At 41.5% G+C, this 57,457-nt stretch overlaps 2 protein-coding genes across 2 annotated transcripts; one reads left to right on the forward strand and one right to left on the reverse strand.

Annotated features, from left to right (window-relative positions):
• Window positions 1-3,857: 3,857 nt before the first annotated feature.
• On the forward strand, window positions 3,858-5,935 carry LOC107287545 (SCAN domain-containing protein 1). Its single transcript, XM_015816068.1, has 2 exons — window positions 3,858-4,783; window positions 5,657-5,935. Exon 1 carries the CDS (start codon window positions 3,901-3,903, stop codon window positions 4,747-4,749), a length of 849 nt encoding a protein of 282 aa, XP_015671554.1. The 5' UTR covers window positions 3,858-3,900; the 3' UTR covers window positions 4,750-4,783; window positions 5,657-5,935.
• Window positions 5,936-9,536: 3,601 nt separating this feature from the next.
• On the reverse strand, window positions 9,537-48,839 carry LOC107287557 (transmembrane protease serine 9). The gene is made up of 16 exons (XM_015816078.1): window positions 48,749-48,839; window positions 48,543-48,624; window positions 47,295-47,451; window positions 46,005-46,264; window positions 44,093-44,232; window positions 43,581-43,750; window positions 35,976-36,048; window positions 35,770-35,851; window positions 34,020-34,170; window positions 32,186-32,445; window positions 29,635-29,774; window positions 29,122-29,291; window positions 14,209-14,406; window positions 12,841-13,100; window positions 10,054-10,193; window positions 9,537-9,710 (listed from the first exon to the last, which is right to left on the reverse strand). The coding sequence occupies exons 2-16, from the start codon at window positions 48,592-48,594 to the stop codon at window positions 9,537-9,539; spliced, it is 2,427 nt and encodes an 808-aa protein (XP_015671564.1). The 5' UTR covers window positions 48,595-48,624; window positions 48,749-48,839.
• Between the last annotated feature and the right edge of the window lie 8,618 nt (window positions 48,840-57,457).

Raw genomic sequence — 57,457 nt, forward strand, 5'->3', positions numbered from 1 at the left:
CCCTGCCCTGCCTCGCCTCACACTGCAGGACGAGCCTCCTGCCCACTGCCCCATTTGCCAGAGACCCCCTGGATCTCCCCCAACCCTACCCGGCCCCCACAGGCATCCCTCCCCATGAACAACATCAAGGTGACCATGCCCACCTTGGCCACACCCACCCAGTCTGCCATGACCACCACAGTCACGCCCACACAGTGGGCACGCCCACCTGGCACCCAGTGATAAATAAGTGGGTTTTGGGTTGCAGTTTGGACACTCAGTCTCTAAAACGGGTGTGAAACTGCCGGCCCATGGGCCGGTTTCATCATACTGGAGCTGCGCCCACCCCATTGCCGGCAACGGCGAAAAAGCTCCGATATGTTGCGCAATGTCACGTGACATCGTGAGTTTGACATGTCTGCTCTAAAAGGTTCGCCATCACTGCCCTAAAGGCTGCTGCACAGCTATTTATACAGTTAGCCTCTAGGTGGCAACCAATAGGTTTAAAGTACAGTTTCCCGCCCCAAACCTCATTATCAGTTTGGAGACAGCCAGTCTGGCTTTCAGTAACAGCAACAGTTAAATACTACAGCAATGTATGTCAGACATTAAGCAAGTGATGTAAACAGTTGTGGCCAATACAGTACACTTAAGTTGAGGCAGGAGGTAAGAGAAGATGCAGGCGCTGAAGTTGGAATCAATTACAGTGTCCCCTCATTCAAAACTGTCCAAAAGATAAATGAAAACGTATTAACCAGACTAGTTCTGAAGAGGTTTACCACAATTAAAGCAACACCAGTTAATCTGCTTAAAACAAATCACAATTCACACAGCTCCAGAGATCCACTTGAAACTTAAAGCAGCATAGTCAATAGAGTCTTCTCCTTACATAAAAAAGACAGTTCTACCTTAAATATTCTTATTGCAGCACAAGATTTGTAGGGCAGTGTATATTACCAAGGAACTTATTCTGTAAAATGTTTGGGCAATTGGCCTTTAAGCGAAACTAATCCTCCCTTTCGATGGTTTGACAACCAATTTAATCAATCCCCCCCCCCACAGTGACCTGGAAAGCAGCACCTTGAACAAGGCATAAAGATTAACGTTTATTCCTTCTGGAGACGGGACAGAATGCAAAATAAACAGCCCATCCCTTCTTTCTAGTGCTTTATCGTGCTTTTTTAGTGTGCAATTATCTGTGACCTTTTTTTAAGCGCCTCCCCTTCCCATTAGCCAGCGGACGTTGCAATATGGCCTAACAAACGTTTCCCTTTGGTTAGCTTGACCACGGTTTGTTCAATTCACTTAATTGTACTAAGCTCGCCAGGCACAGACCGCGAAGAAAACTTCGAAATTAATTGGCTGCTTTGAGAGGGTCAATGTGGCTCAGCTCATTCTCGGTACTGATGCCGTCATTTGAGTCCCTTGTTTACCTGCGGGGATTTATTAGTCCTAATGGGAATTATTTATCAACGTTGGAACGAGAAGGGCTTTGCCTTTGCTTTTTTTTTTAAAAGCGTTGCCTAACTAAGCGACAAGTTTAGACGCGGCCGCCTATGAAGCTACGCTGTCATTTTTGTGTACGGTTGACAATCCTCGGAAGCGGTTTCTCAACTACTCCCACGGGGGCTCTTCTCCACCCTTCTAGCTCTACCTTCTCCCGACCAAGGCCGTCAACGTCCCCTTCGCGACTGGGCCGGAAGCACTCGGGCGACTTCCGGAGGCGGGTTCAGCGGCTAGAAGCGGGGCCTGGTCTGGGCGCAGGTAGGTAGGTGGTGGCGGGTTGTGTCGCCGCAACGGCTCCGCTTCTTCCCTCGGTGGGGCGGCCGCGGGATGCCCGAGGGAGGCGGCGAACCTGAACGAAGGCGGCGCTCCCGGAAAGACGGCCATCCGCCTCAGGAGCCGGGATGCTGCAAAGCCTCCGCGGTCTCGTGGTGCTACCCGGCCGCCTCGGGAGCGAGCGGGGAATAAAGAGGCCACCACCGGCCAGTCGTTCCTGGCAGGTTCAAGGCCGAAGCGTTGCTTGCTTGCTTGCTCTTGCCGGGGTCGCTGCCTTTTTCTCTCCCCGCGCGGCCTTCCCGAGTTGGGAAAGCCGGTTTGCGCCCCATCCTGTGGCGGCAAGCGGAAAGGTTTTCCTGCCTGCTTTTGCAACGAGCTCTAACATGGCGGGGGATGGGGGGAGAGAGAGAGAGAGAGAGAGAGAGAGAAATCCTTTCGGATCTGGGCTGCGAAGTCTTTCGAAGGAAAACCTCGGTCGGGGTTGGGGTGTAACGGTTGCCCCCCCAGAATGGGTCGGCCTCGTTCTCCTTTTGCACCGGCCCTCTTTTCCCCCTCCCTCTCAAGCCTTTCTCTTATTTATTGGAGTAGTATCCCTTGGAGTCGTAAGGATGACGTTTGGGGGAGTTTCTGAATTCTTGGAGAAATTCCACAAAATGTTAAAAAAAAAATATTGCACGCAACAAAAAGGTCAGCCGTTCTGTAAAGAGGGTGTTATGCGGAGCTAAGGGTATTCCACTGTCTGATGAAAGGATTGGACCTGTTAACATAAAGGTTTTATAGGTATAATCTGTAATTCCCCCCCTTTGGGTACTTAATTGCCGCCCCCCCCCCAGAATCATTATATTCAATCTGTACTTGGAGAGTGTGTCTCCTTTTGTGAAGTAACAAGGAAGGAAGTGCCTGGGTTGGCATTTATTCCCAGGTGGGTGTTTATATATTGGTTTGCTTCTTAAAATATGGATTAAAGGGAGGTGACTATAGAGAAGCAGCGGTAAGTCCACAGCAGGGAAAAAATGTAAGTACCGGTAACTGCAAAGAAAGCAAGCCGGATTGTTCAGCACAGTTCTACAGTGTCGAGACCAGTGGTGGCGAACCTGTGGCACACGTGCCAGACGCAGCACAGAACCCTCTCTGTGGGCACACGTCCCATGCCCCAGAGATGGCAACCGTCCCGCTTCAACCAGCTGCCCGCTAACTTACCGAGGTCCCATGTGGCCGGATGCATCCCAGCATGGCTGGTTTTCCTCCCCCCCCCGTCCCATCCCTCCTGGCATCACGTGCTCTCCTTTTCCCGGGCACGACCTACTGCATCACCTCAGCTGTCTGCCGGCCGTCCAGCTCAAAGGCGGCTTCTCTGAACTGCTGGCGGCAGGCTGCAGAGCTCCAGAGTGCGCTGGTCAAGGGGCTGGCAGGCTGTGGCTACTGACGGACACTGTCGGCCCCCATGTGCTCGCTGGCCTCTGTGTGCAGGGGCCGATGGTGTCAGGCAGCAGCCGCCCTGGCCCCTGCCTTGCCTTGCCCTGTGACAATGGCACCCTCGCCTTGCCTCGCCTCACCCCACAGGATGAACCTCCTGCCTACCGCCCCACCTGCCAGAGACCCCCTGGATCTCTCCCAACCCTGCCTGGCCCCCACAGGCGTCCCTCCCCACGAGCAACATAGAGTGACTATGCCCACCTTTCCCACACCCACTCTCATGACCACCACAGCCACGCCCACCTGGCACCCAGTGATTAGTGGATTTTGGGTTGCAGTTTGGGCACTCAGTCTCTAAAAGGTTCGCCATCACTGGTCTAGATTATATTGTACACTAACATGCCTGCTTTAGAGAATATTTTTCTCCTTTAGCAACAGTTATTCAAAACTCTCTTCATTATTTCCTCTCCTTTCCCTCCTCATTAACATTCCAACTAGAAGTGCTAGGATTTGCCCAGGGTCCACTTCTTTCCTTGGGTACCTCTTCTGCATAGGCCTCACTTCTGAGCTTAGCTCAACTCATGTTTTTGTGAATATCTATACAGACATCTATAGAGTTAATCTTGATTTTTTTACCACAACCTTTCTCTTTTTGACACCTCTTGCTGTAGAACTTTCCCAGGGGGAAAAATAAAAGCTGCAACGCCTGTTGGCAGCCATTGAAGAATGGCCAGTGAGGTTCAAAAACCACTCCTGGAAAGCTCCTGCTCTGGCCCTTCGGAAGATAGGGACTCAGAAAATGACACTGTGAGTAAACATCAGGACTCAGATAATGATCAGAGTGAATATAACACAGTTGCCAAATGTTTGGGTGAGGATGCTGCACCTTTGGAAATGCCAGCACAGCCTGCTGATCCATGCCAAGCCACGAAAATGAAAGGGAAACGTGAAGAGGAGCCAACGACCGAGGCAGCCTTGGTGCCGCCTCCCGTGGAGATAGCTGTCCCTGTTCCAGTGCCACCCTTGAACGAAGGGAAGGGAGCAAAACGGATGATGGAGGATGATGCTGATGTTTTTAAAGACATGCCTGATGTATGCCAGGAAGCTAGAGAGCCAGGAAGGGCTATGCTGCTGCCTGACCTCTTTGGGGAAGCCCAGGAAGCACACAGCAGTTTGGATGTCAGCCGGGCAGGAGGCTGCACAAAGGTGGAACAGGCTATTCCTTGCTTGTCCAACACGGTCTCAGAAAATCAGCGCAAACGCTTTCGGGGTTTTGCCTATAAAGAGACTGAAGGTCCCCAAGTGGCTTATGAGCGGCTCCAGGAATTGTTGTTCCAGTGGTTGAAACCAGAGGCCCGCAGCAAAGAGGAAATCGTTGAGCAGCTAGTCCTCGAGCAGTTCCTGAACCTCCTCCCTGACGATGTCCAGAAATGGGTCCGGGAACGTCGTCCAGAAAATGGGGATGAGGCTGTTGCCCTGGCAGAAGACTACCAGTTTCTGCATCCTGAGCCTGGACGGCAGCCCTATCCAGAGAGAGCAAGGCAGCGGGCTTCAGCAAGAAGCTGGCTGCGCTGAAGCCTCGGGAGCAGACAGGCAGGAAGGGCTCTTTGTAAGTAGCAGGGAAGGGACCCTTAGGGGTAGAAAGTCTTCTTTCTGGTCGGCCGATGGGTACTCTGCTCAGAGGTTTGCTACTGCTCAAAACTAAATAGAAGTGATAATTTCGGGCAGCTGCTGCGCTCCTTGTACACCAAGTTCTGTATGATGCTTTGCATGACAATAAAAGGCTGATCTATTCCAAAATGTACTTCCTATTCAGCTTTTGCTTATAGATTGCCTTTTTTCACCATGTATTGTTGAAACATAAAGACCACCAATAATGTCACAAATCTCTCTTAATTATGGTTTTCAAAGCATTGGTAGACTTCTGTAACAGGTCCTGGACTGTGGTTTCAACCAGCATTTAGCCTACATTGCCCAAACTGAAACCCAAAACCCACTTATTCATTGTCGAGTGCCGGGTGGGTGTGGCCCATTGGGTGGACATGGCCCATTGGGTGGGCGTGGCTGCGGTGGGACTAAAAAGTTCAATCAATTCCAACTTTTCAAGATCTTTTTTTCCTGCGAGAAGTTGAAATTGACTGATTGAACCTTTTTTTTTTTTTTTGCACACGGCGGCGGAGGCCTAAAGCGAAAAGGTTTTATAAAACCCAGCTGAAGGCCTAGGACTGGGACGACGGCACACGTGCCCACAGAGAGGGCTCTGAGTGCCGCCTCTGGCACCCGTGCCATATGTTTGCCACCACTTGGATAGCTCATGGTTAACTATTGTTATTTCCTTTGCATTTACCACTCAAGTTGTTTACCTCCCTCTGCCATCCTATACCTTAGTGGGGCATTTTCTAAAAATCCCACATGAGACTAGAAATGAAAACTTTACAGGTGTGTTCAGATTTGTTTTTGTTTTTTTTATTTTTCCTTACAGCTGAGGAGACTCAAAGATCTAGTAATCTACCAAGCTGAAGAATTTTGAAGTCCCAAACCACACTTCATCTTTGCCGAGTATGAAAATGTTTTTAAACCTTTCCCTACTGTGAGTGTTTCTCCCAGGGAAAGCCTCACCTGATGTGTACCTAGGGCTTGCATCTGTGCACTCTGCAGCACAAGGATCAATTGGGGTGAGGACAGTACAGCACGTGAAAGGGAGAAGACTAATGTGTGTACTTGTGAATCCTTTGAAGCAATTCAGAAGAAAGGCCCTGCCCCCACCCCCCCAAAAATAATACCCCACTTAACTCGGATTGAATTTTGATATATCTGAGCCGGCTTTTGCATAGCCTCTTCTGTGGATAACATCTCAACTGTCCAAAATTTGCTTAGGTAAATCCACTTTTCCTTACCCATCCACTAGCAGTGAGTAGTAGAGAATTACAGCATTTTGCTTCTTTTTTTCCAGAGCACTGTCTTGTGTTTTGGAGAGGTTGATCTCCTGGGCATGCCTTTTTTTTTTTTTTTAAGGAGACTTGACTTATGTCATAGCTGAAATCTCTTGAGCATCATTTGAATGCTGTTCCAGAACCTTTCAGTTGGAGAAGCATCTCAATGTAGAGATGGTTAAGTAATGCTGGGCTCCTGCCTAATGCTTATCACTTTCCCCTTGTCAATTTGTCTGCTGTGGGTATAGAGTTGCCATTGCTAGCAAAACATCCACAATGAAACTCCACATGGCTCTGCATATTTTGCTGGGCTGTTTCAGGTGTGCTTTGGCTAGATCCTATGGGGAGTCCCCTAGGAGACTTGCCGTGAGACTGGGCAGACCCATCCAGGAAACCAGCGCTGGCATTTTTAGCAGCAGCCACACCATGAAATATCCATCTAGGAATCTCTTCTTAGAGATTCCAAAAAAGACTGATTATTTGCTAGGAAACAAGTAATGTTCTAATTGGCAGACCAACCTCTCTCTCTTGAGCTTTGTGTAATGTTATTGTCAATGGCTTAGCCTTAGAATTTAAACCAGCCATTCTGATGTACAAATCAGAACTCACCTGATGGGCCAGCTGTGCATTGCATGTCACACACCCTTTGAACACAGCAGACTGTTTTCTCTATAGCAGCAGAACTCCTGTTGGTAGAGAACTCTGTTTTTGAACCTCTTTGGAGTCCTAACACAATGTTATTCTTGCCTTGTAAAAAATGACCATATTTTTAGCCATGCTTTTCTTTGCATAATCAAATGGGGGTATTTTTAGATGGCTGCAAGGAAGAAAGAGACTTTCTTACACATTGACTGAAAATACCATCTATTCATATTCTTAAGAGTTTCTTTTCCATTTTTTTCATATCAGTCTTGGGCCATAAGCATCATTGGCTGCGTTCGCACAATGCAAAGATCCAGGAGCTTAACTTTTTTTTTCTGGCTCAACAGATTTGCTTAGTTTTTGAATGGCCTACTGGGATGCAGCTTTCCTGAAGCTGGGCCAGACACTCAGTTTGACTTAATTTTATTTACATGAAATGTTAATAAAAGTTAAACATACAGTTCTTTTCCAGTGATGTATTTGATGGCTTCTCACCCCTGCTTTAGATAACAGGGCATAAATAGCTCTGCTAGATTGACCAAAACCTATCTCGGTCCAAAATTTTGTTTCTCGCAGTGCCCACTAGATACTGCTGAGATACACACAAGCAAGAAATGAGGGCATCCCCTGCACCTGATAGTTGGACCGTACTTCCCCCAGCTTGGAAGCGTTCACGATTAATAGCCCTTACTGCGTCTGTCCTCATTGGGTCAAAAATCTATCCAAGGTGATTATCGCTACATTACATACTATTGAATTAAACAGGTTAAGAACAATGTATTTGGTCTGTAGATGAAAGGAAGGGCCAAGGTAGACTTATCTGAGAATGAGTCCTGTTAAAGGACTGCCTAGGGAGGACTACCTAAGATGGAAGCTGAGTTCTTAATAATAGCAAAATCAAACCTAGCTCAGTTTAGGTTATGTAATGATCTGAACTCTGCTAGCAATCCATAAATGGTAGGAACAAATGTAAGTTGGCTTTACACATTGCATTAGGCCACGGGTCGGCAACCCGCAACTCGAGCTGCATGCGGCTCTTTCATTCTTCTATTGTGGTTCCTAGTCCTCCACCATTTGCAGTCCCACAAAAAAAAAGTGGAACTAAAAAAGTTCAATCAATTCCAACTTTTCGCGGAAAAAAAAATCTTGCGAAGTTGGAATTGATTGATTGATTGAACTTCTTTTGTTTGTGGGACTGTAGACTTATCAGAGAATGAATCCTGTTAAAGGACTGCCAAGGGAGGACTACCTAAGATGGAAGCCGAGTTCTCAATAATAGCAAAATCAAACTAGCTCAGTTTAGGTTATGTAATGATCTGATCTCTGCTAGCAATCCATCAATGGTAGGAACGAACGTCAGTTGGCTTTACACATTGCATTAGGCGATCAAACAGGTTGGTTTGGTGATGGCTTCCTGACCTGTATGAACCTAAGCAATTGTGAGCTTCATTGCCGTCCTTCAGAATTTTTGTTTTCCAATTTCCCACTCTAGTAATATCCTTTCCACCAAGTCAGACATTTTTCTTTACTTTTTTTTTTGTAATTTATTGATTTTTTAAAACATAAATCAGTTAATAATTGGTGAACAGTGTGCTTTCTGGGTTTACATTTGTAAAACAATCACTAACAACTGATTTCTATAATCCATAATCCACTTAATAATTTTAATTGATTTCCTTTTAATTGCATTTAAAAATTTAACTCTATTTTTTCCATATGAACCATCTCACACTTTTACATTTCTTAAGGAATAGATAAAAATATAAAAAAATAGATAAAATAATAGATAAAAAGGAGAGCAAGAGTAAAAAAACCAAAAAAATAACATACTACTTAAAATATATATCCCTCCTAAGCTAATATATATTTGTTTCCAAGATTTCTTATTCTTTTTAACCATAATTAAAATATGTTTAATCTTTAAATATTCCATTTAATACATCTAGTCATTTAGTCCTTTAACTCTTATTCAAAATATTTTTATCCATTATAATTTTCTTAAATTCAATCACATTTAAATATCTAAAACATTTACTTTATCTAAGGCATTTCAACTTTTTTATATTACTCATATAAAGAAATAGAATAAAAAAGGGGGGAAAGCATACCATATTATTTAGGGGATTCATCCCTCCTAGAGTGACATATATATTCCAAATCTTTTCTATTTCTTTAACCATATTCAAACAAATGTTTCTTTTTAAAGTATTCTCTCTGGTAGGTCCCATCATTTATTTTTTTGATTTCCACTTTGGTCTTTTTCCTTTGCCCGGTATCTTTCTTAATCAATGTATTTTGCTGAGTCAAAAGGTTTTTCCATATGTTCATAAATGTTAATGTAGATATAAAAAGTAAATCAGATGAAGTGTCTTTGTACAGGGCTTCTGACTTTCCATGTTTGTTGAAAATCTTTTTCTTTCTCTCCGCTTCTCTTATCGTTTTCTTTCTCTCCGATGTTCCTGACATTTCTACAGCCCATTTTATCCAATCTGTTTTCTTGTCCTCAGATTTATTTTGCAGTCTTAAGGGATAAGTTGTTTTCCAATTCTTGTGATTTTTTCCCCCACCAGGATTAAATCATGTTTCCTTGTTTTGTTAAGTCCCATCTTTAAGTCTCTATTCTCAATTTTGTATCCATTTATCTGTTTTATCTGCTCCTTTTCTGTTGTTGTTTTCTGGGAATTATTTTTGTTGTAGAGTTAACTTGGGAATATATTCCAATGTAGTTGGATATGGTTAAGGATATAGAAGAGATGTATTTTCTCCTTTTAACTTTTTCAAAAGTTTTCACGGGGGGCAGGTCGCATCTGTATTTCCTGCAATAATGTTCTGGATCCAGTCAGTATAATCGAAGACATTGGTGTAGAGGCCAGGCTCACGCGGTTGGGCACAAGTATCGGCCCCCCAAGATACAATGCCCTGGATTTCTCCATTACAGATGAGGGGTCCCCCAGAGTCACCCTGTTGAGAAAAATCAAGCATGAAACATTACTACCATATCTATGAATGGGAAGTAGAGCAAACAATTTCCTCCCATCGTCCATTCACATATAGCCCCCAAATGTTTCACTGCGATGTTCCCCAATCCAGGATCCTTGTAGAAGAATTTAACTCATTGAGTTTCCCCCACCAGAATCACCAATATTGGGATGTCTGGAAATCTAGACACCTAGAAGGCACTTGAGTCAGCAAAAGCCATAACTTTGTATGTTTCTACAAGATGCCTTCAAGGCTAGATCTCTATCATAGCTTTGAAAACTGGCATCATTTCCTTAGGAGTCTGTCTTAAAACGGATCATCTTACCACACATGAATCTTTGCCTCCTTCCAGGATACCTGCGCACAATGTTCTGCTTGTCGCTGGCAACCCTGCGTAAGCTGCTCGACATACCTCATAATCGAGTATGTTAATGTTAGCACAATGAGGGACATCGGGATAAGTCTCTGAAAAAAATAAAAAATAGGCAAAATTCTGCCTTTCACAATTTACCACCTAGATGCATAGAGCTACAATTTCCATTGTCTCCAACCAGTGGAGCTGATCTCATTGCCTGGAATAGGAAGTGTTGTCTTTCAAAGCTGTTCAAAGGGACTCCTGGGAAAAACAGATTTACTTAAATGTTTTTTGTCAAGATATTAATAGGTCTTAAATCAACTGATGGACATTTGAAGGGTTCTCAAATTTCTCCAGCACTCTACGCAAAAATTGCCTTGTTGGAAAAGCGGGGCTTTTGCTAGTTCAAAAGTCACAGAACTGATCTCGCATCCCCTGGAGATGACCTAGAACGGGGGTCTCCAAACTTGGCAACTTTAAGACTTGTGAACTTCCACTCCCAAAATTCCTCAGCCAGCATACTGAAACTTCCATATCTGAAGATGAAGCAGACCCGTAAGTTTGTATTGTGTACAACAGTGGTTCTCAACCTTCCTAATGCCACGACCCTTTAATAAAGTTCCTCATGTTGTGGTGACCCCCAACCATAAAATTATTTCCGTTGCTACTTCATAACTGTAATTTTGCTACTGTTATGAATCGTAATGTAAATATCTGATATGCAGGATGTATCTTCATTGTTACAAATTGAACATAATTAAAGCATAGTGATTAATCACAAAAACAATATGTAATTACATATTGTGAAATATTTATTTCTAATTACAAATAAATGAAATTTTGTCTTGAAGCATGGGTGCCGAATCGCACCTTCAGCTGCTCCACCTATGGCTCTGAAGGGAGACCTGGCCTTTTCTCTTCTTTAAATGAGCCCTTGAAGTTGCCTGATTAGGTTAAGCATGACCTGTGAAAAATTAATATGATTGTGTATGGGGGGGAGTGCTTATGGGGTGGGAGAAAATAAGGATTAGTTGAGGTGATACTCAAGGGGAGCTATACTTGTAGACATTTGTTGTCCATGTGTGTGATGTGGCCCACACAATTTGACTCTTCAGCCTGAGCCACTGCCCGTTTTTCTACCTCCAGCTGAAATTCACTGAGGGTGTGGAAGAGGACCCCTGTCCTTCCAGGACAATTGATCCTAATGACCCCTCAGAGCTTCTCTCTCTGAAGAAGGCAGAAGGGAAACCTTGGCTCTTTTATGACTCGTCGACTTGAACTCCCAGAATTCCTGAGCCAGCATAGCTCAGTTCTGGAGCTGTGCCTGCCAGAATCTTAGGAAAGATTTTTGGAAGGAGGTCTTGTCCACTGAGGCAGAGGCAGCAGAAGGGAAATCCATTCCTTCCTCCCACCCCACTGCTGGTTCCACTGAGCAATAATCAACTGCTTTTGNGAAACAGAGAAAAGGCAGGCAGGAGGGGAAAGGGAAACACATGCTGCAGACCAAAACATCCACCCAAAGCAGCTTTCATCTCCAAAGCCCCCCCACTTGATCTCTTCCCTTTTCACTGCCTGGACCAGTTTTCCTTCTCCCACCTGTAATGAAATGGATCTCAGAGGAGGAGAGGACAAGGCGGGGGGGCGGGGGAATCAGCTGCCGTGGGAAGAGAGGAAAAAGCTACTATACTTTTATGCCCGCCACATAAGTAGGAACAAAGCTCCCACATTTATCATTAGTGTGATCTATCACTGGGTGCATATGTGCGTATGAGAAAGAGAAAATTTACATTGCAAGCAGTAAAGTTTTGCTGTTACTTTAAATTCACTGGGTCTCCATGTATTCCAAAAAACCTGTGGTGCCTCAGTGGTTAGTTGAAAATTATTTGTGTGAGTCCTTAATTATTTCCCAGCTCTTGACCAAGGCTGTGTGACTTGTCTGCTCTAGCTACACCTATTTGGTAGAAACCTAGGTAGAAAACAAGGTGGGCTTACAAGATCTACCTACCTTGGCAGGCTTGAATGTGTGGATGACCATAAGCAAAAGCTGAGAGTGCATGTAACACTTCCATGGCCTTACTAGCAATAGCAATAGCATTTAGACCTATATACTGCACTCTCTGGGTGATTTACAATATCTGCATATTGCCCCCAACAATCTGAGTCCTCCTTTTATCAACCTCAAAAGGATGGAAGGCTGAGTCAACCTTGACCCCGTCAGGATCGAATTCCAGGCTGGGAGCAGAGATAGCCAGCAATACGGCATTCTAACCACTGCACCAGCAGGACTTAAAAGGAAGAAGTCCTCTGGAACCATCCACAGAGATTTTATATCCATTGAAGGATAGACCATGTTTTTGAGTTCATATTTGGTATTTTGAGAGCAAGTGGTAAATATACTCTGAAAACATCCTCCGTGGGAGACTTCTCCATTTCCAAAACGGCCATGGCCATTCACAAAACACCCCATTATTAAAGGTAATGAAGCCACACAAGACTAATGGGACTTTTCTGATTCCCAACAGCACTGCTATAAATAAACCTAATCCTATAGGTTTTTTTTTTAGCTATACAGCATGCCAGTTCCTTATTTCTTTTATTCCAAGGACCTTGTGGGTGTGGAACTGATAAAGAAATGAAATCTTAGGGAATTCCATTGTCCATCCACATTCCAATATTCATGGGTGACATAGTGGGACCCTAGACCCAGTTGATGTTACATCAAACGCTGATTCTGAGAGTATAGACAGAGATCCCTACCATTAGGAGATGTGATTGCGCCCCATCCCATAATACTGCAAACTGAGCCCACACTGGGAGGGTTGGAAGGCAAGCTGAGAGGCGCAATGTGTGCACTGTTCCTAACAGGTCTGTTCAGCCTGATCAACATGATGTCCTTGTCCCATTTGGTATAGTTTTTGCTACTGAGGCAAAAGTACTTCTTCTTTGGGAATCTTCCCTGCTTATCCTCATATTGTACACTTTCGTTATGCACACCAAGGTATATGTGCATATATCTCCTGCAAAACAAACAACAAGTTAAAAACAACAACTTAAAATAAACTCTATATTACTTGGAATGGTCCTTGACCTCATTTTGGCCCTCAAGCAGGATTGTTAGGACCTGAAACCTGGAAGAGTTACAGTCAATGTCCTAGAGATCTGGGTTTCCTCAAGAAATTTATTCAAGGTGATTGAATAAGCTATTTCCATTGTTTATGCAAAATCATGAAGCGTGATTTCACCTGTGTGCTGTTTAGCACTCAAAAAGCTCAGCATATAGTATGAATCCATCTCTTTATTGACATGGAGGTGTATTGTGTGAATGTTGCATTTATTAATTGTAGATGGCTGTGTTAAAGATAGAACCCATGTGGTTACAGTACTAATGTTATGACTTTGTATTGCACACATCTTCTCTCAACCCGGCCTATCTCAAAGGATGGTGGGATAGATAAAAATGAACACAAAATCTGGATATTGCCCAGTCTGCTCTTGTTTAGAAGAGGTATTAAGATGTAGTTCCTCACCCAGGCCTTTGATAAGAGAGAGAGAAGCCTCTCACTTCATCATCTTTTTATCTTTTATGTTTTACTGATTTTTTTTAAAAAAAACATTTTTTTATGGCAAACCCCCAGAGTGAGGCAGCATATGGTTAATATTTTCTGGTTAGTTGTGCAGTTAGTCAGATATTTAGACTGGATTTGGCATTTTTATACACCTATCAAGTCCTTCCCAAGGACCTGTGGTAGGTAAATTTTGTGGTTCCATGGTATTACGGGGATTGTCACAGGATGTTCCAAGTAAGGCTGCCTTTTGCAATTGACTGTGGTGATTTTGTCAATGCTGATGGTATTCAGGTAATGTTCCAGATTTTGTTATTCTTGTTATTATTATATCCCAGAAAAAAGGAAAGATATGAATACTGTTGTTAAGAAGATGAAAATTCGACCATAAATATAAACAGCATTGCTCAAGATATGATTGTGAGGAGCAATAGCAGTAAAAGCAGAACATTCATTCAAAATGCACAGAGAAGTCACTAAAAACTAGCAGAAACATTATAAAAAAATCTGGATATCTAAACAAGATCTCCCTCAACCCTTCCACATTCTGTAATGCCCTCACCCATCACAGTGTGCAGCAGTAAGCACCCATTCCTGGTTGATCAAAGTCCCACCGCATTGCAACTTGTCAGTGTACACGAGTACAAGGAAACGATGTTCATTTATGTTACATTCATCACCTCCAATGACCAGTTCAGAAGACCTTTGTGCTGCAAAGAAACGAAAAACATTCAGTGTTTGGCTGTGGAGTAGAACATAATTGCAATAATAATAATAATAATAATAATAATAATAATAATAATAATAATAATAATAGTAGTAGTAATAATAATAGTAATAATAATAGTAATAGTAATAATAATAATAATAATAATAATAATAATAATAATAATAATAATAATAATAATAATAATAATAAAGTTGGAAGGGACCTTGGAGGTCATCTGGTCCAATCCCCTGCTCAGGCAGGAAACCCTATACCATTTCAGACAGATGGCCATCCAGTCTCTTCTTAAAAACTTCCAGTGTTGGAGCATTCACTGCTTCTGGAGGCAGGTTGTTCCACTGGTTAATTGTTCTAACTGTCAGGAAGTTTCTCCTTAGTTCTAGGTTGCTTCTCTCCTTGATTAGTTTCCATCCATTGCTTCTTGTCCTGCCTTCAGGCACTTTGGAAAATAGCTTGACTCCCTCTTCTTTGTGGCAGCCCCTGAGGTACTGGAACACTGCTATCATGTTCCCCCTCGTCCTTCTCTTCATTAAACTCGACATACCCAATTCCAGCAGCCGTTCCTTATATGCTTTAGCCTCCAGTCCCGTAATCATCTTTGTTGCTCTTCTCTGTACTCTTTCTAGAGTCTCAGCATCTTTTTTACATCGTGGTGACCAAAACTGGATGCAGTATTCCAAGTGTGGCCTTACCAAGGCATTGTAAAGTGGTATTAATACTTCATTGATCTTGATTCTATCCCTCTGTTAATGCAGCCTAGCACTGTGTTGGCCTTTTTGGCAGTGCAGCACACTGCTGGCTCATATTTAAGTGATTGTCCACTAGGACTCCGAGGTCCCTCTCACAGTTACTACTATTGAGCAAGGTACCCCCTATACTATACCTGTGCATTTGGTTTTTCTTGCCTAAATGTAGAACCTTACTTTTTTCACCATTGAATTTCATTTTGTTAGATAGCGCCCAGTGTTCAAGTCTGTCCAGATCCTCCTGTATCTTAAGCCTGTCTTCTGGAGTATTGGCTATTCCTGCCAGCTTGGTGTCATCTAGCAAATTTGATGATTTCAGCATCTATCCCCGTGTCCAAATCGTTGATGAAGATGTTGAAGAGCACTGGGCCCAGAACAGAGCCCTGGAGCATCCCACTACACACTTCCCTCCATGTAGATGCAGTTCTATTGAGGACCACACGCTGAGTACGGCCGGTCAGCCAGCTACGGATCCATCTGGTGGTGATGCTGTCTAACCCACATTTTTCTATCTTATCAAGTAGTAGGTTGTGATCTACTTTATCAAATGCCTTACTGAAGTCCAAGTAAATTATATCCACAGCATTCCTCTGATCCACTAATTTTGTCACTTGGTCAAAGAATGCAATAAGATTTGTCTGGGATGATCTGTTTTTGACAAACCCATGTTGGCTTTTAGTAATGACTTTGTTTGCCTCTAGGTGTTCGCTGATTCGTTGTTTGATTATCTTTTCCAAATTCTTCCCAGGTATTGAGGTCAGGCTGATAGGTCTGTAATTTCCTGGGTCCATTTTTTCCCCTTTTTTGAAGATGGAAACCACATCAGCTCTTTTCCAGTCCTCCGGTAGTTCCCCAGTGCTCCAGGATCTTTGAAAAATATAGTTAAATAGTTTTGAGATCACATCTGCAAGTTCCCTGAGAACCCTGGGGTGTAATCCATCTGGTCCTGGTGATTTGAACTCATTTAGGCTGGACAGGTGCTCACTTACCATTTTCTTGCCTATCTTAACTTGCGTTTCTATTCTGTTTTTTTATGGCACTATTTTTGGTAGGTTGGTCTGTTTTTTCCCTTTGTGTAAAGTCAGATGCAAAAAACGAGTTAAATAATTTTGCTTTCTCCCTGTTCCTTGTCACCTTCTTGCCACTTATCCCCACTAATGGACCAATTATTCCCTTCACTTTTTTCTTGTTTTTTACATGTTGAAAGAAGCTTTTTTTGTTATTTTTTACTTTGGTCACAAGCGTTAGTTCATTTTGAGCTTGGCTTTCCTCACTTCATCTTTGCAGGCTCGGGCTATTTGCTGATATTCTGACTTAGTTATGTGCCCCTCTTTCCACTTTCTATACTTGTCCTTTTTATCTTTCAATTTATCAGTACACTAATTTTGGAGGGTAAGAGATGACTGTGGGACACCAGCATCAAACCAGTAGAATCAAATGGATTATTTGCAAATCATATATATGTCTATGCCCATGTAGGTAAATTACCTTAACTGCTTGTACAAGCAAAGCTGGAGACCAATGTTTAATACTTTCCAATCAGTTATTAATACAGGTAATTCTGGACTTACAACAATTCTTTTAGTGACCATTCAAATTTACAATGGCACTGAAGAAAGTTACTGAGCAGTGGAGAAGTGAAGCAACATATGCCATAGCTTCTCATAAGACCAGATATATTTAAGTGGAAAATTTGGATATTTAGATGTTAATTATTGTGAAAATTGTGATTGATAAGATTGTTTGAATATTATGGAGAAATTGAGGTCAGTAACTTAATGGTATCACTGCCAGTCAGATTACGCTAATTAGTTGAAGTAAGAAGAATAGTTCAGATGAGCTTCTAAAAAGGATGGACATTTAGAAGCATTTGGTCCAGAGTCTGATCTTGCTGTACTGCATTGCTAAGCAAAATACATGGCCTCATGATGGGGAGAATAGGGAACAGAAGGAGTGAAAGTGGGGAAGTGATTGATGAAAATGGAATTCAATCTATGGGAAGTTGATAACATATTAGTATTTAGTTCACTAAAAACAGTTTGAGCCAACATTGATGGCAATAAAATCCCTACATACCGGTTTTGATATTTGTTTCAGAAGCAATGACCCAGATATTGCACACTGTATAATGCAGCAAATCTAACAGAATGGGAGCTAGGTTAAATCCAACAGATTTATTTTACCAGTTTGGACAAAAATCAATGGCCATCTCATACAACATTTTTTAAAGACCACCTTAACACTGAAAACCCCTCCCAACTTTTTTCTCAATGCATCTTATATTAATTAATAAGTTATCTTCCTCTATTGAAGTCAGTTGCCAAATAAATAGAAACATGAAAGGAAGCTGACCATATTTGGGATTATATATTTTTAACTGGCTAGTTTTGCTGATATGAATAAATGTATCAATTCATACTATCATTACAAATACAGCAATGGTCTTCAGCATTTGCATCAACCGGGCCTTCTTCACCCACTCTCTACTTGTGACCTGCTTGTATATCTACAATTAATAATTACATGCAAGTTTACTCCTGTAACTGGAGGTTTAAACCGAAAAAGATACCTAAAGCTCCGTCTACCCTTTGCTCCATTGTCCAGGCTCTTACCGTAAGAAAGCTGTAGTATCAGTAGGTTTGCTAGCACTCTGATCAGAACCATAGCTTCAACTCTGCGTGGCAAGCTGTTTGCCTGGAATTTAGAAATGGGGAACAATTTTGGCAAGAATGCACAGTTTGCATTTTGTTGTCTTCCATTCCGAGGTAGAACAACAGATGTGGAAAAAACACCAATTTCTCACCTGTAAGATTCCAATCCCTTACTTAAACTTGATATACGTATCAATCTAATCAGATAACCCAAGTGGAGACTTCTTGATCAAGCAGCACTTTATTTGATCAAATTAAGCAGCTGGGTGGCCAACAATCTGGAACGCTGACAGAGTTACGCCCAGAAGTGTCCTGTCTTAGAAAGTTGGTAGCATTGCTTTATACACTTTGTTAGCCAATGGAAATCAGACAACAGAGCCATTACATCATAAGAAAGACATCATAAGAAAGCCACTCCCTTATTCCCTCCATCCATGTACACGTTTCCTAAGTTTGCATGAAATTTCTCTGGTACAAAAGCTGATTACAAAAAGCAAGAAACCAACAGACTAAACAATTTCCCTTTGTTCCAGAACCCTTCACATCCTTATGTAACTTGGCTCTATATCATGCAGCCTGAACAGTGGTGGGATTCAAATAGGTGAACAACCGGTTCTCTGTATGGATGCCGCTTCTGGAAGTCCATTCTGGGCCTGGGCAACAAAAAATTAGCTACCGGTTCTGCCGAAGTGGTGCGAACCAGCTGAAGCCCACCCTTGAGCCTGAAGCACGAAAGAACACTGATAACAAGACTGGATATGTATCTCAATAAAAAAAGACCCTTCCAGAAAGCAAAAAACCTAATATGTGATTAATGCAGTCTATGTGAGATGTTGGTGCAGAATTCACTTGAACTTTAGGATTGAAGGAAAACAGATTTTTTTTTCTTTTAACTGGAAATATTTTTAAACCTAAAAAAGCCAGGACAGTTAGACCATATAAAGGGAACCATACACTCAGTTGACCCATTTGTTTGGGTGGTGTGTTTCTGTATTATGAATAGTGGGGGCAACTGAATTTGACTTGTTTAAAATTAGCCTTAACCTTTCAATATCATCCTCTCCAGACACCTGGACTTCAACTCCTAGAATTTCCCAGTCAGGATGGTAATTGTGGAGAATTAGGGAAGCTGAAGTCTGTACAACTGGGGAAAGGGTATCCAGTTATGGTACCAAAATGGCTCAGGAATTCTGGGACTTGAAGTCCACAAGTCATAAGGGGAGCCATAGTTCCCCACCTCCGCTCTAGAAGCAGCTGCGCTTTTGGGGTTGGGACCCAACAGGAAAACGAGGGGCAGAGCTACAGCGTCCTTGCGCCCGTTCTTCCAATGCTGCTGTAGCCTCCCTGTCACTGATTCCAGCGTCTTGGTGGCCTGTTCTACAGGTGAAAGTCACTTTGAGGAAGCCACTGCTTCGTCGGCCTCGTTGCGATAAGAAGCCAGGAGCTCGCTTGCAGCCGGCCGGGGAGAGGTGTCTGGCTGCTCCGGGCCTTGCTTCCATCCTCAGAGGGGGTTTCCTGGCTGTGCTGACCCTTGGGAAGAGTGCAGGAAGCCCCAGTGCTCATGGTGCCTCCACTCTGACGTGGAGACGCACCAGTACGGGTCTTTGGGTTGCAGGCTGCATCTTCCAGGCCATTGGCACATCGGTTTTGGGGATTGGTAGAGATGGGAAAGCCTGGGGAAAAAAACCCCACTGTGTTTGGCACCATACAAATGAAATACATGCATTCTGCTGTAAGGTCCCAGTCCCTTACTTAAACTTGACATACCATATTAATCTAATTAGATAACCCAAGCAGAGACTTCTTGATTAAGCAGCATGTTATTTGATCAAATTAAGCAGCTGGGTGGCCAACAATCTGGAACGCTGGCAGAGTTACGTCCAGAAGTGTCACGTCTTAGAAAGTTGATAGCATTGCTTTATACACTTTGTTAATCAATGAAAATCAGACAACAGAGCCATTACATCATAAGAAAGCCATCAATCATTCCTGTACACTCCCTTATTCCCTCCTTCAGTATATCCCATCCCACGTTTCCCAAACTTGCATGAAATTTCTCTGGTGCAATAGCTGATTATAAAAAGCAAAAAGCAACAGTTAGAATAAACAATTTCCCTTTGTTCCAGAACCCTTCACCTCCTTATGTAACTTGGCTCTATATCATGCAGCCTGAACAGTGGTGGGATTCAAATAGGTGAACAGCCGGTTATCTTTGTGGATGCCGCTTCCGGATGTCCATTCTGGGCCTGGGCAACAAAAAATTAGCTACCTGTTCTGCCGAAGTTGTGCGAACCAGCTGAATCCCACCACTAAGCATGAATCACAAAAGAACACTGATAACAAGACTGGATATGTATCTCAATAAAAACAGACCCTTCTGTAAAGCAAAAAACCCTAATAGGGGAGACGCGCCCATCCGGGTCTTTGGGTCGAAGTCTGCATCCTCATGGCCATTGGCATATCAGTTTTGGGGATGGGTAGAGATGGGAAAGCCTGGGGGGAAAAACCGCTGGAAAAATGAGGAAAAAACAGTTCTCCTCCCCTCTTTTTCCCCCAAAACCATTTGGAAAAATATGGAGAAAAAAACCTCTCTCCCCCCTCAATTTTTCCAGTTTTTTCCCAGGCCTTCCCATCTCTAAGGGTGAGGAAGGTTGGAGTCCAGGGGATGCGGTGGCAGCAAGAGGAGGAGGCCGGGGTCCTTCGGGAGGTTTGGACCCCAAACAGCCACAGTTCTGGTTCTGTTGATGGGGAACCTGCCTTGCCTTCCTCGGGCATCTGTCAAGGAAGGAGCTCATGCAGACAGTCCTATTTTCCTTGATCGCCTCCCCTTTTTATTCTTGGAACTTGTTAAGTTTGGTGCTCAGTGAGGCATCGATGAAGTAGCAGGTGAACAAACAACACTTTATTAAAGGTTTAAACAGAAGCCTGGATAACTGCAGCTCCACCCCTATTTATACACTCAACAACTAGGTGGCAGCCAATAGGATTCAAGCATTAGTTCCCGCTTTAACACAAGATAATTAGCATGTAGATAGCAAGTCTGGCTCTTAACTGACAGAGTCCTATCACCATTTTTTCAACAATTCCATGTACTTCACCTCAATACATTACAGCACCCCCCCCCAATTACTACATAAAAGGGGGCTCAGGGAGGGAGGGAGGGAGGGGGTGGAGGAGGTCGGTTTGGGTGAAATCTGCCCTCTCAATTTGCTTTAATCTTAATAATAATAATAATAATAAAGTTGGAAGGGACCTTGGAGGTCATCGAGTCCAACCCCCTGCCCAGGCAGGAACCCTACACCATTTCAGACAAACGGCTGTCTTGTTCTTCTCAATCAGATAAATGCCAATTCAGACCAAGCCCTTTGTGGCCTCACCCAAAGACAGTCTTCTCTGTAATACAGGTAGTCCTCGACTTAATGACCACAGTTGAGCCCAAAATTTATGTTGCACAAGTGAGAAATTTGTTAAGTGAATTTTGGCCCATGTTATGACTTTTCTTGCGACATTTTTTAGCAGATCACTGCAGTTATTAAATTAGTAAAATCAGTTAAGTTGGTAACACCGTTGTTAAGCGAATCTGGCTTCCCCCATTGACTTGGCTTATCAGAAGGTCACGAAAGATGATCATGTGATCCCGGGACACTGCAGCCAGCATAAATACGAACCAGTTGTCAAGCATTGGCATGTAAATTGCATGACTGTGGAGAAGCTGCAACGGTCATAAGTGTGAAAAATGCTGTTGTAATTTTGAACAATCACTAAATGAACTGTTGTAAGTCGAGGGCTTCCAGTAGCAAAAGAAAACTGTTTGAAAAGAATGTGCACCCAAGCAGACTTAATACAAAAGTTAACCTTGCAACCAAATGACACTATTGCACAAGTTTAATAAACCATCATCATCATTAGTTGGGGGATTGGGTGACAGTATTGGCCCAGATAGCTTGTCTTGTCTTTTCATCATAGATTAGCACTTACATGAAGATGAGGAACATTGGCAAGAAGGTTGGGGTACATCAGATTTGGGCATCAAGGTCCTTCCCCACCCCTTGCTTTTGCCTTGATTTTGCTAAAATAGCTTGAATTTCTAATAGCAGAATTCACACCAAAGCTGGGTTAGTCTTGAAATGGAATGGGGCAGTAACTATGGTTTAGTGAATGGTGGGAAGCCACTGTCAGTCACAAGTGAAGCCCTGTCAGTCCTGTCAGTCACAAGTGAAGCCCTCATACAATTATTTTCTTTGTGAGAACACAACAACTGTTTTGTATCTGAGCATAGACTGCTGTTGAACCCAGTTAATGTGTATAAATCTTCAGCACTTAATACTACAGTAAGGGGCACACTGTATCACATGTGGCATGTCATTTTTGTTATTGTTTTCCTTTCTGCAGGCAAGATACCTTTGTACCTTTCATTCCCCCCCCAGGTAATCATTTTAGGAAAGGTGCTCTTCTCTTATGTAAAGTATCATGAAGTCTCAATTAAAGGGACACAACTAGCAATTTAATGAAAACTTATGCTTTCTTCCCTTTATTCAATTGAAATATTTTAGGAGCTTTTTAGAAACTATCACTTGGGTAGATGCAAGTTTCTTTCAAACTGCATCTAGACTGAACCCACAAAATCAAGATGTTTATTTAGTCATCTGTTCAAGGTTCAGATGTTTAATTGTTTATTAATCTAATTATCCTACCAACCACACCCATTTCTATTATTTTGGGCCAAAGCCAGCAAACAGAACTGCAGAATAAAGTATCTGCTTCCAATTTCTTGACATGTGATCATTCTGAGGCCTTATGTTCATATATATCATTTCTGTTCAGTAGGCTAGAATATATATCTAGAACTGATTTGCTAAAATCTAGCTTGTCTGCTGTAAAATTTAAGGATGAAACCATATCTCCAGTCTGTTATCAGAAAGTTTTTTAAAACAGAGAGGCATGTTAATGTATTAGATTAAAACAGCTGTTGGTCACTGGTAAGGATAACAAGGTTTTTTTCTATGTAGCAGAAAGGAGTTCCAGACATATTTCTATAACTGATGTGAGCAGAAGATTTAATTTGTTTCACTGATAGCAGCTAGGAGAATCAGACTGTACCAGGAGTCCTTGACAGGGAACTCAGTTGTTAAACAAAACTGTTACTAGGTCCAATCACATGACCACAAATGTGCCTGGCTGAGGAATTCTGGGATTTTAAGTCCACAAGTCATAAAAGGGCCAACTTTGAAGATCCCTGCTTTGTAGTGTCCAAAGAATACTATCCCAAACATCTGGGTGAGGACAAAGAGTGGGAAACCCTTTCCAAAACCTGACTCACAAGGAAGCCAAGTAAAAGGGTAGCTCTTGCAGCCCCTTCCCCCATTCCTCTGTCCTTTGGAATGCTCACTCCAGCACTGAGATAATTAGAAAATAATTCATGTTGGTTTTTACATTCATTATAGAGGAAGGGATTACAAGAGAGTAAGAAGGCATATGATAGGGAGTAGACAATGATTTGTGAGCAGGGTTCTACTTAGAATAAAATATCTAGGGCAATCCTGTATTAAATTATTTGGGGAATAAAATTGCCATGGGGAAACCTGATCTTTTTCCTAAGGAAATGTCTTCTAATAGTTGACATTTTGAAGCACCAGGATATATCATTTTCCTGATTTCATATCTATTTTCAGAAAATGTCTGAATCCATAAGAAGCAAGATAGAGAACTACAAAACAGCTCCATGTGACAGTAGGTTCCCCAATCAATATCAAAGTTGGGGCTGCTGGCAGAACTACCTTGTTGGTATAATTGATGCATGTGAATGCGTCTCTGCATTATGGATAAGAAAGATTGTGTTCAAAATATTTCTTGTCCCTCTCTTTCAGGACATAATTGAGAAGCATCATTGTATGGAAGAGTTACAGTTCTAACGGCATCACTCTTATTGAGAAACAGTGATCAAAGGAATGTATGTACCTACTTGTGAGTCCTTCAGAAGAAACGCCTTGCCCCCACCCCCCAAAAATATAATAACACACCACTTAACTCGGATTGAACTGATGTATCTGAGCCGGTTTTTGCATAGCCTCTTCTGCGGATAACATCTCTCCTCAACTCTCCAAAATTTGCTTAGGTGAATCCACTTTTATTTACCCATCCACTAGCAGTCAGTAGTAGAGAATTTTGCTTTTTTTTTTTTCTTCCAGAGCACTGTCTTGTGTTTTGGAGAGGTTGATCTCCTGGGCATGCCTTTTTTTTTTTTTTTAGGAGACTTGGCTTAGGTCATAGCTGAAATCTCTTGAGCATCATTTGAATGCTGTTCCAGAACCTTTCAGTTGGAGAAGCATCTCAATGTAGAGATGGTTAAGTAATGCTGGGCTCCTGCCTAATGCTTATCACTTTCCCCTTGTCAATTTGTGTGCTGTGGGTATAGAGTTGTCATTGCTAGCAAAATTTCCACATTACAAACTCCACATGGCTGTGCATATTTTGCTGGATTGTTTCAGGTCTGCTTTGGCTAGATCCTATGGGGAGTCCCCTGGAGACTTGCCGTGAGACTGGGCAGACCCATCCAGGAAACCAGCGCTGCCATTTTTAGCACCAGCCACACCATGAAATATCCATCTAGGAATCTCTTCCTAGAGATTCCAAAAAGGACTGATTATTTGCTAGAAAACAAGTAATGTTCTAATTGGCAGACCAACCTCTCTCTCTTGAGCTTTGTGTAATGTTATTGTCAATGGCTTAGCCCAGTGATGGCGAACCTTTTAGAGACCGAGTGCCCAAACTGCAACCTAAAACCCACTTATGTATTGTTGAGTGCCAGGTGGTGTGGCCCATTGGCTGGGTGTGGCCAATTGGGTGGGCATGGCTGCAGTGGTAACGGCAGAAGTGGGTGGGACTAAAAAGTTCAATCAATCAATTCCAACTTTGCGAGTTCTTTTTTTCCCCGCGAGAAACTGAAATTGATTGATTGAACCTCTTTTTTTTTTTTGCACATGGCGGTGGAGGCCTAAAGCAAAAAGGTTTTATAAAACCCAGCTGAAGGCCTAGGACTGGGGCGACAGCGCGCATGCCCACAGAGAGGGCTCCGAGTGCCGCCTCTGGCACCTGTGCCATAGCTTCACTACCACTGGCTTAGCCTTAGATTTTAAAGCAGCCATTCTGATGTACAAATCAGAACTCACCTGATGGGCCAGCTGTAGATTGCATATCACACACCCTTTGAACACAGCAGACTCTTTTCTCTTTAGCAGCAGATTGGAGGATATTGGTAGAAAACAAATTTGTAGCTGGCTTTTCTCCCCCTTTTCTTCTGATCTCATAAATATTGCACCAGAACTCCTGTTGGTAGAGAACTCTGTTTTTGAACCTCTTTGGAGTCCTAACACAGTGTTATTCTTGCCTTGTAAAAAATGACCATGTTTTTAGCCATGCTTTCATTTGCATAAACAAATGGTGGTATTTTTGGATGGGTGCAAGGAAGAAATTGACTTTCTTACACATTGACTGAAAATATCATCTATTCATATTCTTAAGAGTTTCTTTTCCATTTTTTTCATATCAGTCTTACTACATTCAAAGAAACTGCAAGGCTACTGGTTGCTTGGCCTGTCCATGTTTGATTTCCTTTAGCCATTCCTAAAAATACAACTTATGCTTGTAGTCTTGGGCCATAAGCATCATTGGCTGGGTTCACACAACGCAAAGATCCAGGAGCTTAACTTTTTTTTTTCTGGCTCAACAGATTTGCTTAGTTTTTGAATGGTCCACTGGGATGCAGCTTTCCTGGAGCTGGGCCAGACACTCAGTTTGACTTAATTTTATTTACATGAAATATTAATAAAAGTTAAACATACAGTTCTTCCAGTGATGTATTTGATGGCTTCTCACCCCTGCTTTAGATAACAGGGCATAAATAGCTCTGCTAGATTGACCAAAGCCTATCTCGGTCCAAGATTTTGTTTCTCGCAGTGCCCACTAGATACTGCTGGGGTACTCACAAGCAAGAAATGAGGGCATCCCCTGCACCTGATAGTTGGACCGTATTTCTCCCAGCTTGGAAGCATTCACGATTAATAGCCTTTAATGTGCCTGTCCTGATTGGGTCAAAAATCTATCCAAGATGATTATCGCTACGTTACATACTATTGAATTAAACAGGTTAAGAACAATGTATTTGGTTTGTAGAAGAAAGGAAGGGTCAAGGTAGATTTATCCGAGAATGAGTCCTGTTAAAGGACTGCCAAGGGAGGACTAACTAAGATGGACGCCGAGTTCTCAATAATAGCAAAATCAAACCTAGCTCAGTTTAGGTTATTTAATGATCTGATCTCTGCTAGCAGTCCATCAATGGTAGGAACAAACGTCAGTTGGCTTTACACATTGCATTAGGCGATCGAACAGGTTGGTTTGGTGATGGCTTCCTGACCTATATGAACCTAAACAATTGTGAGCTTCATTGCCATCCTTCAGAATTTTTTCCCCCCAATTTCCCACTCTAGTAGTATCCTTTCCACCAAGTCAGACCTTTTTCTTTTTTTTTGTAATTTATTGATTTTTTTAAACATAAATCATTAAATAATTAGTGAACAGTGTGTTTTCTGGGTTTACATTTGTAAAACAATCACTAACAATTTATTTCTATAATCCATAATCCACTTAATAGTTTTAACTGATTTCCTCTTTTCCCCAAAATATCCTCTTTTGCAAACATTGAGTTAATACAATTCTTATTGTTTTGATAGATAACAATTAAATATATAATTTCCCCCAATATTCCTAAAAATAATAATCACTTCAATATAATATTTCTTTTCTATCCAATCATTCTGGTTGCCTTATCATAGATCCTGTTATAGTTCTTATTTAAATTTGTTTCTCCCACAAGATTCTAAGTATTCTTACTGGTTAAGATTTTCTCAAAAATTAATTACATTTAAAAATTTAACTCTATTTTTTCTATCATTTCACACTTTTACGTTTCTTATGGAATAGAGAAAACAGTGAAAAGAAAGAAAAAAAGGAGAGCAAGAGTAAAGAAACATAAAAAAACAACATACTACTTAAAATATATATCCCTCCTAAGCTAATATATATTTGTTTCCAAGATTTCTTATGCTTTTTAACCATAATTAAAAATATGTTTAATCTTTAAATATTCCATTTTACATCTAGTCATTTAGTCCTTTAATTCTTATTCAAAACATTTTTATCCATTATAATTTTCTGAAATTCAATCAGATTTAAATATCTAAAACATTTCCTTTATCTAAGCCATTTCAACTTTTTTATATTACTCATATAAAGAAATAGAATAAAAAAGGGGGGAAAGCATACCATATTATTTAGGGGATTCATCCCTCTTAGAGTGACATATATATTCCAAATCTTTTCTATTTCTTTAACCATATTCAAACAAATGTTTCTTTTTAAAGTATTCTCTCTGGTAGATCCCATCATCTATTTTTTTGATTTCCACATTGGTCTGTTTCCTTTGCCCGGTATCTTTCTTAATCAATGTATTTTGCTGAGTCAGAAGGTTTTTCCATATGTTCATAAATGTTAATGTAGATATAAAAAGTAAATCAGATGAAGTGTCTTTGTACGGGGCTTCTGCCTTTCCATGTTTGTTGAAAATCTTTTTCTTTTTCTTTCTCTCTGCTTCTCTTATCACTTCCTTTCTCTCCGATGTTCCTGACATTTCTACAGCCCATTTTATCCAATCTGTTTTCTTGTCCTCAGATTTATTTTGCAGTCTTAAGGGATAAGTTGTTTTCCATTTCTTGTGATTTTTTCCCCCACCAGGATTAAATCATGTTTCCTTGTTTTGTTAAGTACCATCTTTAAATCTCTATTCTCAATTTTGTATCCATTTATCTGTTTTATCTGCTCCTTCTCTGTTGTTGTTTCTGGGAATTATTTTTGTTGTAGAGTTAACTTGGAAATAGATTGATTTATATTTTCAAAGTTATTTTGGATTTCTTTGTGGTTTAAAATCATTGTTGTTTGAATTATTTGCAGTATAATATATATCTCCTCCTGTGGAGTATTTATGTTTTCTTGATATATTCTTTCTACATGTCTCTGATCCATGATGGCCAAGAATTTGAGTTTTTCTCTTCTTTTCTTTTTTCTGCAAATAGCTTTAGAGTCCCGATTAAATAGATATTTGTAATTCAAATAATTCAAAAAAGATTTTTTTCCTGAAATTTATAATTCTCTTTCTCTACAGCCCAGATTATTGTCTCTTTTTTTGTCACAGCTTTGAAGGTCACAAACATAGATTAGCTTTTCCCAGGCTTTGCCAAGTCTTATATTAAAGTCATAGCTGCCATAGTCTTCATCCACCACTAGGTGTCAGCATCTATTTGTTTTTCAATTTTCAAATTGAACAATAATCTACAGAATGAGTCTTAAACATTCAACAATTTTAGATTTATTCAGATTTTAGTTTTAAATTCAGGTTTTATATTTGTTTCACTTCCATATATTTTGATCCTCCATAAAAAGATTAATTTGCCACTTCCGTTAGTATAAGGGTGGGGCGGAAGTCCCCCCTCCTTCCCTTTTGGAGGTATTTTGCTTCTTGGGGATCTTTTCCAGGAAATTAAATATAGAATAGAAAAGAAAAGATCAAATTCCTCATTCAGTTTCAAGCACGCAAAACCGGAAGTCCAGGTCAGACCTTCTTCAGCTTTTAAGCCCAGTTGGTCAAATGCTGCCATTTAACAGGCCATTCCTTTGCAAAACCAAAGGATCAGAAAACAAGTGACGATTTATACGATTTTATTGCTGTGGATACTTGAGAATTTACATGAAAACATGATTCTCAAAAGACTCTATTTGGTGATTGGGAAGTGGAGGTTAATCTGGGATCCTTTTTAGGCAACAGTGGGACCTGAGTATATGGATATGTTTGTGGGGTGACTGCATGACTCCATATGAGCGTATTGTAAATGCCACAGAAGTACCAATAGAAGAGAATATTCTAGCACTGATGATGTTACCTAGCTGGGTAATGAAACGTCTGCAAGAAGACAAGCTCAGAGAGCATCAAGGACCCCACTGTCCCAGAAGTGGTCAGAAATGGAAAGATATTCAGAGCTTAAAATATTTGGAATGGTCCATTTTAGAGTCAGAAAAATTTGCACTGACCCTAAAACAGGACTCCATTTTACTGAGATTGTTTTATACTGAAATTAAATGGGACATGATCCCTGCAGCACTATTTTGAGCATTTCTTACTCCAAAGGCAGTCCTATTTGAGTCTAAAAAAAGCTTACTGCCTGGGAATATATTCCAATGCAGTCGGATATGGTTAGGGATATAGAAGAGATGTACTAATATGTTACATTTACAGTTTTCACGGGAGGCAAGTTGCAGCTGTATTTCCTGCAATAATGCTCTTCATCCAGGCATTATAATGAAAGACCTTGGTGTAGATACCAGGCTTACCACTTTGGCCACAAGGATGCCCCCCATAAGATACAATACCCTGGAATTGTCCATTAGAGATGAGGGGTGCCCCAGAGTCAAACTGTTGAGAAAAATCAAACATGAAACATTACTACCGTATCTATGAATGGGAAGTGGAGCAAACAATTCCCTCCCTTCATCCATTAAACATATAGCCCCCAATGTTTCACTTCCATGTTCCCCAATCCAGGATCCTTATAGAAGAATTTAACTCCTTGAGTTTTCCCCACCAGAATCACCAGTATTGGGAAGTCTGGAAATCTAGACACCTAGAAGGCACTTCAGTTAGAAAAAGCCGTAACTTTGTATGATTCTACAAGATGCCTTCAAGGCTCGATCTCTGTCATAGCTTCTAAAATTGGCATCATTTCTTTAGGAGTCTGTCTTAAAACGGATCATCTTACCCCACATGTATCTATGCCTCCTTCCAGGATACCTGCACACAATGTTTTGTATTCTGGCAGCAACTCTGGATAACCTGGTTTACACTCCACATCATCGAGTAGGTTAATGTTAGCACAATAAGGGACATCGGGAAAAGTCACTGAAAAAATAAAATAAAAAATAGCCAAAATTCTACCTTTCACAATTTACCACCTAGATGCATAGAACTATAATTTCCATTGTCTCCAACCAGTGGAGCTGATCTCATTGCCTGGAATAGGAAGTATTGTCTTTCAAAGCCGTTCAAAGGGACTTCTTGGAAAAACAGATTTAGTTAAAAAAAATTTCTCAAGATATCAATAGGTCTTAAATCAGCTGATGGGCATTTGAAGGCTTCTCAAATTTCTCCAGCACTCTATGCAAAGATTCCCTTGTTGGAAAAGTGGGGCTTTTGCTAGTTCAAAAGTCACAGAACTGATCTCGCATCCCCTGGAGATGACCTAGAACGGGGGTCTCCAAACTTGGCAACTTTAAGACTTGTGAACTTCCACTCCCAAAATTCCTCAGCCAGCATACTGAAACTTCCATATCTGAAGATGAAGCAGACCTGTAAGTTTGTATTGTGTACAAGAACAAAAAATCAGGAATCTTGTCCAAAAGATCCCTTGGGGAGGACAGATGAGGTGGAAATAAGTCTAAGGAAACAAAGGAAAAATGTCATCTGAATCAGACAAAGTTGACCCTGAGAATATGAAATAAACCCCAATCCCAGCTAATCAACAAATCAAGAACTTTTGAGGATACAAAGGGGTCACCCACTCCTTGAGTCATCTTTGGATCCACAACTTAGGAATTTCTGTCCCTCTTGCTGGTGCCTGGCAGCCTAATTGAGAAGGATGTGCTAAACATGGATGGGTGCATGTGTGCATATGAGAAAGAGAAAATTTACATTACAAGCAATAAAGTTTTGCTGTTACTTTAAATTCACTGGGTCTCCATGTATTCCAAAAAACCTGTGGTGCCTCAGTGATTAATTGAAAACTATTTGTGTGAGTCCTTAATTATTTCCCAGCTCTTGACCAAGGCTGTGTGACTTGTATGCTCTAGCTACACCTATTTGGTAGAAACCTAGGTAGAAAACAAGGTGGGCTTACAAGATCTACCTATCTTGGCAGGCTTGAATGTGTGGATGACCATAAGCTAAAGCTGAGAGTGCACGTAACACTTCCATGGCCTTACTAGCAATAGCACTTAGACCTATATACTGCACTCTCTGGGTGATTTACAATATCAGCATATTGCCCTCAATAATCTGCGTCTTCCTTTTATCAACCTCAAAAGGATGGAAGGCTGAGTCAACCTTGAGCCCCGCCAGGATTGAATTCCAGGCTGGGAGCAGAGATCGCCCTCTTGGAGACCTAGTGGACAATCACTTAAATATGAGTCATCAGTGTGCTGCAGCTGCCAAAAAAGCCAACACAGTGCTGGGCTGCATTAACAGAGGGATAGAATCAAGATCACGTGAAGTGTTAATACAACTTTACAATGCCTTAGTAAGGCCACACTTGGAATACTGCATCCAGTTTTGGTCACTATGATGTAAAAAAGATGTTGAGACTCTAGAAAGAGTACAGAGAAGAGCAACAAAGATGATTAGGGGACTGGAGGCTAAAACATATAAGGAATGGTTGCTGGAATTGGGTATGTCTAGTTTAACGAAGAGAAGGACGTGGAGGGACATGATAGCAGTGTTCCAATATCTCAGGGGCTGCCCCAAAGAAGAGGGAGTCAAGCTATTCTCCAAAGCGCCTGAAGGCAGGACGAGAAGCAACGGATGGAAACTAATCTAGGAGAGAAGCAACCTAGAACTAAGGAGAAACTTCCTGACAGTTAGAACAATTAACCAGTGGAACAACCTGCCTCCAGAAGTGCTCCAACACTGGAAGTTTTTAAGAAGAAGCTTAAAACAGCCGTTTCTCCGAAATGGTATAGGGTTTCCTGCCTGAGCAGGGGGTTGGACTAGATGATGATGATGATGATGATTTCTATTATTATTATATTGCATTCTAACTACTGCACCACCAGGACCTAAAAGGAAGAAGTCCTCTGCAACCATCCAAAGAGATTTTATATCCATCCAAGGATAGACCATGTTTTTGAATTCATAGTTGGCATTTTGAGAGCAAGTGGTAAATATACTCTGAAAACATCCACCGCGGGAGACTTCTCCATTTCCAAAACGGCCATGGCCATTCACAAAACACCCCATTATTAAAGGTAATGAAGCCACACAAGACTGCCATGCTAATGGGACTTTTCTGATTCCCAACAGCACTGCTATAAATAAACCTGATCCTATAGGTTTTTTTTTAGCTATACAGCATGCCAGTTCCTTACTTATTTCTTTTATTCCAAGGACCTTGTGGGTGTGGAACTGATGAAGAAATGGAATCTTAGGGAATCCCATTGTCCGTACACATTCCAATATTCATGGGTGACATAGTGGGACCCTAAAACCTAGTTGATGTTACATCAGAAGCTGCGTCTGAGATTATAGACCGAGATCCCTACCTTCAACAGGTGTGATTGATCCCCATCCCATAATACGGCAAACTGAGCCCACACTGGGAGGGCTGGAAGGCAAGCTGAGAGGCGCGATGTGTTCACTGTTGCTAACAGGACTGTCCAGCTTGATCAACATGATATCTTTGTCCACTACTTCATTGTATTTCTTATTGGGACAAATGAACTTCTCCTTTGGGCTTCTTATCTGTTCATCCTCATTTTGTATATTTTTGTTATGCACACCAAACTTCATCTTGAAATTTTTACTGCAAGAAAAGCAACAAGTTAACAACAACAACTTAAAGTAAATTCTATATTACTTGGGATGGTCCTTGACCTCATTTTGGCCCTCAAGCAGGATCGTTAGCGCCAAACAAGAAAGGGCCATAACCTACCTTCTCCAATTGTGTTTGGGGGAAAAACCTGTCAGAAACCTGGAAGAATTACAGTCAATGTCCTAGAGCAGTGGTGGCGAACCTATGGCACGGGTGCCAGAGGTGGCACTCAGAGCCCTCTCTGTGGGCACGCATGCCATCGCCCCAGTCCTAGGCCTTCAGCTGGGTTTTATAAAACCTTTTCGCTTTAGGCCTCTGCCATCATGTGCAAAAAAAAAAATGGTTCAATCAATCAGTCAATTTCAACTTCTCACGGGAAAAAAAAGATCTTGCAAAGTTGGAATTGATTGATTGAACTTTTTAGTCCCACCCAGCCTGCCGTTACCACTGCAGCCACGCCCACCCAATGGGCCACACCCAGCCAATGGGCCACACCCAGCCAATGGGCCACACCCACCCGGCATTCGAGGATGCATAAGTGGGTTTTGGGTTGCAGTTTGGGCACTTGGTCTCTAAAAGGTTCGCCATCACTGTCCTAGAGATCTGGGTTCACTCAAGAAATTTATTCAAAGTGATTGAATAAGCTATTTCCATTGTTTATGTAAAATCTTGAAGCGTGAATTCACCTGTGTTGTTTTTAGCACTCAGAAAGCTCAGCATGTAGTATGAATCCATCTCTTTCTTGACTTGGATGTGTATTGTGTGAATGTTGCACTTATAAATTATAGATGAGTGTGTTAAAGATAGAACCCATGTGGTTACAACACTAATGTTATGACTTTCAATTGTGCACATCCTCTCTCAACCCAGCCTATCTCAAAGGATGGTGGGATAGATAAAGAAGAACACAAAATCTGGATGGGGCCCACTCTGCTCTTGTTTAGAAGAGGTATTAAGATGTAGTGCCTCACCCAGGCCTTTGATAAGGGAGAGAGAAGCCTCTCACTTCATCAACTTTTTATCTTTTATGTTTTACTGATTTTTAAAAAAAAATATTTTCTTATGGCAAACCCCCAGAGTCAGGCAGCATATTATTAATATTTTCTGGTTAGTTGTGCAGTCAGTCAGATATTTAGACTGGATTTGGCATTTTTATCCACCTATCAAGTCCTTCCCAAGGAACTTGGGTAGGAAAATTTGTGGTTCCATGGTATTAAAAGGGATTGTCACAGGATGTTCCAGGTAAGGCTGCCTTTTGCAATTGACTGTGGTGATTTTGTCAATGCTGATGGTATTCAGGTAATGTTCCAGATTTTGTTATTCTTGTATTATTATATCCCAGAAAAAAGGAAAGATATGAATACTATGGTGAAGAAGATGAAAATTCAACCATAAATATAAACAGCATAGCTCAAGATATGATTGTGAGGAGCAATAAAAATAACAGCATAACACACATTCAAAATGCACAGAGAAGTCACTAAAACTAGGAGAAACATTATTAAAAAAATTGGATATCTAAACACGATCTCCCTCAACCCTTCCACATTCTGTAATGCCCTCACCTGTCGCAGTGTGCAGCGGTGACCACCCATTCTGAGTTGATCAAAGTCCCAGCGCAGAAAAACCCGGTAGAGTTAAAAATGGCTACAAGGGAACGATGTTCATTTATGTTACATTCATTACCTCCAACGACCAGTTCAGAAGACTTTTGTGCTGCAAAGAAACCAAAAAAGTTCAGTGGTTGGCTGTGGAATCGCTTTTATTTGTAGTGTTTCTATCAGTACACTAATTTTGGAGGTTAACAGATGACTGTGGGCACAGAGCATCAAACCAGTAGAATAAAATGGATTATTTGCAAATCATATATATGCCTATGCCCACAATTAACGGGTGACAGTGGCTATAACTTAGGCTATAAAGAGGCTTTAGAATAAGTGGGATAAGAGATATAAGTAATATGGTATTTTTTGATAAGATACAAAATTAAAAATATTGGGATGATGAAAGTGAAAGAAAAGTTTGAACTTTAAAGACAAATTAAGTTTGAAAAGATTTAGGATTCAGAAATGATTGAAATACTGAGGGGGAATTAGGCTTAATAAGAACTTTGAAAAAAGGATATATAGTGATTCAATCAATTTTATGAATAGAAGTGAAATATAAATTGATTAGAAAATATGTTATAGGTAGATGTTATGATACATAAGCAGCATAGTATTTCTATAATATATGAAATATGAAAATACTGGGATGATATATTTAAGTGGAAAATTTGATATTTAGATGTTAATTATTGAGAAAATTATGATTGATAAGAATTGTTGAATATTATGGAGAAATTGAAAAGATTTATGAAAATAATATATTGTGAATCAATAAGATGACTTTTATGAAAATAACAGAAGCTGATAAGAAAAAAAATGATATATATGGATGCTATTATTATTGTTAAAAATATAGAAGACTGCTCAGTAACTTAATGGTATCACTGCCAGTCAGATTACGCTAATCAGTTGAAGTAAGAAGAATAGTTCAGATGAGCTTCTGGAAAGGATGGACATTTAGAAGCATTTGGTCCAGAGTCTGATCTTGCTGTACTGCATTGCTAAGCAAAATACATGGCCTCATGATGGGGAGCATAGGGGGCAGAAGGAGTAAAAGTGGGGAAGAGATTGATGAAAATGGAATTCAATCTATGGGAAGTTGATAACATTAGTATTTAGTTCACTAAAAACAGTTTGAGCCAACATTGATGGCAGTAAAATCCCTACATACCGGTTTTGGTATTTGTTTCAGAAGCAATGACCCAGATATTGCACGCTGTATAATGCAGCAAATCTAACAGAATGGGAGCTAGGTTAAATCCAACAGATATATTTTACCACTTTGGACAAAAATCAATGGCCATCTCATGCACCATTTTTTAAAGACTCCCTTAACACTGAAAACCCCTCCCCAACTTTTTTCTCATTGCATCTTATATTAATTAACAAGTTATCTTCCTCTATTGAAGTCAGTTGCCAAATAAATAGAAACACGAAAGGAAGCTGACCATATTTGGGATTATATATTTTTAACTGGCTAGTTTTGCTGATATGAATAAATGTATCAATTCATACTATCATTACAAATACAGCAATAGTCTTCCCCATTTGCACCAACTGGGCCTTCTTCGCTCACTCTCTACTTGTGACCTGCTTGTACATCTACAGTTAATAATTACATGCAAGTTTATTCCTGTAACTGGAGGTTTAAACTGAAAAAGACACCTAAAGCTCCGTCCACCCCTTGCTCCATTGTCCAGGCTCTTACCGTAAGAAAGCTGTAGTATCAGAAGGTTTGCTAGCACTCTGATCAGCACCATAGCTTCAACTCTGTGTGGCAAGCTGTTTGCCTGGAATTTAGAGATGGGGAACAATTTTGGCAAGAATGCACAGTTCAAAATATTTGATTAATCACTTTGTTCTCTTCCACTCCGAGGCAGAAGGACAGATGTGGAAAAAAAGCCAGTTTCTCACCTGTAAGATCCCAGTCCCAAACCTAAACTTGAGATACCGTATTAATCTAATCAGATAAGCCAAGCGGAGACTTCTTGATCAAGCAGCACTTTATTTGATCAAATTAAGCAGCTGGGTGGCCAACAATCTGGAACGCTGACAGAGTTACGTCCAGAAGTGTCACATCTTAGAAAGTTGGTAGCATTGCTTTATACACTTTGTTAGCCAATGAAAATCAGACAACAGAGCCATTACATCATAAGAAAGACATCAATCATTCTTGTGCAGTCCCTTATTCCTTCCTTCAGTATATCCCATCCATGTACACGTTTCCCAAGCTTGCATGAAATTTCTCTGGTGCAAAAACTGATTATAAAAAGCAAGAAAGCAGCAGTTAGACTAAACAATTTCCCTTTGTTGGAGATGTGGAAGTCTAGATGCAACTTATTTTCATATTTGGTGGACGTGTAGGGAAATAAAAGCATTTTTGATCAAGGTTTGGTGGAATATTCAAAATATTTTTAAGAAAAAGATAAAGTTCACACCGCAGTTATTTTTATTAGGTATTATGGGAGATTTGGATGCTAAAGAAATGAATCTGATGTTAAATCTGATAACAGCTGCAAGACTATTGGTAGCTCAAAACTGGAAGACGGATCGTTTGCCTACTGTAGAAGAATGGTCTCTTAAAGTGGCAAATTTAGCAGAAATGGCTAAGATTTCTGCTTATTTAAAGGATCAAACACAGGAAAGATATATTTCGGTTTGGAGAAAATGGATAGATTATATTCAGAATAAATATGGGACTGAAAAGTTCCATTAGGTGTTTGAGTAAATTTTACAGTATTGTTATTGTGAATATTTTATTATATTTTTATAGCTTTTATTATATTTTATTATATTGATATTATTATTATTTTGAGTAGTAATTTTGTTTAATAATTAAGTTGATTATTTGTTTATTATTGTGTTTAATTTTAAATTATCTAAATTTATTTTAAAAGGGAGTTAAAGTGTGTTATAGATTTGGTTACATAATTAGTTGGATAATGTTATTTAGATTATGATTAACATATTTGTAACCCTGTGAACAGCTCTGGGAAGTGGGGGGGTCTGGGGGGTGAGAAGGGGGTTTATTTTGTAAATGTTATAAAACTTTTAATAAAAAAAAAAGAATGCACAGTTCAGAATATTTGATTAATCACTTTGTTCTCTTCCACTCCGAGGCAGAAGGACAGATGTGGAAAAAACGCCAGTTTCTCACCTGTAAGATCCCAGTCCCAAACTTAAACTTGAGATACCGTACCAATCTAATCAGATAACCCAAGTGGAGACTTCTTGATCAAGCAGCACTTTATTTCATCAAATTAAGCAGTGGGGTGGCCAACAATCTGGAACCGTGGCAGAGTCATGTCCAGAAGTGTCACATCTCAGAAAGTTGATAGCATTGCTTTATACATTTTGTTAGACAATGAAAATCAGACAACAGAGCCATTACATCATATGAAAGACACTCCCTTATTCCCTCCATCCATGTACATATATATTCCATGCATGTACACGTTTCCCAAGCTTGCATGAAATTTCTCTGGTGCAAAAGCTAATTTAAAAAAGCAAGAAACCAACAGTTAGACTAAACAATTTCCCTTTGTTCCAGAACCCTTCACATCCTTATGTAACTTGGCTCTATATCATGCAGCCTGAACAGTGGTGGGATTCAAATATGTGAACAACCGGTTCTCTGTGTGGATGCCGCTTCCAGAAGTCCATTCTGGGCCTGGGCAACAAAAAATTAGCTACCAGTTCTGCCAAAGTGGTACGAACCAGCTGAATCCCACCATTGAGCCTGAAGCATGAAAGAACACTGATAACAAGAATGGATATGTATCTCAATAAAAACAGATCCTCCCAGAAAGCAAAAACCCCTAATATGTGATTAATGCAGTCTATGTGAGATGCCGGTGCAGAATTCACTTCAGCTTTAGGATGGAAGGAAAACAGATTTTTTTTCTTTTACCTGGAAATATTTTTAAACCTAAGAAAGCCAGGGCAGTTAGATCATATAAAGGCAACCACACACTCAGTTCTCCCATTTGTTTGGGTGGTGTGGAAAAATGACTGTTTCTGTATTATGAATAGTGGGGGCAACAATTTTCAGGGTTGTGAGACTGGTTTGAAAACACTCCACATTTTCCATTCTAGGATCTAGTTTTGGAAAAGCAGATCAGGAAAGCTGGCTATGCACAGTACTGGATGGAGGCTGTCCACAGCTGTAATTTGTTTGAATTTGGTTTGGTTAAAATTAGCATTAACCTTTAAATTACATCCTCTTCAGATGCCTGGACTTCAACTCTTAGAATTTCCCAGTCAGGATGGTAATTGTAGAGAATTAGGGAAATTGAAGTCTGTACAACTGGGGGGAGGGTATCCAGCTGTGGTACTAGACTGGCTCAGGAGTTCTGGGAGTTGAAATCCACAAGTCATAAGGGGAGCCACAGTTCCCCACCTCCACTCTAGAAGCAGCTGCACTTTTGGGGTTGCGACCCATCAGGAAAATGAGGGGCAGAGCTAGAGCGTCCTTGCGCCTGTTCTTCCGGTGTTGCTCTAGCCTCCCCGTTGCTGATTTCGGCATCTTGGTGGCCTGTTCTGTAGGTCACTTTGAGGAAGCTGCTGCTTCATCGTCCTCATTGCGATGAGAAGCTGGGAGCTCGCTCACAGCCAGCCAAAGAAAGGAGCCCGGCTAGGGTTGCCAGGTCTGCTTCCAAAAAATAGCGGACAAGCGGGGGGGGGGTTAAGTAGTAAAAAAAGTAGACTGTACAGCTTTAGATTATGTGCCATTTCATCATAAAGCTTTTGAATAAAAAAATGTCCACTATTGTGTGAAAAACAATAGTGAACATAATGTGAAAAAAGTGGACTGTCTGCTCAAATAGTGGACACCTGGCAACCTTAAGCCTGGCTGCTCCGGGCCTTGGTTCCATTCTCGGGGGGGGGGCTTCCTGGCAGTGCCGACCCTTGGGAAGAGTGCGGGAAGGCCCAGTGCTCAGGGCGCCTCCACCCCAATGTGGAGATGCACCCGTCTGGGTCTTTGGGTCACAGGCTGTGTCCTTCAGGCCATTGGCACATCAATTTTGGGGATGGTAGGGATGGGAAAGTCTGGGGGAGAAAAACCCATTGTGTTTGGCACCATGCAAATGAAATAAATGCATGGTGCTGTAAGGTCCCAGTCCCTTTTTTATACTTGAGATACCATATTAATCTAATTAGATAACCCAAGCAGACACTTCTTGATTAAGCAGCACTTTATTTAATTAAATTAAGCAGCTGGGTGGCCAACAATCTGGAACGCTGGCAGAATCACATCCAGAAGTGCCACGTCATAGAAAGTTGGTAGCATTGCTTTATAAAGTTTGTTAGCCAATGACAATCAGTCAACAGAGCCAAAAAGCAAGAAACCAACAGACTAAACAATTTCCCTTTGTTCCAGAACCCTTCACATCCTTATGTATCTTGGCTCTATATCATGCAGGCTGAACAGTGGTGGGATTCAAATATGTGAACAACCGGTTCTCTGTGTGGATGCCACTTCCAGAAATCCATTCTGGGCCTGGGCAACAAAAAATTAGCTACCAGTTCTGCCAAAGTGATGCGAACCAGCTGAATCCCACCACTGAGCCTGAAGCACAAAAGAACACTAATAACAAGACTGGATATGTATCTCAATAAAAGCAGACCCTTCCGGAAAGCAAAAAACCTTAAGAGGGGAGATGCGCCTGTCTGGGTTTTTGGGTCTCAGGCTGCGTCCTCCTGGCCATTGGCACGTCAGTTTTGGGGATGGGTAGAGATGGGAAAGCCTGGGGGGGAAAAACCCTGGAAAATGAGGAAAAAACAGTTCTCCTCCCCCCTTTTTTCCCAAAACCATTTGGAAAAATATGGGGGGAAAACCCTCCCCCCCATTTTTCCAGTTTTTTCCCAGGCCTTCCCATCTCCAGGGGTGAGGAAGGTTGGAGTCCAGTGCATGCGGTGGAAGCAACAGGAGGAGGCCGGGGTCCTTCGGGAGGTTTGGACCCCAAACAGCCACAGTTCTGGTTCTGTTGATGGGGAACCCGCCTTGTCTTCCCCGGGTATCCGTCGAGGAAAGAGCTCATGCAGATTGTCCTACTTTCCTTGGTCGCCTCCCCTTTTTATTCTTGGCACCCACCCACCCCCAACTACTACAAAAAAGGGGGCTCAGGGAGAGAGATATTTTTAGCCATGCTTTTATTTACATAAACAAATGGGGGTATTTTTGGATGGGTGCAAGGAAGAAATTGACTTTCTTACACATTGACTGAAAATATCATCTATTCATATTCTTAAGAGTTTCTTTTCCATTTTTTTCATATCAGTCTTACTAAATTCAAAGAAACTGGGGGGAGGGCGCACTTCTTGCAAGGCTATTGTTGTTTGGCCTGTCCATGTTTGATTTCGTTAAGCCATTCCTAAAAATACAACCTATGCTTGTAGTCTTGGGCCATAAGCATCATTGGCTGGGTTCGCACAACGCAACGATCAAGGAGCTTAACTTTTTTTTTCTGGCTCAAAAGATTTGCTTAGGTTTTGAATGGCCTAGTGGGATGCAGCTATAATAATAATAAAGTTGGAAGGGACCTTGGAGGTCATCTAGTCCAACCCCCTGCTCAGGCAGGAAACCCTATACTATTTCAGACAAATGGCTGTCCAGTCACTTCTTAAAAACTTCCATTGTTGGAGCATTCACAGATTCTGGAGGCAGATTGTTCCACTGGTTAATTCCTGGAGCTGGGCCAGACACTCATTTTGACTTAATTTTATTTACATGAAATGTTAATAAAAGTTAAACATACAGTTCTTCTCCGGTCATGTATTTGATGGCTTCTCACCCCTGCTTTAGATAACAGGGCATAAATAGCTCTGCTAGATTGACCAAAGCCTATCTCGGTCCAAGATTTTGTTTCTCGCAGTGCCCACTAGATACTGCTGGGTTACTCACAAGCAAGAAATGAGGGCCTCCCCTGCACCTGATAGTTGGACCGTACTTCCCCCAGCTTGGAAGCGTTCACGATTATAGCCCTTACTGCGCCTGTCCTCATTGGGTCAAAAATCTATCCAAGATGATTATCGCTACGTTACATACTATTGAATTAAACAGGTTAAGAACAATGTATTTGGTCTGTAGATGAAAGGAAGGGCCAAGGTAGACTTATCCGAGAATGAGTCCTGTTAAAGGACTGCCGAGGGAGGACTACCTAAGATGGAAGCCGAGTTCTCAATAATAGCAAAATCAAACCTAGCTCAGTTTAGGTTATGTAATGATCTGATCTCTGCTAATAATCCATAAATGGTAGGAACAACGATCAGTTGCCTTTACACATTGCATTAGGCGATCAAACAGGTTGGTTTGGTGATGGCTTCCTGACCTATATGAACCTAAGCAATTGTGAGCTTCATTGCCGTACTTCAGAATTTTTTTTTTTCCAATGTCCCACTCTAGTAGTATTCTTTCCACCAGGTCAGACTTTTTTCTTTCTTCTTTTTTTTTTTGTAATTTATTGATTTTTTAAAACATAAATCACTTAATAATTGGTGAACAGTGTGTTTTCTGGGTTTATATTTGTAAAACGAGGGGTTTTTTTTTTCTCATAGAACGCCCAGAACAGAGTTCCAGCACCTTTTTTTGGATGGAACCTTGTAGGGTAGGCAAGGCGGGTTGTATGACATGTGTGAGTTCCGGCACCTTTTTTTTTTTTTTTTAAAAGCACTGTGTAAAACAATCACTAACAATTGATTTCTATAATCCATAATCCACTTAATACTTTTAATTGATTTCCTCTTTTCCCCAAAATACCTCTTTTGCAAACATTGAGTTAATACAATTATTAATGATTAGATAGATAACAATTAAATATATAATTTTTTCCAAATATTCCTAAAAATAATAATCAAATCAATATAATATTTCTTTTCTATCCAATCATTCTGGTTGCCTTATCATAGATCCTGTTACAGTCCTTATTTAAATTTGTTTCTCCCACAAGATTCTAAGTATTCTTACTGGTTAAGATTTTCTCAAAAATTAATTACATTTAAAAATTTGACTCTATTTTTTCATATGAACCATCTCACACTTTTACATTTCTTAAAGAATAAAGATTAAATCATGTTTCCTTGTTTTGTTAAGTTCCATCTTTAATTCTCTATTCTCAATTTTGTATCCATTTATATGTTTTATCTGCTCCTTCTCTATTGTTTTTTTCTGGGAATTTTTGTTGTTGTAGAGTTAACTTGGAAATAGATTGATTTATATTTTCAAAGTTATTTTGGATTTCTTTGTGGTTTAAAATCATTGTTGTTTGAATTAGTTGCAGTGTACTATATATCTCCTCCTGTGGAGTATTTATGTTTTCTTGATATATTCTTTCTACATGGCTCTGATCCATGATGGCCAAGAATTTGAGTTTTTCTCTTCTTTTCTTTTCTCTGCAAATAGCTTTAGAGTCCCGATTAAATAGATATTTGTATTCCAAATCGTTCAAAAAATATTTTTTTTCTGAAATTTATACTTCTCTCAATAGGTGTCAGCATCTATTTGTTTTTCAATTTTCAAAATGAACAATTATCTTTAGAATGAGAGTCTTAACCATTCAAAAATTTTAGATTTATTCAGATTTCAGTTTTAAATTTCAGGTTTTATATTTGTTTCACTTCCATATATTTTAATCCTCCATAAAAAGATTAATTCGCCACTTCCGTTTGTATAAGGGTGGGGCGGAAATCCCCCTCCTTCCGATTCGGAGGTATTTTGCTTCTTGGGGATCTTTTCCAGGAAATTAAATATAGAATAGAAAAGAGAAGATCAAATTCCTCATTCAGTTTCAAGCACGCAAAACCGGAAGTCCAGGTCAGAGCTTTTTCAGCTTTTAAGCCCAGTAGTTCAAATGCTGCCATTTAACAGGCCATTCCTTTGCAAAACCAAAGGATCAGAAAACAAGAGACGATCTATACGATTTTATTGCTGTGGATACTTGAGAATTTACATAAAAACATGATTCTCAAAAGGTTCTATTTATTGATTGGGAAGTGGGGGTTAATCTGGGATCCTTTTTAGGCAACAGTGGGACCCGGGTATATGGATATGTTTGTGGGGTGACTGCATGACTCCATATGAGCGTATTGTAAATGCCACAGAAGTACCAATAGAAGAGAATATTCTAGCACTGATGATGTTACCTAGCTGGGTAATGAAATGTCTGCAAGAAGACAAGCTCAGAGAGCATCAAGGACCCCACTGTCCCAGAAGTGGACAGAAATGGAAAGATTTCAGAGGTTAAAATATTTGGAATGGTCCATTTTAGAGTCAGAAATTTTGCACCTCACCCTAAAACAGGCCTCCATTTTATTGAGATTGTTTTATACTGAAATTAAATGGGACATGATCCCTGCAGCACTATTTTGAGCATTTCTTACTCCAAAGGCAGTCCTATTTGAGTCTAAAAAAAGCTTACTGCCTGGGAATATATTCCAATGTAGTTGGATATGGTTAGGGATATAGAAGAGATGTACTAATATGTTACATTTTCTCCTCTTGACTTTTTCAAAAGTTTTCACGGGGGGCATGTCACAGCTGTATTTCCTGCAATAATGCTCTTGATCCAGTCAAGATGATCAAAGACATTGGTGTAGATGGCAGGCTTACGCGGTCGGGCACAGGTTTTGCCCCCAGCTTGTACAATGCCTTGGAATTGTCCATTACAGATGAGGGGTCCCCCAGAGTCACCCTATTGAGAAAAATCAGACATGAAACATTATTACCGTATCTATGAATGGGAAGTGGAGCAAACAATTCCCTCCCATCGTCCATTCACATATAGCCCCCAATGCTTCACTACAATGTTCCCCAATCCAGGATCCTTGTAGAAGAATTTAACTCCTTGAGTTTTCCCCTCCAGAATCACCAGTATTGGGAAGTCTGGAAATCTAGACACCTAGAAGGCACTTGAGTTAGAAAAAGCCGTAACTTTGTATGTTTTTACAAGATGCCTTCAAGGCTAGATCTCTGTCATAGCTTTGAAAATTAGCATCATTTCTTTAGGAGTCTGTCTTAAAACGGATCATCTTACGTGACATGTATCTATGCCTCCTTCCAGGATACCTGCGCACAATGTTCTGCTTGTCGCTGGCAACTCTGGGTAAGCTGCTCGACACACCGTATAATTGAACAGGTTAATGTTAGCACAATGAGGGACATCGGGAAAAGTCTCTGAAAAAAAATAAAAAATAGGCAAAATTCTACTTTTTACAATTTACCACCTAGATGCATAGAGCTATAATTTCCATTGTCTTCAACCAGTGGAGGTGATCTCATTGCCTGGAATAGGAAGTGTTGTCTTTCAAAGCCATTCAAAGGGGCTCTTGAGAAAAAACAGATTTAGTTAAATGTTTTTTGTAAGGATATTAATAGGTCTTAAATCAGCTGATAGGCATTTGAAGGCTTCTCAAATTTCTCCGGCACCCTAGAAAGATTGCCTTGTTGGAAAAGTGAGGCTTTTGCTAGTTCAAAAGTCATAGAACTGATCTCGCATCCCCTGGAGATGACCTAGAACGGGGGTCTCCAAACATGGCAACTTTAAGACTTCTGAAATTCCACTCCCAAAATTCCTCAGCCAGCATATTGAAACTTCCATATCTGAACATGAATCAGACCCATAAGTTTGTATTGTGTATAAGAACAAAAAGCCAGGAACCTTGTCTGAAAGATCCCTTGGGGAGGACAGATGAGGTGGAAATAAGTCTAAGGAAACAAAGGGAAAATGTTATCTGAATCAGACAAAGTTGAGCCTGAGAATATGGAATAAACCCCAATCCCAACCAATCAACAAATCAAGAACCTTTCAGGATAAAAAGGGGTCCTAAAGCTCACCCATTCCTTGAGTCATCTTTAAATCCAGAAGTTAGGAGTTTCTGTCCCTCTAGCTGGTGCCTGGCAGCCTTATTGAGAAGGATGTGTCTAAACATGGATGGGTGCATGTGTGCGTATGAGAAAGAATAAATTTACATTGCAAGCAGTAAAGTTTTGCTGTTACTTTAAATTCACTGGGTCTCCATGTATTCTAAAAAACCTGTAGTGCTTCAGTGGTTAGTTGAAAATTATTTGTGTGAGTCCTTAATTATTTCGCAGCTCTTGACCAAGGCTGTGTGACTTGTCTGCTCTAGCTACACCTATTTGGTAGAAACCTAAGTAGAAAACAAGGTGGGCTTACAAGATCTACCTACCTTGTGGCTTATGTGTGGATGACCATAAGCCAAAGCTGAGAGTGCATGTAACACTTCCATGGCCTTACTAGCAATAGCAATAGCACTTAGACTTATATACTGCACTCTCTGGGTGATTTACAGTATCCGCATATTGCCCCCAACAATCTGAGTCCTCCTTTTATCAACCTCAAAAGGATGGAAGGCTGAGTCAACCTTGAGCCCCGTCAGGATCGAATTCCAGGCTGGGAGCAAAGATAGCCAGCAATACTGCATTCTAACCACTGCACCACCAGGACTTAAAAGGAAGAAGTCCTCTGCAACCATCCACAGAGATTTTATATCCATCCAAGGATATACCATGTTTTTGAGTTCATATTTGGCATTTTGAGAGCAAGTGGTAAATATACTCTGAAAACATTCTCCACGGGAGACTTCTCCATTTCTAAAATGGCCATGGCCATTCACAAAACACCCCATTATTAAAGGTAATGAAGCCATGCAAGACTGCCATGCTAATGGGACTTTTCTGATTCCCAACAGCACTGCTATAAATAAACCTGATCCTATAGGTTTTTTTTAGCTATACAGCATGCCAGTTCCTTCCTTATTTCTTTTATTCCAAGGACCTTGTGGGTGTGGAACTGATAAAGAAATGAAATCTTAGGGAATTCCATTGTCCATCCACATTCCAATATGCATGGGTGACATAGTGGGACCCTAGACCTAGTTGATGTTACATCAAACACTGATTCTGAGAGTATAGACAGAGATCCTTACCATTAGGAGATGTGATTGCGCCCCATCCCATAATACGGCAAACTGAGCCCACACTGGGAGGGTTGGAAGGCAAGCTGATAGGCGCGATGTGTTTACTGTTCCTAACAGGACTGTACAGCCTGATCAACATGATGTCCTTGTCCCATTTGGTATAGTTTTTGCTACAGGGAAAAAAGTACTTCTTCTCTGGGTATCTTGTCTCCTCATAATCAAATTCTACACTTTGGTTATGCGCACCAAGGTATATGATGATAAAGTGTCTACAAGAAAAAAACAAGAGGTTAACAACAACAACTTAAAGTAAACTGTATATTACTTGGGATGGTCCTTGACCTCATTTTGGCCCTCAAGCAGGATTGTTAGCGCGTGAAAGCTGGAAGACTTACTGTCAATGTCCTAGAGATCTTGGTTCACTCAAGATATTTATTAAAAGGTGATTGAATAAGCTATTTCCATTTTTTATGTAAAATCTTGAAGCGTGAATTCACCTGTGTGCTGTTTAGCACTCAGAAAGCTCAGCATATAATATGAATCCATCTCTTTCTTGACATGGATGTGTATTGTGTGAATATTGCACTTATAAATTATAGATGACTGTTAAAGATAGAACCCATGTGGTTACCGTACTAATGTTATGACTTTGTATTGCGCACATCCTCTCTCAACCCAGCCTATCTCAAAGGATGGTGGGACAGATAAAGACGAACACAAAATCTGGATGGTGCCCACTCTGCTCTTGCTTAGTATTAAGATGTAGTGCCTCACCCAGGCCTTTGATAAGGGAGAGAGAAGCCTCTCACTTCATCATCTTTTTATCTTTTATGTTTTACTGATTTTTTTAAAAAAATATTTTCTTATGGCAAACCCCCAGAGTCAGGCAGCATATGGTTAATATTTTCTGGTTAGTTGCGCAGTCAGTCAGATATTTAGACTGGATTTGGCATTTTTATCCACCTCTCAAGTCCTTCCCAAGGACCTGGGGTAGGTAAATGTTGTGGTTCCATGGTATTAAAGGGTATTCAGGTAATGTTCCAGATTTTGTTATTCTTGTTATTATTATATTCCAGAAAAAAGGAAAGATATGAATTCTATGGTGAAGAAGATGGAAATTCAACCCTAAATATAAACAGCATTGCTCAAGATATGATTGTGAGGAGCAATAGCAGTAGCAGCAGAACACTAATTCAAAATGCAAAGAGAAGTCATTAAAAACTAGCAGAAACATTATAAAAAAACTGGATATCTAAACACGATCTCCCTCAACCCTTCCACATTCTGTAATGCCCTCACGTGTTGCAGTGTGCAGCGGTGAGCACCCATTCCGGGTGGATCAAAGTCCCACCACAGAGAAATCTTCCAGACAAAGCATCATGCAAGGCTACAAGGAAACGATGTTCATTTATGTTACATTCATCACCTCCAATGACCAGTTCAGAAGTCCTTTGTGCTGCAAAGAAACGAAAAACATTCAGTGTTTGGCTGTGGAGTAGAACAGAATCACTTTTATTGGCAGTGTTTCTATCAGTACACTAATTTTGATAGGTAACAGATGACTGTGGGACACACAGCATCCAAACCAATTGAATAAAATGGATTATTTGCAAATCATATATATGGCTATGCCCATGTAGGTAAACTATCTGTGAATCTTAAGTGATTAATGTGTGTGTGTGTGTGTGTGTGTCTGTGTCTGTGTATGTATACACACACATACACTTGAGAAAGGGCATCAGATTTTCATTTTCAACATGTGCCAGTGTGTTCACATGAGCTTCTAAAAAGGATGGACATTTAGAAGCATTTGGTCCAGAGTCTGATCTCGCTGTACTGCATTGCTAAGCAAAATATGTGGCCTCATGATGGGGAGAATAGGGGGCAGAAGAAGTGAAAGTGGGGAAGAGATTGATGAAAATGGAATTTAATTTATGGTAAGTTGATAACATTAGTATTTAGTTCACTAAAAAAAGTTTGAGCCAATATTGATGGCAGTAAAATTCCTACATACCAGCTTTGATATTTGTTTCAGAAGCAATGACCCGGATATTGCACGCTCTATAATGAAGCAAATCTAACAGAATGGGAGCTAGGTTAAATCCCACAGATTTATTTTACCACTTTGGACAAAAATCAATGGCCATCTCATACACCATTTTTAAGACCACCTTAACACTGAAAACCCCTCCCCAACTTTTTTCTTAATGAATCTTATATTAATTAATGTTATCTTCCTCTATTGAAGTCAGTTGCCAAATAAATAGAAACACGAAAAGAAGCTGACCATATTTGGGATTATATATTTTTAACTGGCTAGTTTTGCTGATATGAATAAATGTATCAATTCATACTATCATTACAAATACAGCAATGGTCTTCCCCATTTGCACCAGCCGGGCCTTCTTCATCCACTCTCTACTTGTGATCTGCTTGTACATCTACAGTTAATAATTACATGCAAGTTTATTCCTGTAACTGGAGATTTCAACCGAAAAAGACACCTAAAGCTCCGTCCACCCCTTGCTCCATTGTCCAGGCTCTTACCGTAAGAAAGCTGTAGTATCAGAAGGTTTGCTAGCACTCTGATCAGCACCATAGCTTCAGCTCTGTGTGGAAAGCTGTTTGCCTGGAATTTAGAAATGGGGAACAATTTTGGCAAGAATGCACAGTTCATAATATTTGATTAATCACTTTGTTCTCTTCCACTCCGAGGCAGAAGGAGAGATGTGGAAAAAATGCCAGTTTCTCACCTGTAAGATCCCAGTCCCGAACTTAAACTTGAGATACGTATCAACCTAATCAGATAACCCAAGTGGAGACTTCTTGATCAAGGAGCACTTTATTTGATCAAATTAAGCAGCTGGATGGCCAACAATCTCGAACGTTGGCAGCGTCACATCCAGAAGTGTCACGTCTCAGAAAGTTGGTAGCATTGCTTTATACACTTTGTTAGCCAATGAAAATCAGACAACAGAGCCATTACATCATAAGAAAGACATCAATCATTCCTGTACACTCCCTTATTCCCTCCTTCAGTATATCCCATCCATGTACACGTTTCCAAAGGTTGCATGAAATTTCTCTGGTGCAAAAACTGATTATAAAAAGCAAGAAAGCAACAGTTAGACTAAACAATTTATCTTTGTTCCAGAACCCTTCACATCCTTATGTAACTTGGTTCTATATCATGCAGGCTGAACAGTGGTGGGATTCAAATATGTGAACAACTGGTTCTCTTTGTGGATGCCGCTTCCGGAAGTCCATTCTGGGCCTGGGCAACAAAATCAGCTACCGGTTCTGCTGAAGTGGTGTGAACTGGCTGAATACCACCACTGTATTTGGATGTGTTGGAGGGCAAAATGGTGGATACAGGGAGGTTCTTTTTTTATTTTGGAGATCCAGGTGTTGGACAATACACAGTCTTGTAGATTCTTCAGGCTTATACACAGTTCTGTTTTAAGGGCTCTTCTGGATCCTAGATTAGATGCATTTTGAATTTTTTTCCCCTAGTAGATTTCGACCGCTGTGAGAAAGCTATGAATGCCAAAGGCTCTGATCCCTATGTCTGTCAGTGGTATAAAAAAGTATACTCATCCCTGTGCCCTTCTTTTTGGGTAAGTAAATTACCTAAGTCTGGCTAAAGTGTTTTTCTACAAGAAACCAGTTGGGGACAAAGGAAGACACTCAGTAGAAAATCTCTCCCTTTTCAGTGGATCAGCCATGAAGGGTCAGACCAAAATACTTTGGAATCCCTGGCATATTAATCATGGGTGTTGCAGTTCCAGTCCATCTGGGAAACAATTGATTACCAACTCCACGCCGTCAAAAAAACTCCATTCAGAATTGTATTCAAAAGATTTCTTTCAGGACATAATTGAGAAGTATAATTGTATGGAAGAGTTACAGTTCTAACGGCATCACTCTTATTGAGAAACGGTGATCAAAGGAATGTCCTGTTATTTTGCAGGTTGACAACTGGGATGAACTTGGGGAAAATGGCTGTTTTCCAGGCAAAATCTGATGGTCTTTTGTCTGCCAGTAGCTCCCCCTACTCAGGATGTTGCACTGCTGAGTTCTTTCTATGTGTACATCTGAAGGATTGTCTGAAATGGCTCTTGTCTGCCTGAGCATCTGAATCATTTAATAGTACAAAACCTTGGATATTACCCATTCTAATAAAATGCATAATACCCATGCCTGTGTTTATCCTGCTAACTCAATTAATGATTCATGAATATCTTCTACCACTTGCTTTATCTATGGTAATGTTCTCAAAGAATGGGACAGATGTCATTACTGTGGTATATGTGGTGCTTTCTCACTGGACCCCTTTTAACAAGATAGAAGCCTTTCCATTCATTGCGTTAAATAGCATATATTTACATGGGAAACTTTGTAGCTGCTTGTATGGGTTATTACAGAAATTATTACACCAGGGTCAGCCATTTCACACCTGCTCATTTCTTAGTTCCTAATCCCATGTTCTGGGCTAAGCAAGAACCACGTGAAAAATTACATGGGTAGATGGTCTTGATTTCAACATATTTGAATAGCCTCATATGTTGTCTCCTCTTATCATAGGCAGCCAGTGAACACATAAAGATCTGATCTTGAGAAGGCCATCAGATATCACACGGGCTCACACATTGTGTTAGATTATTGTGTTTTTCTTTGTAGGCTAACTGTTGAGCAGGCTAAGCCAACAACTCTGTTTTATGAAGAGGAGATTCATGGTTTAAAACAGTGGTTCTCAACCTTTTTAATGCTGCGACCCCCAACCGGTCGTAAGTCGAGGAGTAAACCAGTCGTACGTCGAGGACTAAACCGGTCATAAGTCAAGGACTACCCAACCGGTCGTAAGTCGAGGACTTTCCCTGCCCGGGAGCGCCGCAAGCGGCAGAGACGGAGCAGACCAACCACCAGCTGGCCCAGCTCAAGGGAGGTAAGAAAAGGGGAAAAAAATGGCAGACAGCCTTGCTTGGTGACCCCCGTGAAATAGTCGATCGACCCCAAATGGGGTCGTGAGAACCGCTGGTTTAAAAAGTTGAGTGAAAATATCACTCAAAACTCAAGTGTGCCTGGCTGAGGAATTCTGGGAGTTGAAGTCCACAAGTTATGAATGTGCCAAGTTTGAAGACACCAGCTATATATCTTTCTAGCAGAAAAAAGTGTTTGGGTGCTATGTTTGGTGTTGTGTATTTTCTATATACTCTTAAAGGCAGTATCTACTAGGGAATCAGAGGCATGTGCCAAACCCATTGTGTTTGGCACCATACAAATGAAATACATGCATGGTGCTGTAAGGTCCCAGTCCCTTGAGATACCATATTAATCTAATTAGATAACCCAATCGGAGACTTCTTGATTAAGCAGCACTTTATTTGCTCAAATTAAGCAGCTGAATGGGCAACAATCTGGAACCATGGCAGATTCACGTCCAGAAATGCCATGCATTAGAAAGTTGGTAGCATTGCTTTATAAACTTTGTTAGTCAATGAAAGTCAGACAACAGAGCCAAAAAGCAAGAAACCAACAGACTAAACACTTTTCATTTGTTCCAGAACCTCTCATATCCTTATATATCTTGGCTCTATATCATGCAGCCTGAACAGTGGTGGGATTCAAATATGTGAACAACCGGTTCTCTGTGTGGATGCCGCTTCTGGGCCTGGGCAACAAAAAATTAGCTACCGGTTCAGACCAAGCCCTTTGTGGTCTCACCCAAAGACAGTCTTCTCTGTAATACAGGTAGTCCTTGACTTAATGACCACAGTTGAGCCCAAAATTTATGTTGCACAAGTGAGAAATTTGTTAAGTGAATTTTGCCCCATGTTATGACTTTTCTTGCCACATTTGTTAGCGGATTATTGCAATTGTTAAATTAGTAAAATTAGTTAAGTTGGTAACACCATTGTTAAGCGAATCTGGCTTCCCCCATTGACTTGGCTTATCAGAAGGTCACAAAAGATGATCATGTGACCTCGGCGGAATTCACACAAAAGCTGGGGTAGCCTTGAAATGGAATGGGGCAGTAACTATGGTTTGGTGAATGATGGGAAGCCACTGTTTTATCATGTTAGTCACAAGTGAAGCCGTTATACAATGGTTTTCTTTGGGTATCAGATATTGTGAGAACACAACATCTGTTTTTTAGTCTGAGCATAGGCTGCTGTTGAACCCACCTAATGTGTATAAATCTTCAATACTAAAGTAAGGGGCACACTGTATCACATGTGGCATGTCATTTTTGTTATTGTTTTCCTGTCTGCAGGCAAGATACCTTTGTTCCTTTAATCCCCCCTGTTGTATTTTTGGTTCGTCGGCAATTGATGAAGACGCATGGTTAAAACAACAAGCTCTTTATTTCTCTCTCCTACAACCAAGCAAACAGTAAAAGGCACACAGGCCTTTTATAGTGCCAGAAGCCCAGACAGTGTGAACCAATAGGAATTGAGCATTTTCGCGCCTTGCGCATGCGCACAAGGCTGGCGCCACCCTGTCTGGTCTCGGGCAGCTTTTGGAATGCCCGGGACCATTTGCAACAATCTGAGCCTGCTTTCAGCTCTTGCAGGCTCAGGACACAACACCCCTCCCCCCTAGATGAAACACACCTAGCTTATGCACAGGTGCATTGTGCAATGCAGGGAGAGTGGAATACTGATGCATTATTCAAATGCAAAGAGGGTGGAAATGCTTGGGTCTGCATGCAGGCAAACCTCTTTCAAAAAGTCATTAACTCAAATAAATATATCCAAAATCAAAATAGTATATGAGACTCTTACTAAGTGTTAACCCCCTCATTCAGGGACCCCATAGCAAGGTTCCTCATGTGTTGACAGCAACCTCACATAATCTCCTAGATGTTTAGGTGGGCACTTGGCCCACTGCAACATTCTAAGGGCCGGTGAGATTGCCTGGCCTACCTGCTCGCCTACCAGGCTAGGCCGGCCAGGGTTTTGATGCCCTAAATGCCAAGGTGACACTGGTGAGGGTGCCTGGCCTACCTGCTCGCCTACCAGGCTAAGCAGGCCAGGACTTTGATGCCCCAAATACCCAGGTGCCGCCCCCAGCTGCTGACTGGCTGGACCCTCTGAGTCCAAGCCAGTGTACCTTGGAGGGATGGAAGTCCCCGAGTCCACAATGGACTCCTTTTGGGAACACTATCTCTCGAGCCCAAGGCCAGCAGGTGGAGAGGCCTGAGTGGTGGAAGTGCCCCAGTACTCTGTAGCCCCTGAGCACATGCCAGAGGTGCCAGAGTCAGGAGCCGCCTCCATGGCAAACCCCCTTGCTACTGACTTCCTTTTCGGAGCAATAGCTGAATTATGAGAATGCCCCTGATGGAATTCCCTTTCTATGGCTGTGTTTGATTTATGTGGATACCCCCGGTCTGTCTCCCTGTCTGGAGCACTATCTGACATGTTTGAATAATGTGGATACCCCCAGTGTGACTTCCTGTCTGGAGCAATAACGGATGTGCGGGATGACCCCCTATCGTGGGAATTCCTGCTTGGAGCACTTGCGGAATCTTGGGATGATCCCCAAACAGCCTTAGCAGCTAGTGAGGGCCTGTTAGGCCTGAGACCGTGTGACACAGAATGTATATTATGGTCCTCCTCCCCACCCCAGAGCAGAGCCAGGAGTGGAAATGTGGCTGTCCAATCTCCAACGCAGTTGGTCTATGTGTCTGCGAAGAACGCGGCCATCATCCAAGGCAACTTCGTATGACAATGGCCCAGAGACCTTGCAGACCACAGCTGTGACCCAGAGATGTCCAGGCCCATAGTTCCTAGCCCAAACTGGATCGCCCACCTGAAGTCTCCGAGGTGCCCGTGGTTGTGACATCTGTGAAGCCACCCGGTCTGGGTGCAACCTGTCCAGTTTGGTGATGAGGTGGCAACCCCAGCGGAGTTCTGCAGGGCTCTTCCCTGTGGCTGTGCAAGGTGTGGTGCGGTGTGGAAGAAGGAAATCTGCTAACCTGTGATGCCAGTTACCGTAAGTCAGTTTTTTGAGAGCATCTTTGGTAGTGTGCACCATTCTCTTTGCCTGTCCGTTGGAGGATGGATGGAAGGGAGCCAATGTTGCATGCCAGATCAGGTTGGCTTGAAGGAAAGCCTGGAACTCAGAAGATGTAAATTGAGGACCATTATCAGAAACCAGAACATCTGGAAGACCGTGTAATGCAAAAATTCCCCTCAACACCTGGATGGTCCTGGCAGTAGTAGTGGAGGAAACAGGAACAACCTCTAGCCACTTAGAATGGCTGTCAATGATGAGAAGGAAGAATTGCCCCTGAAAGGGCCCAGCATAATCTATATGCACCTGTGACCATGGGGTTTGTGTTTCCTCCCACCTATGTACTGGGGCCTGAGGCATTTCAGGCCGTGACTGTTGGCACAGTTGGCACCCATGCACCTGAGCCTCGATGGCTTTATCAAGCCCAGGCCATCAAAGCTGGCTGCGCACAAGCGCCTTCATCCTTACTATACCAGGATGTCCCTCATGCAGAGAGAGCAAGATTCTAGACCTCAATGAGGCTGGGATGACTACCCTACTACCCCCTAACAGGCACCTCTTGAAAGTAGACAGTTCATGCTTCCTTTGCCAGAAGCTTTGAAACTGAGTATCTGGGCACGTGTCAGGCCATCCCGACAACACCCAGATCAGCACGCGTGTGAGCGTGTGATCAAGTGGCCGTTTCTGCAGCCACGTCCCTGGCATTGAGGGGAGATTCAGATAACTCCTCAATGGAAAGAATATTAATGGCAGGAGCAGGGTCTGCCTCTACCTGTTTCAGAGGTAATCTGCTTAGGCCATCTGCATGATCCATCTCTTTTCCAGGTTTGTGAACTAGAGTGTAGTCATATGCTGACAAGAAAATGGACCATCTCAGCATACGAGGAGAAATGATATGCCCCCAGAGATCAGGGTGATCCCTGATCTCCCTTCCTTCCGCCGCGCCCTTAAGACATGGCTATTCCAACAAGCGGGACTGGCCTAGGGGAATTTTTAGAGGGGTTTTATTCATATTTTAATTAGACAACATTTAAATATTTCTTTTTAACTAATTTTAAATTTTGTAATTGTTTTTGATGTATTTTTAAATTGATTGTCAGCCGCCCTGAGTCCGCAAGGAGAAGGGCGGGATATAAATTCGATAAATAAATAAATAAATAAATAAATAAATAAATAAATAAATAAATAAAATATGTGATGTCTGTTTGTTGGTGGTAAACAAACCCAGCAGAGGCTTATGGTCTGTATAGACCGTGAAGTGGCAGCCATATAAGAAATCATGAAATTTCTTTATGCCAGCCACTATGGCCAAGGCTTCTCTGTCAATCTGAGCGTAATTCTGCTCTGCAGATGACAGAGTCCTTGAGTAGTAGGCCACAGGGACTTGTGTCCTATTAGCCTTCAGATGGCTAAGTACTGCTCCCACCCCATAAGGAGATGCATAGCATGCGATGCAAACAGGCAGTTGCTCATTGAAATGTGCTACAACAGCATTTGAAGTGAGCAAGGCCTTAACCTCATTGAAACTCCTGTCATGGACTTTAGTCCACTGCCATGGAGCCTGCTTGTCTAAGACCCTGTGTAATGGCTCTGCCACTGCAGCCTTATGTGGGAGAAATGCATGGTAAAAATTTAAGAGTCCCAAGAAGGCTTGCTTCTTACTTTTGGACTTGGGGCCTGCTGAATAGCTTGCAGCTTTGATTCAGCAGGGTGAATGCCTTGGGCATCAATCCTGAACTCTAAGAAGTCAGTGGAAGTGACTCCTATCTTGCATTTATCCTGCTTTAATTTAAGGCCTGCTTTTCAAAAATGAAGCAAGACAGCCCTTAACCTTTCTGCTAAATTTAGAGATGGCTCCCCAGCAATGAGGATGTCATCGAAGTAGGGACAGACCCCAGGAATACCCCGAAGTGTGCTCTCCATGACACTTTGGAATATGCCAGGGGCTACATTTACCCCAAATTGCAGTCTTTTGACCTTAAAGGCCCCCCTGTGAGTTACAATCCTCTGGGCCTCTGCAGATGCCTCATCAACAGGTAGCTGTTGATAGGCCTGTGCCAGGTCAATTTTCGCAAAAATGCACCCCCCCCCTTGAGGGAGGCCAGAATGTGGCTTACAACAGGGACTGGATAAGCGTGCTGTTGCAACGCTGTATTTAGTGTGCACTTATAGTCTGCACATACACGGATTTCCCCATTAGCCTTTAAAGGCGTTACTATGGGGGTTTCCCATGGACTAGAATCCACAGGTTCTAAAATTCCCTGCTGGAGCAATTTGTCCAGCTCAGCATCTATCTTACTTTTGAGGGCAAAAGGCACCCTTCTAGGCTTGACCCTGATGGGCGTGATAGTTGGGTCTAACTGTAGTGCAATGGGTGGCCCCTTGTAAGATCCTAGCTCTGAACTAAACACATCTGCAAACTCCTTGCAAACCTCTGCAAGGCCCAATGTTTGCAAGTTGTGCAGCCCAGTTACTTGAATTCCCAGAGCCTCGAACCAATCGTTTCCAATAAGACACGTATGTTCATCCACAACTACCACCACATCCAGGAACCCCTCAAAATCCTTTTGCTGGACTTTGAGTGTGGCCTCTCCCTTTACACTGACTTTAGAATTTTGAAATCAGTGAGTATTAGGTTCGATGGCCCGAATTTAACTCGAAGGCCACTACTGCTGCAAATCCTTTTGAAGGTGTTAATTGAAATAATTGATAGAGCGGACCCAGTGTCCAACTCCATCAATAAGGGAACCCCCTGCAACCTCACATAAATACAAAGTTTTTTTCTTAAGGGGCTTGTGTGTCCCTGTCCTCAGAATACTCCTGCGCGATGCGCAGAAACCCACCCTGTGTTGGCTGGGGACCCTGGTACCTTTCGGAAGCAATTCTTCCCGAGGTTGGACCTTCTGGCAACCCAGACAGACAGAGGCAATGTGGCCTTGCCTTCCACATGCCCTGCAAATGGCAGAGCGGAACCTGCAGTCAGCTCGCTTGTGGCGTCCTCCGCACCCGAAGCACTGAAGAGATGCTGGGGCCTTGTCCGGACGCCCCTTCGGCCTCCTCTCAGCTGGCTGGTGAAGTCTGTCCACCTCCTCTTCAGGATCCGATTCTGATTCTTCTTGAGCATCCTCTTGATGGACGGTAGCTGTGGCTGGAGGATTCCTGGTGAGCCACAAAGCCTTCTTCTTCAGCTGCCACCTCTCTTAATGCGTCTTGGAAGGAGACCTCTTCTTTTGCAAAAAAAATTTTTGTAGGTCTCTACTTCTTAAGCCACATATGAAGCGATCGTGCAGCCTTTCTTCCAGGTCCTTGAACTCACAAGGCCTGGCCGCTTGCCTTAAGGCAGCAATAAAGTCTGCAGCAGATTCACCCAGCCTTTGGTCTCTCTGCTGGAACACGTGCCTCCAAGCGATGATGGATAACTTCGTCTGGAAGTGTTCTTTCAACAT

The sequence above is a fragment of the Protobothrops mucrosquamatus genome, unplaced genomic scaffold, assembly GCF_001527695.2.
Source record: "Protobothrops mucrosquamatus isolate PMUCROS unplaced genomic scaffold, P.Mucros_1.0 scaffold399, whole genome shotgun sequence".
In the NCBI taxonomy this organism is placed as follows: Eukaryota; Metazoa; Chordata; class Lepidosauria; order Squamata; family Viperidae; genus Protobothrops; species Protobothrops mucrosquamatus.

What these genes read in the sequence shown, in the direction of transcription:
- LOC107287545 (XM_015816068.1), top strand. Translation starts at nt 3,901, where the DNA reads ATGGCCAGTGAGGTTCAAAAACCACTCCTGGAAAGCTCCTGCTCTGGC.
- LOC107287557 (XM_015816078.1), bottom strand. Translation starts at nt 48,594, where the DNA reads ATGGTGCTGATCAGAGTGCTAGCAAACCTTCTGATACTACAGCTTTCT. An exon ending in GAGGCATAGATACATGTGGG is followed by an intron (nt 29,292 to 29,634) that starts GTAAGATGATCC and finishes TTTTCTCAACAG; the next exon opens with TTTGACTCTGGGGCACCCCT. An exon ending in GAGGCAAAGATTCATGTGTG is followed by an intron (nt 9,711 to 10,053) that starts GTAAGATGATCC and finishes TTTTCTCAACAG; the next exon opens with GGTGACTCTGGGGGACCCCT.